We start from the raw sequence: 72089 nt of genomic DNA on the forward strand, positions 1-72089 counted from the left end.
GTCGTACATTTATCCAACGAGGCTTACCGAGTTGGATAAATACGAAGAGTGCTGAAAAAATCGAGTTTTGCAACGAGTTCCATACAAAATTTTATGCAATGATTTTTCCATAATGCAACCCATTTGAGTTGCATAATGTTCATAATGTAACTCAAATGAGTTGCATTATGAACATTACACAACTATTTTTCATTATGCAACTCATTTCAGTTGCATAATGAACCAGTTCGGAAAAAATGGCCATTATTATACCAAAATGAGTTAAATAAAATGTAAATTATGATACTGAATTGCATTAAGTGTATTTATAATTTCCGTCTATAGCATTCGTATCGTGTAGCAGGTAATGATGCATTATCTCAGCTTCTGTTACGTGAAAATCCTGTATTTAGCCGATTTCCATGTACCATCTTGCAGAGACATGAGAACCACTGCCGCAAACGAATTACGTCGACAATGGTACTCGTCTTCGAGTAAATTTTCCACTACTGACGACGACCGGCACACTCAACAGGAAGTACGTGTATCCCCAACCTCACTATCCAAGCACTACTACGTACACATACACTACAGTGAGCAGAAAATCTGCACTTTCTAGATAGCGTGTCTGGCTTCCGTTTTACCCACCGTAGTTTCATTGTTTGATTTTTATTTCGTCCCCATCCAGTCTGAGAGGACAATGCCAACGACGACGACGACCGCGAAAAACGATATGCCGCCGGCTTCTATTGTGTTGCGTTAACGATGCACACTAATTAGATGAGCGAGCGGGAGAGAAACGCGGAGTGTTTCTCTCATCGCTCTTGCTCTCGCGATTTTTCCAACCCCCTCAAATGCATGGGGGATGCAGTTTTTCCGGTTCCAGCCCCACCCCGTCCTGCTACTACTGTGACGATATGAATACGCCCGTATAGGAGAAATTGGTACAAGATCCCAAATTATGTAATTTGTGTTTAGGTAAAATTGCTCAAGAGGATTGGTAACAGTTAAACACCAGAAAATCACATACACGCTAAAACCGCTCAGTACCTAAAATGTGCAAGCCCTACTCATAAGTGCATAACTTCCAGACGACATCAAAAATGTGTAACAGTTACAAATTCACAAAAACGGCTTTTACAATCTTCTAGAGGCGAAATGTAGATATTTTTTGTTTACCAAGGTACAATTTTTTTCCAAATTTTACGATTTTGTGGATGCAGGAGCTGAATTTGTGAATGTGTAAGGGTTACACATTTTTGGTGTAGTCTGGAAATTATGCACTTTAGTGCTGATCGGTCTTAGCATTTTACGTCATGCAATATTCATTGAATCTTTTGACTTAATTTTACCATACACTTCCCTATAGGGCACTGCATGAAATTCTTTCCTTCTCTTTCACTCTTACAGAAATTTTGTAAACAACAAGGCCACGAAACTTCAAAATCCCATACAAAATCAAAACAGTGCAGTGCCCTATTCAGGCTCCTCCGCTATCTCTCTATGCTATAAACGACGCGACGGTTACCAACAGCAACAACGCACCTCCAACCGTGTGCACGGTTACAGAAGTTACACAGATTTGTGTACTACTAGATCAGCCTCACCGCTGTGTCAAATGTACACAGATACTTTTCCGGCTCCAGCGCTGGCATGAAAACAAAATTAACAATTATTTTTGCACTGATCGATTCCTGATAATGCATGTCATCGTTCAGAGAAAATTAGTTATGAACTTTGCTCCCATACCAGCGCTAGAGCCAGAAAAGTGTCTGTGTACATTTGACACAGGGGTGGAGGCTGATCTAGTAGTACACAAATCTGTGTACATTGTACACATGCCTGTGTACATTGTACACAAGCCTGTGTTGTTTCATTTTAGGGTGTGGAGGCGATGATTTTCTCTGTTATCTCTAGGTTTCCATGATACTCCTTAGGGGTGGCTCTTTGGGTGGCTCCTTTGTGTAAAAGTGTAGGGCGAGAGCATGTGCTTATTATGCAACAGAGAGTCAGTCGAACTCCTTATTAAAGAGTATAGCACGGTAGAATAGTGTAGTATAAAATGGACCCACAGGGTCAAAGTTAAGAATAATAATAAAAAAATAGTTTGGAAAAAGTCTCACAGAAAATCAACCATTTGGCTTTTTTCGTCGCCCAAGAGTGCTGTTGAAGTTTACCCTAAAACATTGAATTTCATTAAATTTTTAGAAGTAGTTTTGATAGAAAATATTTTTTAACGCGATTTTAAAGATTTTAAATGGCTGCCTATTTATTGTGCATATTCAACTAACGCTCCATAGAAAATCAAAAAGCGCTCCACAAAGAATGAATATGTTCCATGTGCATTGTGCACATGTGCATGTGTGTGAACATGTGCATTGCTACTCATAAATAATATAAAACGTTCCATACTTTACAGAACATATACCGGTAAAACATAAAATTTTCTCATTAAAAGGGCAATTTTGTACCAATAAATGATAGAGACATATTCTACCGTGACGTTACAACGCTCTGAATTCCTGGAGGAATCCTTGAAGGAATTCCTGGAGGAACCTTTGAAGGACATCCTGGAGGAATCCTTGAAGGAATTTTTGGAGGAATCCTTGCAGGAATTCCTGGAGGCATCCTTGAAGGAATTCCTGGAGGAATCCTTGAAGGAATTCCTGGAGGAATCCTTGAAGGAATTCCTGGAGGAATCCTAGAAGGAATTCCTGGAGGAATCCTTGAAGGAATTCCTGGAGGAATCTTAGAAGGAATTCCTGGAGGAATCCTTGAAGGAATTCCTGGAGGAATCCTTGAAGTAATTCCTGGAGGAATCCTTCAAGTAATTCCTGGAGGAATCCTTCAAGTAATTCCTGGAGGAATCCTTGAAGTAATTCCTGGAGGAATCCTTGAAGTAATTCCTGGAGGAATCCTTGAAGTAATTCCTGGAGGAATCCTTGAAGTAATTCCTGGAGGAATCCTTGAAGGAATTCCTGGAGGAATCCTTGAAGGAATTCCTGGAGGAATCCTTGAAGGAATTCCTGGAGGAATCCTTGAAGGAATTCCTGCAGGAATCCTTGAAGGAATTCCTGGAGGAATCCTTGATGGAATTCCTGGAGGAATCCTTGAAGGAATTCCTGGAGGAATCCTTGAAGGAATTCCTGGAGGAATCCTTGAAGGAATTCCTGGAGGAATCCTTGAAGGAATTCCTGGAGGAACCTTTGAAGGACATCCTGGAGGAATCCTTGAAGGAATTTTTGGAGGAATCCTTGCAGGAATTCCTGGAGGCATCCTTGAAGGAATTCCTGGAGGAATCCTTGAAGGAATTCCTGGAGGAATCCTTGAAGGAATTCCTGGAGGAATCCTAGAAGGAATTCCTGGAGGAATCCTTGAAGGAATTCCTGGAGGAATCTTAGAAGGAATTCCTGGAGGAATCCTTGAAGGAATTCCTGGAGGAATCCTTGAAGTAATTCCTGGAGGAATCCTTCAAGTAATTTCTGGATGAATCCTTGAAGTAATTCCTGGAGGAATCCTTGAAGTAATTCCTGGAGGAATCCTTGAAGGAATTCCTGGAGGAATCCTTGAAGGAATTCCTTGAGGAATCCTTGAAGGAATTCCTGGAGGAATCCTTGAAGGAATTCCTGGAGGAATCCTTGAAGGAATTCCTGCAGGAATCCTTGAAGGAATTCCTGCAGGAATCCTTGAAGGAATTCCTGGAGGAATCCTTGAAGGAATTCCTGGAGGAATCCTTGATGGAATTCCTGGAGGAATCCTTGAAGGAATTCCTGGAGGAATCCTTGAAGGAATTCCTGGAGGAATCCTTCAAGGAATTCCTGGAGGAATCCTTGAAGGAATTCCTGGAGGAATCCTTGAAGGAATTCCTGGAGGAATCCTTGAAGGAGTTCCTGGAGGAATCCTTGAAGGAGTTCCTGGAGGAATCCTTGAAGGAATTCCTGGAGGAATCCTTGTAGGAATTCCTGGAGGAATCCTTGAAGGAATTCCTGGAGGAATCCTTGAAGGAATTCCTGGAGGAATCCTTGAAGGAATTCCTGGAGGAATCCTTGAAGGAATTCCTGGAGGAATCCTTGAAGTAATTCCTGGAGGAATCCTTGAAGTAATTCCTGGAGGAATCCTTGAAGTAATTCCTGGAGGAATCCTTGAAGTAATTCCTGGAGGAATCCTTGAAGTAATTCCTGAAGGAATCCTTGAAGTAATTCCTGGAGGAATCCTTGAAGGATTTCCTGGAGGAATCCTTGAAGGAATTCCTGGAGGAATCCTTGAAGGAATTCCTGGAGGAATCCTTGAAGGAATTAATGGAGGAATCCTTGAAGGAATTCCTGGAGGAATCCTTGAAGGAATTAATGGAGGAATCCTTGAAGGAATTCCTGGAGGAATCCTTGAAGGAATTCCTGGAGGAATCCTTGAAGGAATTCCTGGAGGAATCCTTGAAGGAATTCCTGGAGGAATCCTTGAAGGAATTCCTGGAGGAATCCTTGAAGGAATTCCTGGAGGAATCCTTGAAGTAATTCCTGGAGGAATCCTTGAAGGAATTCCTGGAGGAATCCTTGAAGGAATTCCTGGAGGAATCCTTGAAGGAATTCCTGGAGGAATCCTTGAAGGAATTCCTGGAGGAATCCTTGAAGGAATTCCTGGAGGAATCCTTGAAGGAATTCCTGGAGGAATCCTTGAAGGAATTCCTGGAGGAATCCTTGAAGGAATTCCTGGAGGAATCCTTGAAGGAATTCCTGGAGGAATCCTTGAAGGAATTCCTGGAGGAATCCTTGAAGGAATTCCTGGAGGAATCCTTGAAGGAATTCCTGGAGGAATCCTTGAAGGAATTCCTGGAGGAATCCTTGAAGGAATTCCTGGAGGAATCCTTGAAGGAATTCCTGGAGGAATCCTTGAAGGAATTCCTGGAGGAATCCTTGAAGGAATTCCTGGAGGAATCCTTGAAGGAATTCCTGGAGGAATCCTTGAAGGAATTCCTGGAGGAATCCTTGAAGGAATTCCTGGAGGAATCCTTGAAGGAATTCCTGGAGGAATCCTTGAAGGGATTCCTGGAGGAATCCTTGAAGGAATTCCTGGAGGAATGCTTGAAGAAATTCCTGAAGGAATGCTTGAAGAAATTTCTGAAGGAATCCTTGAAAGCATTCCCTGAGGATTCTTTAAAGAAACTCCTGGAGGAATCCTTGATGGAATTTCTGGAGGAATTCTAGAAGGAATTTTCTGGAGGAATTCTTGAAGGAATTCCTGGAGGGATCCTTCAAAGAATTCCTGGACGAATCCTTCAAGGAATTCCTGGAGGAACCCTGGAAGAAATTCATGGAGGAATCCTAGAAGGAATTCCTGGAGGAATCTCATTGAAGGAATTCCAGGAGAAACCCTTCAAGGATTTTTTGGAGGGATCCTTGAAGGAATTCCTGGAGGAGTCCTTGAAGGAATTACTAGTGGAATGCTTGAAGGAATTCCTGGAGGAATCCCTGAAGGAATTTCTGGAGGAATCCCTGAAGGAATTCCTGGAGGAATCGCTGAAGGAATTCCTGGAGGAATCTCTGAAGGAATCCTTGGAGGAATTTCTAGACGAACGAATAGAGGAATTAATGGAGAAATTTCTGCAGGATTTTTTAGAGAAATTCCGTGGGGAATCTCTTTAGAAGCTTTTGGAGAAGTTCTTGGGGATTTGTTACCGGCAACACTGTTGACCGCGAAACGGTGGTGAAACCACTGTCAGTTCCCTCGCGACTGAGCGGATCCGCCGAGAAGGATGACAGATCAACGTCGACGTCAGACAGTACGAAATGACGGAAAACAGACGGACAGAGCAAAAACAGACGGCATAATCATTAGTCAGCAGAATCGCTAGGTGTAGGTTGTGTGAATTTCTTGCGTATTGTAAGTGATAAATTTGAATGAGAAATTTGTAGATTATATTAAGTTTATTGAATTTGTGTCCTTTAGCTAAAACGGAACTGTGAACAGTAATTCAGGATATTTAAATCCCACATAGTCAGTGGAATACAGTGCGAGTAAAAAGGGTATGTCGGACGCCAAATCAGATTTTTCTAGTAACCTAACCTTAAACAAAATGTGTGAATTGCTCATATTTGATGCCTGTTTAACAGAGAACTGACCGACAAATTCTTCCCTTGACATTGGAACTGAACCGTAAGATCTGTAACAGAACTGAAAAATACTGTAAATGTAGGTTTAACATAACTAATTTCTGTAATACGACTGAACTAACTATAAATACAATTACAGCTTGAAGCTGCTAACGTTTGCAACTGAGAAGAACGGTGTTTTGTTCTGACGATCGGGAACAGGGATTCCTTGAAAATCTCATGAGGAATCTTTGAAGGAATTTCTTGACGAATACCTGGAGGAATCCCTAGAGGCACACCTGAAAAAAATCTCTGGAGGAATTTCGTGAGGAATTTCAAGAGGAGTTTCGAGACGAATACTTGAAAGAATCTTTGGAGAACATCCTAGAGCAATTTCTGCAGGAATCTCCGAGGGAATTAATGGAGGAATCTCTAGATGAATTTCTGGAAGAATGTCTGAAAAAGTTCCTGGGTGAGTCCCTTAAGGAGTTCCTGGAAGAATCCCTAGAAGCATTCCTGGATGAGTCCCTGGGGAAAATCTTGAAGGTATTTCTGGAGGAATTCGTGGAGCATTCCCTGTAGAAAGTTTTGGATGAATTTCTTGGGGAATTCTTAGGGTATTTCCTGTAGGGATCTAAGTCGGAGTTTGTGGAGGAATCTCTGGGAGATTTACTTGAGGATTTCCTGAGGGAACTCTTGGAGGAATATTTGAAAGAATTCGTGGTGTATTTCATGGAAGAATCTCTGGAGGAATGGGAGGGATTTCTGCAGGAATTCCTTGAGGAATCGCTTAGGAATTCATGGAGTAATTCCCGGCAAATTCTTAAAAGAACCACTGCAGGATTTCCTAGAGCAATCTCGGTAGGAATTTCTGGAGGAATTCTGGAGAAATTCCTAGAGGAATTCTTTTAGGAATAAATGATGAAATCCCTGGAGGAAATTCTTTAGTAATTACTGGAGGATTTCCTCCACGAATGCTGCAGGAATCTCTGGAGGAATTCCTTGAGCAATTCCTGGGAGAATCCCTAGAGAAATTTCTAGGGGAATATTTGAAGGTATTCTGGGACTTCTGGAGGAATCGCAGGAGGAAACTCTGGAGAAATTCCTAAAGGAAATCCTTGAGGAAGAACTGGAAGAAAATTTTAGAGAAATTACTGGAGGAATCCATAGAGTAGTTATCGGAGGAATCCTTAGAGAAATTCCGAGAATTTCCAAAGCAATTCCAGTATGTATCTCTGGAATATTTGCTGGTGGTATACCAAAGGAATTTCCTTGGAGGAATTCGTAAAGAAATTGTATGCTCAGAATGTTCTCCAAACATGTTTCTTCAGTGGCCGCGTTTGGGCCAGTTTTATCAATGGTGCTTTTCCGGATTATCACTGTTATTTGTATGAAAAACCATAAAGATAGAGCCGTCACATGACTAGTTTGGTAATGTGATCAAAATTTCCTTGATATTGAAGAAAAGTGAGCTCAAAAGCGCCTCTCCGGGTCTCACCGGAACCGGTTCCGGAATATCCGGATATGGTCAATGCCCTAATTTTCGCGCTGCCTTTCAGGTTCTAGATGAAAAAAATACGGCATTTGAATCGTCGAAACAAGCCTCTGCATTAAAATCTGTATATGTCCCCTGTGGGCACCTTCTGGAACCGGTTACAGGGGCCCATGTCCCGGAATGGCCACCAATTAGTCACGATCTGATTCTTGGAACTTATCTTTCATTTAAGCCTAATAGAAGGGAAATCGGATCAAAAATGGATTTTTGGGAGCATATCAATGTTATTGGCCATTTTTGATCCCTTAATGCCAAATGTGTTACTTTTTCTTAATGCAGAAGGAAGCTTAAGGTAATAATTTCTACTATAACTCATAGATACGCCGGCGGTGTCACAAATAATAATAAATGCACCATAATGAAATGGAAATGCCCCATAAAAAATAAAAATATACCCATTGAAAATTGAGTATTGCTCCAAAGAATAATTAAATAGCACCATGAAAAATTGAAATTGTATCCTGCTATATTATTTTAGAGACCGCACATAACATAAAACTTGAATTTTCATAGCTTCCTTATTAATTAATATTTTCACTTCTGCACTGCTATATACTGTTCCATGAATTCCGCCACAAGTTCCTCTTTGGAGTCACCATAAAGCTTTAAAAGAACTTTTAAAGTTTTTCGAAGTAGATTGAGGAATTTTTCGACGACGTTTACGAACCCAAAGTTTCTGACGGAATTCTTACACTGAAATTCTGAGTATCATAAGAAATTTATTGTTGTTGAAATTCTTAAAGTACCTTCAGTACAAATTCATACAAGAACATCTCTTGTATGTAAATTCTGGTTGAAGTCTATTTTGAAAAGTTTTCTAGGAATTCTTCAGGAATTCTTGGATTTTTTAAGAATTGTGAAGAAACGTAGACAGGCAGCTTATGAAATCCTAAAGGAGTTTCTGGAACAACAACTTTTTTTAATCCCGTCGAAGTATTTTGTGGAGTTCATGAAGAAGTTAGTGGAAGTTTGATGATCAAAAATCCCAGTATTTCGAAGCAGAACTGTTGATATTCTTGCAAAAAAAACTTTAAAACTTCGTTGACAAAATCGAGAGGTGGATCTGTTTTTTCAACTCCAATGGGAATTCATTTGCGTATACAAATTAAAATCCATGTAAAATTTAAGGAATTTGTGCAAAAAAATTAACCTAATATAAACCATAATTTTAAACTAGGCTTAGGGAATTTTGTTAAAATTACCCAATGATTTTTTTGATGGCAATATTAGTTAAATTTCCAGCGAAAAAGTATATGTATGCAATTGGTATCTCTAAAGAAAGCAAACAGATTGAATTTCTTGACGTGTTTGAGTTAGACGTGTGCGCCGAAGCAGATTTTACCGGCGGCGGCGTTCATAATAATGTAAAGAAAATTCTTCAATTTCTTGAATAGTTCGGATTTCTGAAATTGTTGGAATTCCTCGAGAGGTTTCTTAATGAGTTTCTTTATACATTCCCTTGGGGTTCTTTTCCGGAATTCATACAGGGATTCTCTCAGGCTTTTTTGCCTCCAGAAAAGAGATTCTTCTGGAAGTTTTTCCATGGATGATTCGTAAACTTGTCTTGGGATTTATAGAAACTTCTCATCAGGGACTCTTTCAGATTCTTTTTTCCAGAGACCTTTCACACATTGTTTCAATAGCTCCTTCAGAAATCATTTAAGGATTCTTAAAGAAGTATCTCTTGGTGATTCCTTCAAGAATTCTTCCATTAGGATGAAGGATGAAGACTGAATGATGTAGGAGGACGATGATAATGATGAGGATAATGATAATGATGATTAATGATGAAGGATGATGATAACAAAGGATGAAGAGTAAAGCATGAAGAATGATGATGATGATAATTATGATGTTGATGAAAGATGATGGAGAGGAGTAAAGGACGAAGTATGAAGGAAGAAGGTTGTAGAAGATGAAGAGTGAAGGCTATAGAAAGTAGGATGAAGGATGACGATGATGATGAAGGATGTAGGTTGAAGGACGATGATGATGATGAAGGATGAAGGATAAAGTATGTAGGATGCAGGATAAAGAATGAAGGATGTAGGAGGACGATGATAATGATGATGATAATGATATTGATGATTAATGATGAACGATGATGAACATGATGATGACCAAGGATGAAGAGTAAAGAATGAAGGATGATGATGATGATTATGATGTTGATGAAAAAATGGAGTATAAAGGATGATAATAACGAAGGATGAAGAGTAAAGCATGAAGGATGATGATGATGATAATAATGATGTTGATGAAAGATGATGGAGGATAAAGGATGAAGTATAAAGAAAGAAGAATGTAGGACGAAGGAGGAAGGAAGAAGGTTGTAGAAAATGAAGAATAAAGGCTATAGAATGTAGATGAAGTATGATGATGATGAATTACGATGATAATGACGATGATGATGAAGGATGTAGGATGAAGGACAATGATGATGATTATGAAGGATGAAGGATAAAGGTTATATGATGTAGGATGAAGGATGAAGACTGAAGGATGTAGGAGGACGATGATAATGATAAGGATTATGATTATGATTATGATGATTAATGATGAAGAATGATGATGACAAAGGATGAAGAGTAAAGCATGAAGGATGATGATGATGATGATTATGACGTTGATGAAAGATGAAGTGTGAAGGATGAAGTACGACAGAGGATTAAGGATGGTATTGATCGCGAAGGGTGGAGGTTAACGGATGAAAGATGAAGGATGAAGGATACAGGAAAGATGTTTTATTAGGTATGAAGGATGAATAATGTAGGATGAAGGAAGAAGGATGTAGGATGTAGAATAAAGAACGAAGGATATATAATGTAGGAAGAGGGATGAAGGATGTAGGATGATGATGAAAATGATGATGATGATGATGATGATGATGATGATGATGATGATGATGATGATGATGATGATGATGATGATGATGATGATGATGATGATGAAGGATGAAGAGTGTAGGATGAAAAATGAAGGATGGTGATGATGATAATAATGATAATAAAGTATGAAGAATACAGGATAAAGGATGATGATGATTGTGATGTAAGATGGAAGATGAAGAATGAAGGAAGATTATGATAATGATGATGATGATGAAGGATAAAGGATAATGATGATCATTATGATAATGATGATTAGGGATGAAGGATAAAGATTGAATGATGTAGGATGAAGTATGAAAAATGTAGGATTAAGGGTGAAGGATGATGATGATTATGATAATCATGATGATGAAGTATGAAGGATGTAGGATAAATTATGATGATGATGATAATGTTTATGATGATGAAGTATGAAGAATGAAGGATGAAGGATGATTATGGAGAAGGAATAATAACTTGGGACGTAGGATAAAGGATGATGAAGATGACAATGATGATGGAAAGCTTACTTAATCTGATCATGAGATGGGCTTTTTGGAAAACTAATTTACCCTAAGCTAAGAGATTTGTATACATTTTATTCTTCATTTTTGAATTTTTAAAACAATCAGAGAGTAGGACAGGGAGAGAATGTAGGGGTTGAGTGGTATACTGAGAAAAAGATTAATAGGGCATATAGCATCAGTTACGGTGATGCACCACCGGAAAAAAACAAAGTAAACGATCAACACGAAATGAAACATCAGTCTTGTAAAGCATTTTGTGCGAGAAGGTCTGTTCGGCTGCAGGATTCGGCACTGCAATTGTGATGAAATTTTCCATATGACTCCAGGAGTAAACCTTTGTAAGAATTTCGAAAATTTGAGGTTTTCTATAGCTGACATTCATGAAGAAATTTTTAAACTTCCGAAGGATTTTTAGGGATATTTCCGAAAGAATTCCTGAGTAAGGTTTAGATGGAATACAGGAGGGAATTTTTGAAACAATCTTCGAAAAAGTTTTGGAATTAATTGTTTATATGATTCATGTGGAAATCTCTGTAGACATTCTTAAACGAATCCCTAGAGGATAATTTAAAAAAATCTAAGGAAATTCCTGAAGATGCTAGGAAGAGTTGCTAAAGAAGTTTCTGAAAACTCTCCCTCAGAAACCCTTGGTGGAATTCCTATAGAGATTTGTGAATAAATATGTAGAAAAACATTCTTTGGAAATCTCTTACCAAAATTCAAGGAGGATTTTCTAAAAGACTTTTCGGAAAAATTCGTGAACGTATTTTTGAAGGAATTCCTGAAAGAATTTGTGGGATACGACTGATTAAACTGTTAGTCAGCGCTCAAACAATCGATAAAATTCGTTAAGGTGCTGAAGTTAGGGTTGCATTAGGGGTGCTGCCAAATCCATGCTTCCGAATTTATCACTTTATTACTTGAAACTCATGTACAAACAAACGATGTATTAACATAATTCATTTTATAAATTCCGTTTATGCGACCACCTAAATTTCATTTTTATGGGTTCTACGTGACTTCCCCATGCTTATATAACGAGCCAGCTCGATAGCGAATATATGAATTTCAACTCCCACACGCTTCCAGTGTAAGACATATCGCGCTTCCATAGAAAAAGTCGTCCCTGCTTCAGGCGATGGAACTTTATATATTGGTACGGTTCTGCCTTTCCAGCCTTTCGATGCTCATTTTACGACCAAATAACTGCCGAAACGTTTCAATTAGAAATCTGAAAATCGATGTCGTTCGTCCTATCTTGAAAGCTTCCAATGAAATGATAACCTCAATCGGCACGGCGCCAGCAACCAGTAGGTATCAGCAGCGTGTGGAAGTCATTTTCTGTGAATTAAATTTCCCACAGATCCGAAACATCGGCGACATCCACGCTAGAATTTTACGATCTTTTAATCTTCACTTTTACGACTTTCACGAGCGTACGTTTATTATAATTCTTCGGTTGCAAAGTGATCGACGCGGAGACGAACCATTCAGGATGTAATATGGAATCAATTCTTTAAGATAGCCGTTGAAGTTGAAGCAGGTGCCTGGTCGATAGTTCGCGACGAGTGTGAAATAATTTGCGAGCTTCATTCGCATCAAAATCGAACCGACTGATCCAGTACGCGTTGGCCAAAACCACCCAACAAAACGCTTAGCTGAGCTTAATTGAATAAATTAACCTCGGATAGGATTAGAATGCCGATGTTAATGGGTAGAACTTACCTGGTTACATTGGTACACTCTGTTTTCGCATACCAATCAGGATTAAGACGAGGATAAAAATTCAATCAACTGGAAGTGAATTTCTGCCGTTGCTGGACTGAGGCGTGTTTTGAAAACTGTTGGCCGTCGTAATTCAAGCTTGAGCCATGTATGCTAATGGTTTCACGCTTTTAGTGTCAGATTACGTGTTTGTGCACTTTGAAACCGAGAAGTCGAGCGTAAAGGGCACTGGAATTGGCAATAAAGCACAAGCAATTACCTTATACTGTAAATCATTATTAACATACAGAAAATAGTACAACCTGAACTTCACTGAAGACAGAGAAAACAGCAAATAAAGAAAACATCGCACATTAGTGAACAAAAAAAGTAAAGGAACGGGGATTGCAGGATAGATGGAAGGAAGAGAAACAGAAAAGACCTACAATTACAGAAAAAAAAAACAAGAAGACATAGAAAAAAGAGAATATAGAAACAAAAAACAAAGAAGGCAGAGATTAGCAGACAGAGAAAACATAGAAAACAAAGAGAACAGAAAAGACAGAGTAGACAGAGAATACAAAAAATACAGAAAAGGCAAAGAAGGAAAGAAAGAGGCGACAGAGAGGTATGAAAAAACGGTTATTATAAAGAAGGCAGAATAGACAGAGCAGAAAAAGCAGGGAATACAGAGTAGTAGACAGAAAATACAGAGAAAACATAGAAGACAGAGAAGAAAAAGAATAAAGAAAAGACAGAGAAAACATAGAAGACAGAGAAGACAGAGAATACAGAGAGACAGAGAAGACAGAGAAAACAAGGAAGACAGAGAAGACAGGGAAGACAGAGACGGCAGAGAAAGCAGGGAAATCAGAGAAAACAGGAAAGCAAAGAAGACAGAGAAGACAGAGAAGACAGGGAAGACAGAGAGGGCAGAGAAGAAAGAACAGGCAGAGATGAGAAGGCAGAGGCAACAGAGACGACAGAAAAGATAGAGAAAACGATAAATACATGAAAGACAGAGAAGACAGATAAGACAGAGAAAACAGAGAATACAGAGAAGACATAGAAGACATAGAAGACATAGAAGATAAAGAAGACTGAGTAGACAGTGAACTCAGAGAAGACAAAGAACACGGTGAAGACAGAGTAGACAGCGAAGACAGAGAAGACAGAGAAGACAGTTAAGACAGAGAGGACAGAGAAGACAGAACAAGCAGAGATGAGAAGTCAGAGGCAACAGAGATGACAGAGAGTATAGAGAAAATGATAAATACAGTGAAGACAGAGAAGACAGTGAAGACAAAGAAGACAGAGAAGACAGAGAAGACAAAGAAGCCGGGAAGACAGGGAAGACAAGGAAGACAAGTGAGACAAAGAATACAGAGAAGACAATGAAGACCGTAAGACAGTGAAGACAGTGAAGACAGTGGAGACAGAGAAGACAGAGAAGACAGAGAAGACAGAGAAGACAGAGAAGATAGAGAAGATAGAGAAGACAGAGAAGACAGAGAAGACAGAGAAGACAGAGAAGACAGAGAAGACAGAGAAGACAGAGAAGACAGAGAAGACAGAGAAGACAGAGAAGACAGAGAAGACAGAGAAGACAGAGAAGACAGAGAAGACAGAGAAGACAGAGAAGACAGAGAAGACAGAGAAGACAGAGAAGACAGAGAAGACAGAGAAGACAGAGAAGACAGAGAAGACAGTGAAGACAGTGAAGACAGAGAAGACAGAGAAGACAGAGAAGACAGAGAAGACAGAGAAGACAGAGAAGACAGAGAAGACAGAGAAGACAGAGAAGACAGAGAAGACAGAGAAGACAGAGAAGACAGAGAAGACAGAGAAGACAGAGAAGACAGAGAAAACAGAGAAGACAGAGAAGACAGAGAGGACAGAGAAGACAGAGAAGACAGATAAGACAGAGAAGACAGAGAAGACAGATAAGACAGAGAAGACAGAGAAGACAGAGAAGACAGAGAAGACAGAGAAGACAGAGAAGACAGAGAAGACAGAGAAGACAGAGAAGACAGAGAAGACAGAGAAGACAGAGAAGACAGAGAGGACAGAGAAGACAGAGAAGACAGAGAAGACAGAGAAGACAGAGAAGACAGAGAAGACAGAGAAGACAGAGAAGACAGAGAAGACAGAGAAGACAGAGAAGACAGAGAAGACAGAGAAGACAGAGAAGACAGAGAAGACAGAGAAGACAGAGAAGACAGAGAAGACAGAGAAGACAGAGAAGACAGAGAAGACAGAGAAGACAGAGAAGACAGAGAAGACAGAGAAGACAGAGAAGACAGAGAAGACAGAGAAGACAGAGAAGACAGAGAAGACAGAGAAGACAGAGAAGACAGAGAAGACAGAGTAGATAGAGAAAACAGAGAAGACAGAGACGACAGAGAAGACATAGAAGACAGAGAAGATAGAGAAGACAGAGAAGACAGAGAAGACAGAGAAGACAGAGAAGACAGAGGAGACAGAGAAGACAGAGAAGACAGAGAAGACAGAATAGACAGAGAGAAAAGAGTATACGATTAATATGAAGAAAGCTGAAAAGACAAACAAGACAGAGAACTCAGAGTAGATAGAGAGAACTGAAAATACAGAGCGGATAGAGAATCCAATCCAAATCTAATCCAAATCCAATCCAAATCCAATCCAAATCCAATCCAAATCCAATCCAAATCCAATCCAAATCCAATCCAAATCCAATCCAAATCCAATCCAAATCCAATCCAAATCCAATCCAAATCCAATCCAAATCCAATCCAAATCCAATCCAAATCCAATCCAAATCCAATCCAAATCCAATCCAAATCCAATCCAAATCCAATCCAAATCCAATCCAAATCCAATCCAAATCCAATCCAAATCCAATCCAAATCCAATCCAAATCCAATCCAAATCCAATCCAAATCCAATCCAAATCCAATCCAAATCCAATCCAAATCCAATCCAAATCCAATCCAAATCCAATCCAAATCCAATCCAAATCCAATCCAAATCCAATCCAAATCCAATCCAAATCCAATCCAAATCCAATCCAAATCCAATCCAAATCCAAATCCAATCCAAATCCAATCCAAATCCAATCCAAATCCAATCCAAATCCAATCCAAATCCAATCCAAATCCAATCCAAATCCAATCCAAATCCAATCCAAATCCAATCCAAATCCAATCCAAATCCAATCCAAATCCAATCCAAATCCAATCCAAATCCAATCCAAATCCAATCCAAATCCAATCCAAATCCAATCCAAATCCAATCCAAATCCAATCCAAATCCAATCCAAATCCAATCCAAATCCAATCCAAATCCAATCCAAATCCAATCCAAATCCAATCCAAATCCAATCCAAATCCAATCCAAATCCAATCCAAATCCAATCCAAATCCAATCCAAATCCAATCCAAATCCAATCCAAATCCAATCCAAATCCAATCCAAATCCAATCCAAATCCAATCCAAATCCAATCCAAATCCAATCCAAATCCAATCCAAATCCAATCCAAATCCAATCCAAATCCAATCCAAATCCAATCCAAATCCAATCCAAATCCAATCCAAATCCAATCCAAATCCAATCCAAATCCAATCCAAATCCAATCCAAATCCAATCCAATCCAAATCCAATCCAAATCCAATCCAAATCCAATCCAAATCCAATCCAAATCCAATCCAATCCAAATCCAATCCAAATCCAATCCAAATCCAATCCAAATCCAATCCAAATCCAATCCAAATCCAATCCAAATCCAATCCAAATCCAATCCAAATCCAATCCAAATCCAATCCAAATCCAATCCAAATCCAATCCAAATCCAATCCAAATCCAATCCAAATCCAATCCAAATCCAATCCAAATCCAATCCAAATCCAATCCAAATCCAATCCTAATCCAATCCAATCCAAATCCAATCGAAATCCAATCCAAATCCAATCCAAATCCAATCCAAATCCAATCCAAATCCAAATCGAAATCCAATCCAAATTCAATTCAAATCCAATTCAAATCCAATCCAAATCCAATCCAAATCCAATCCAAATCCAATCCAAATCCAATCCAAATCCAATCCAAATCCAATCCAAATCCAATCCAAATCCAATCCAAATCCAATCCAAATCCAATCCAAATCCAATCCAAATCCAATCCAAATCCAATCCAAATCCAATCCAAATCCAATCCAAATCCAATCCAAATCCAATCCAAATCCAATCCAAATCCAATCCAAATCCAATCCAAATCCAATCCAAATCCAATCCAAATCCAATCCAAATCCAATCCAAATCCAATCCAAATCCAATCCAAATCCAATCCAAATCCAATCCAAATCCAATCCAAATCCAATCCAAATCCAATCCAAATCCAATCCAAATCCAATCCAAATCCAATCCAAATCCAATCCAAATCCAATCCAAATCCAAATCCAAATCCAATCCAAATCCAATCAAAATCCAATCAAAATCCAATCAAAATCTAATCAAAATCCAATCCAAATCCAATCCAAATCCAATCCAAATCCAATCCAAATCCAATCCAAATCCAATCCAAATCCAATCCAAATCCAATCCAAATCCAATCCAAATCCAATCCAAATCCAATCCAAATCCAATCCAAATCCAAATCCGATCCAAATCCAATCCAAATCCAATCCAAATCCAATCCAAATCCAATCCAAATCCAATCCTTATCCAATCCAAATCCAATCCAAATCCAATCCAAATCCAATCCAAATCCATTCATATTCATTCATGCAAAGAGCATACTCATAACATTAGGTCATTAGAACTCTGAACAATTCACATAGAAGCATTAAAATATGAATGAAAATAAATTACAGCGTTTCATTAGAAACTTTCCTCTAGTGCAACCTCAGAATAACCCTTACATAATTACAAATATAGCATTCCAAAAATGCTAGCTCTGGCTCTGAGTTTCCTTCAGGGACTGCGTCATTGACCAGACTATTCGGAAGCGCTTCTCTCTACACCACCCATGCCTTTACTCCATCGCATAAGTATCATCCAATATCCTGGCTAATGCAAGCATCGTGAGTCTGTGCAGCAGCACTATGACAGAGCACAGCCCAGAAGCACTCTTTCCGTTTCCTGAATGATTCCGCAAAGTGAGTTCACACAAATGCAAGACGGAAATCGTCGTACTCCATATAGTAAATGGTGGCCACCGCACCACACCAACAGCTACGGAATGCTTTCCCTACGAATAGTCTGGAATATATCTGGTGGTGGCTTCACCGCCTCGAAAGCACGGTGCAGTGAGGATTCCCACCACAACCCAAAATTGCTCTCGGTAGGAATATTATTGTCGGGGCCGTGCCAGGCTCCGGGGAGCGATCGACGCGATGGGCCTTCACGCTCTCTTGCGACATAACGAAACACGTCCTGACACGTCAGGAAAGGGAAGGGTGTCGCTCAAGCGGAAGCCGGAGGAAGGGACGAGTGTTGTTCTCGGGAACTTGTGGCGGATCGTACAACTCTTCTTGCCCTGAAAAGGGCGGATTGGGTTCCACAAGTCCGTCGAAGCAACCAACTCGGTCGATGGTGGACTGTAACACCGCTGCTGCAACTCTCCTCGTCGGGTGGACCGCTGCTCTCGGAGGACGTCGAAAGAAAGCTAAACTTCACTTTAACTGCACATAATGATTTATTGCTCTCGATCTTTACACAACAAAATTCAAAAACAGACTGATGATGACACCGCAACGTGTGTCAGTTTTATACTGTCACAATCGTTCTTCTTCGGCTTCTTCTTCCGTCGGTCGTCGGCTCGCTCGGTCGTCGCACGCCAGATGGGCGGGACCAACGGTGCGACATTGTGTGCTAATGTCGTCGCTCTCGCTGGCTTGCTGCTGTCAGTCGCCGTTCACGTTCGGGCGTGAACATTCTCCCCCGGGCTGAGAAGCATTCTCGGAACGGTGGTTGTCCTGGATGGGAAGCACTGCTATCTTCGAAGCGGGACGTTTATACACAGTGCCGCCAATCTTCACGTCGACTGTGCGCACCAATTCATCGGATCCGGGATATGTTCGAACGATCTTTCCCAATTTCCAACTTAGTGGCGGCATGTTCTGCTCTTCCAGAAGCACGACCATCCCGGGCTGCAGATTGTGCTTCCTGATGTAATCCTTGGTGCGTTGTTGCAAACTCTGGAGGTAGTCGTTCTTCCACTTCTTCCAGAAGTTTTCCCGTAGCTTTTGGAGAAACTGCCATCGTCCAAGCCGGTTAGCAGCGATGTCTTGGTAGCTCGGTTCCGCAATGGCGTTTATCGGTCGCCCGATCAAAAAATGACCAGGGGTGAGTACCTCAGGATCGTCAGGATCGGGTGAGGTAGCATAGAGCGGGCGAGAGTTCAAAATAGCCTCAACCTGCGTCAAAACTGTTATATATTCCTCGAAAGTCAAATGAGTGTCCTTCAAAGTGCGTTTTAGATGATATTTGGCACTTTTAACGGCTGCCTCCCAGAGGCCCCCGAAATTCGGTGCCTCCGGTGGAATGAAACTCCAGGCAATTTCCTTTGATAGGCAAAATCCCTCAATTTCATCTAGCGCATATTGAGACCGAAAAAGTTTGTACAGCTCATTCAGTTCCGATTTCGCACCCCGAAAGTTTGAACCATTATCCGAGTGCATTTCTCGAGGTAGTCCCCTCCTGCTAACGAAACGTTGCAATGCAGCAATAAACGCCTCTGTGGTCATATCTGAGACCAACTCCAAGTGCACGGCGCGTGTCACCATGCACACGAATACAGCAATGTATGCCTTCTCCACAACTGGCTTCCGTCGTCCTTGTTTCACGAAAACTGGGCCCGCATAATCCACGCCGGTCACCTCAAACGGGTGGGCAGGAGTCACACGGCAAGCAGGCAGATCTCCCATCAGCTGAGTTGTCATTGTTGGCCTGGCGCGGAAACATATAACGCAGCTTCTCGTGATTTTTCGTACAGCAGATCTACCTTCTGTCAACCAAAAACGGCCTCGAAGAATTACCAACAAACTTGACGGACCTACGTGCATGTTCTCAAGATGATACGCTCTGATCAAAAGATCGACAATCGGATGCCTCGGCAAGATATACGGGTGTTTGGTCATGGTCAATACGGGCGAATTCTTCAATCTGCCTCCTACTCGCAGGATTCCGTTCTGGTACACAGGGTTCAGGGAGGCAATTCGTTTACACTGTTCGTTGTTCTCGATGCGGTTGATTTCATCACCAAGCACCTCATGTTGCACAACCTTGATGATGGTCTCCAACGATCGCCTCAACTCGGGAACAGTGAGGTAGCGCACACGGGTTCGGAGCTTGGGATCCTTGACTCTACAGTTCGAGATAAAGCGTTCGACATATGCGATGACCCTTTGCAGCTTCCGAAAGGAGCTGAACTTGGCAAATACAGGAAGATCATCGACGTTGTATACAGCTGCAGAGACGAAAGGTGTCAATTTCAATTCAGGCAACTCCACATCTGGTAACTGTTCTGGTGGCTCGATTTCGTATCTTGCTGCTTGCAGGAATGAGGGCCCCTTCCACCACAACTCATTACACATCAAGGCTTTGGGCAGGGATCCTTTTGACACAATATCTGCGGGATTCTCCTTCGTAGAGACATACTTCCAGGTGTAGTCTTTGGTTTCCGTGACGATTTCTGAGACACGATTCCTTACGAACACTTGGAGAGAGGTCAGTGGCTTGCGCAACCAGGCAAGCACTATTTGGCTGTCTGACCAAAGGACAACGTCATCAAATCTATTTTTCATCGATCCAATCACCTTCACAACCAGTCGGGATAGAAGCTGGGCTGCCAACAACTCTTTTCTAGGAATGCTCAATTCGGCTATCGGAGCAACCCTTGATTTGCTGCAAAGGAGTCGCAACTCGGCGCTGCCATCGGGGAACACATTTCGTACGTACAAGACGGCGCCGTACGCCGAGATAGACGCATCGGAAAATCCATGGATTTCCATGGCAACGGCGGTGGATGGAATAACACGTCGAGGGATTTTCATTTCACTCATTTGTGGCAGAGCATCGCGGAACTTCAACCAAGACTGAAGCAATTCTCCTTCAAGTTTCTCATCCCAAGACAGACCAGCGGTCCATAACTTCTGCATAAGGATTTTGGCAACCACGATGATGGGAGAGACCAAGCCCAAAGGATCGAAAAGCCTTCCGATTTCCGAGAACACCTTTCGCTTGGTGTAGGTTTCAGTTGAGTCTGCTGGGAACTTCGACCTCGTGACAAATAAAAACTCATCCGAGCTTGGACTCCAGGTAAGCCCAAGGGTCTTGATCACTTCGTTGTCCGCAGTGGAATCCAGACGTACCAACTTTTCTCGATTTTCCTCAGGGATTCGCTCCAGCAACTCCGGACAGTTTGAGCTCCACTTGTGAATAGGGAATCCACCAAGTTGGAGAAGACCTTCCAGTTGACTCTGTGCTTCAGCGGCTTCTTCTGCACTATCCGCACCAGAAAGAACGTCATCCACGTAACAATCTTCCGTGATAATTTTAGCTGCAATGGGAAAACGGCTTCCCTCATCTTTGCACAGCTGAACCAAACATCTCGTGGCCAGAAATGGCGCGGATGCCGTCCCATACGTGACGGTTAACAGCTCAAGAACTCGAAGTCGTTGATTTGGTTCGGTTCGCCAGAAAATCCGTTGGAATCGTGTGTGTTCTGCAGCTACCAGTATTTGCCGATACATTTTTGCTATATCAGCAGTGAACACCACAGGGTGGACCCGGAATCGAAGAAGAATACTCAACAAGTCACTCTGGACGACGCCTCCAACTTGAAGTACTTCGTTGAGAGATTTGCTTGCCGGGGTGTCCTTCGCTGAAGCATCGAAAACTACCCTCAACTTGGTCGTCGAACTGGTTGGGCGTAATATCGCGTGATGGGGTAAGTAATAACGTCCTTCGGAAGGATCGTCATTAGATTCATCAACTTCCTGACAATGACCTAATGCTTCATACTCAGCTATGAAGGCAGCGTACAGCTGTTTCAAAGTTGGATCCTTCTGAAACCGCCTTTCGAGCATCAAGAAACGACGAAGAGCTACGGAACGGTTGTCTTGGAGCACTGCGACATCTTCTCGGAAAGGGAGTGAAACTACGTACCGTCCAGTCTGCGTTCGCCGATGAGTGGAGCGGAAATTCTCTTCGCACGTATCTGACTCCACTTCCTCCTTCACGGATTGTGAAACATCTTCCACTTCCCAAAAACGACTAATTGTCTCACCAAGCGAATCAAGCGACACATGGTGGGCCAGAACAGTGTTGGAAACTTCGTTGTCTAGTTCTCCTGAGAAGACCCAACCCAGATGAGTCTCGTGGAGTTCAGGAAGACCGTCGGCTAGATGGATATGACCAGACTTCAGCAAGGCAAAGAACTTCGAGGCACCGATCAACATGTCGATTCTGTTAGGCGTGTGGAACGTAGGATCAGCGAGCTGGACTCCAACAGGGATTGGCCAGGACGAGGTGTTGATTTTGACAGAAGGAATAATACCGGTCACCTTCGGTACCACAAGACATTCAACGTCAGTAGAGAAACTGGAACACCTGGACTGCATCGTGACAACCAGCTTGCCTCTTACGTAGACCTTCGCTCCTCCTATTCCGGTAACGGGCACGTTCACTGATTCACGGGGGACCATCAAACGGTTGGCGATCATCTCAGACACGAAGCATACTTGGGAACCACTATCCAGCATTGCACGACAAGGGACTAACTCACCATCGGCACTCTCAAGATTGACGACAGCAGTCAACAGCATCACAGTCTTCGTGGTATTCGAATGGTTGCAGGAACACGAGGGATTGGCGTTTGGTGACGGAACGGTTTTTGGAACTGCGCCTGCTTCGGTAGCTACCTTGGCGGAACTCTTCAATGGAGGGGTTTCGAACTCAGAGGGTTGCGAAGGAAGCTCTTCATGGAGAAGAGAATGGTGTCGTTTGTGACATATCGAACAATTGCGCTTGGAGGAACAATCTTTGGCACAGTGGCCAGATCGGAGGCAGTTGAAACAAATTCTCAGCTGCTTCACTTTGGCAATGCGCTCTGGCGTAGGCATTGCAGTAAAATTGGGACACTCAAAATGCCGGTGATTTTCACCACAAACTTTACATTGACTTTCTGAATTAGAGGAAGTAACAGTATGCACTTTTTGATTCACAGGTTTCGCATGTTTGGATGGAGGCTCTTTCGCCGCAGTGGGATGGCGAGAATTCTGATAACGCTCTAGGATTTGGCACTCACCTTTCAAAAACTGCAACGTATCCTTGTAATCGGGCAACTCACCGTGTTTCTGCCGCCGTTCCCACAGCTGCAGAGAGTGATCGTCCAGACGGGATGTCAACAGCTTCGTGATGATGATTCCGGATAGCTCGTCCACCGCCAGGCCCTGGTACTCCAGCCCAGCGACATGACGCTCACAGGATTTCGTCAGCTCCAACAAGTCCTTGAAGTTGCCCTTCGCTACTGGTTTCAACTGCATCAAACCGTCGATGTGGGTGTCGACGATCACGCGCTTGTTCTCAAACTGCTCGCACAACTGCTTCCACACTTCGGCAAAGTTGTTGTCTCGGATCATTTTTGCGTTGATGAGACCCGCTGCGTCACCCACCAAGGCCTTATCCAAGTGGTGCAGTTTCATAGCACTCGACTCACCACTACTTACGACCAGGTCCTCAAACATCGCCTTGAATTTGGGCCAATTTTCCACACCGCCATCGAACGATGGTATCGGTGCCCTCAAAGGATGATGCTGCACCACCACCTGGGTTGCTCCACCAGCAACGGTTGTCGCCGGCGACGGCTTGGAGAAATATTCCGTCAAGCGCTCCAGACGATCGAGCGCTTCCGTGTGCAAGGCATCGAACTCGTCGAGCTTCTCGTCCTGCTCGTCCATTTTGGCCGGTGGAATCAAGGCAATCACTTCACGGTGGGCTTCGGTGTACTCGGCGTAGTGGATCTCCAGCTTCTTACCGTACACTTTTAGCATCGATGCACTTATTAGCGTTGGGTCGTCTTCGGCGTTCTCAAGGCAGTGGTTAATTTTCGTCACTTTTCCTTTTATTTGACCGCGCTGGTGGATGAGCAGCTGCAGGTGCTCGGGATCCACTGCGGTCTTCTTCGGGGTGCGGTCGATTCCCATTTTCGACACACTTCACTGTTCAGTGTTCACTTTTTCACAGTACACTTTCGCACTAATGTTTTTACTCACTTATTGTCCAGTATTTCGATTTACTTTCTCACTATTCACTGACTACTAGCTTTCTCCAACATCCTCCAAGGCTCAGCTTCCCACGCACGACGTGGCTCAAATCCGGCTCGAAGGACCAATGTCGGGGCCGTGCCAGGCTCCGGGGAGCGATCGACGCGATGGGCCTTCACGCTCTCTTGCGACATAACGAAACACGTCCTGACACGTCAGGAAAGGGAAGGGTGTCGCTCAAGCGGAAGCCGGAGGAAGGGACGAGTGTTGTTCTCGGGAACTTGTGGCGGATCGTACAACTCTTCTTGCCCTGAAAAGGGCGGATTGGGTTCCACAAGTCCGTCGAAGCAACCAACTCGGTCGATGGTGGACTGTAACACCGCTGCTGCAACTCTCCTCGTCGGGTGGACCGCTGCTCTCGGAGGACGTCGAAAGAAAGCTAAACTTCACTTTAACTGCACATAATGATTTATTGCTCTCGATCTTTACACAACAAAATTCAAAAACAGACTGATGATGACACCGCAACGTGTGTCAGTTTTATACTGTCACAATCGTTCTTCTTCGGCTTCTTCTTCCGTCGGTCGTCGGCTCGCTCGGTCGTCGCACGCCAGATGGGCGGGACCAACGGTGCGACATTGTGTGCTAATGTCGTCGCTCTCGCTGGCTTGCTGCTGTCAGTCGCCGTTCACGTTCGGGCGTGAACAATTATGACGGAAAAGTTTCGTTTCATCTTCTTGTGTGCTTTTTTTTCGGTACATACCGGAATGCTGCAGACACGAAAAGTGCTATTAACTTTTGCTTTCAGATATGCACCGGAGTTTGTGTGTTTGCTAAACACTTTGTAATTACTATTTTCTAAATTGACGTTCGGATTCTGCTACGGTGGGATATGGTTATGGAACTAACCGTGGAACTAACTCTTGAATATTCCTGATGAGAATTGCAGGAAGGCTACATCGCGTTTAAATTGACATCTTTATTCTGAGAAACCGTTCCGACATCCCCATCCGAACGATATCACAAACAAGAAAACGCAATTAGCCTAATCAGGTCACAGTAGGTCAGGACGATATAATTTTAGAAGTGTGGAAGCATGCTTCCAGCTTGCTGAGATGGGCAATTTCAGCCGTCAGTTATCTGTCCAATTCCAGCAGCAATTGTGCCTTGTTCCTGGATGTACCAGGAAGTGGAGAGTGGATTGGTAGCAATGAGATGACTCGTTTTGATGGAATCCGACAAGTGCTAAAATCAGCTTTGCTCGCTGATGTCTCTTCTCCGAAAAAGGGGAAATCGACTTTATTGAAATGCGGGCTTCTCCTTATTCTACAGGGTGCACTGGGGTTCGAGCGATTCGCGAATACATGTGCTGGTTTGCTGGAGATCATCGAGAGAAGGCTTTGTTTAAAAAAAGCTCATTCATCCTTTTAAAGTCTCAGAGAAGATTTATTTATATCCGCTTGTTAACAGTAGACCAAACAACACTACGATTTAATATTTCGCGATAGCTACCCAACAAAGAGGTTATGTAATTCACATGAAGTTCGTTCGATTTTGATGAATCCTTTACTTATGGGTAGTACGCAGATCATAAGTAGTTTCTTGGCCTACCGAGATGCATGGAAAATTCAGGCAAGAAATTGCTCCTTTTGGGCGATTGATGTTCATACCCAGTATTTAGATCAACCCCACCGTGCGTTATTCATCGAAGTAGCTATTTACAGCTCTCCATCATTCCGCTACATACAACTCACGGAAATGACTGTCTCCATATCGTCTGTGGTGCGTGCGGAGCGCAATGATAACGTTTGTAAGCACATTTTCTTCACCTCGTCATCAAACAGAGATCGATCCCATCAAGTCAAGCCGTCTCCTGTGCCTTTTCATGAACATCAGACATCAAGACAGCCATCAAGTGACTTTTATCGTGTGGCTTTCTTTCATTATTGGATTGCAAGCAAGCAAGCAAAGAAGGAAACACGATGATGCCTTTTTCTTCCTTTCAACTCTTATCGGCATTTTCTGGTTTTCCGACAAAAAAGGCAGGCAAATTTCTTTTTGTGGTGTTCTAAGAATTGCCGTCTCTGAAGAGGCTGACGAGATGAAAGCTGTGGGGTTGCTTTCCTCACGTACTGAAAGGTATCAATCCGCTCTGCGGCTGTCGGAACTTATCACCACAACCCAGTAGCGGTGGTTTTGTCCGCAGCGGTGAATGCGAGATGCCAAGAATGGAATAAAATCTTGATTTGGTCGCAGAGTTGTCATTTATGGATTGCTGTACGAATATGGTACCTGGTTATTGGATATGTACCTGCTGAATGGGTCTCACTCGATGAGGATGCGACTGCCTGCGCGCGAGTGATAAAGCAAAGCTGCAGCTGCAGCTCTGATGGCAGGTATGAAAACCCTATGAAAAGTGTGACTTGTGTGGGGCCGGGGCCCAAGCGGATGTGGAGGCCCCTTGGAGAGATGACCAAAAATGTTTTTCCTTATTTTCGAACAGTACTTGAGCAAAATAAAGCAAATGTTAGCAACCAAAACAGGTTTTTATGGGGGGGGGACTAAAATGTGGCATTCAAATATGCCTATTCTGGCCAGATCATTAGTAAATATTTTAAGAAACAATCAAATTATAGGTTCACGTGAACTACGTAGTTTATATTATGGGTCAAGCCACAATTTACTTTAAATCTCTTTTCGGGCTTTTTGTCGCAGTCAAGAGAAGAATAGGTAGTATACTTTGGCCACAGCTTTGACGTATACGCCAAACGGGCACTGGCAAATATATTATCACCAACGCTGACAGTGTTGGGAATACGCATAACTGTCCCATATGAATAGGGAACCCAGAAAATATGGGACTGATATGCGATCATAGGCAGTTTACTCACTTGCTACTATCTCAGTTCAGAAGCATGCTATCAAAAAAAAAAACGATGTTTGAAGGACTTTTACGTTGTAGTTTTATCTAAAAGTTTGCCGAATAAAGTGAAGCTCGCACGCGCATACCAAAGTCGAAGTGTAGAATTAGCAGCTAGATAAAATACGCATTAATCTATCTCTATATATATATATATATATATATTTCTGTCCGTCTGACCGCTATGCATTCGGAAACTACTGAACCAAACGGTGTGAAATTTTGTATGTGGGTATTTTTGGGGCCGGGGAAGGTTTTTAGCTTGGTGCGGGACCTCTCCGGTCTCTGGAACGGAGGTTTCCCATACAGATGACTTTTCGGGGAACGTCCCTATGGAGCTGTCTGTCATAAAGGGTTATAAAGGGTTAATGGGCAATTTTTGTCAACTTATATTTTGTGGGTCATTGATTCAATGGAATAAAGCAAAATATTAAAATTGTAATATTTTAATACTATGTATTTTCAGACACGGCCAATGAGGAACAAAATAAAACTCAGTCACGTTCATGCACAGACAACCAAGCTTTGATCTTCGACGTCGATCCTTCGATGTTCATTCATCCAGCTCTGCCGACTTCGAACATTATTTCAGTAGGACAGTTTCCGACCAACATACCAGATCCGAAACCAGGAACCTCACAAGAGCTAACATTATCGATTCTAGGCCGTGGTGATTCTATCACAGGCTTGCATGATGAAAATTTATCTCAGCAAAGCAACCAAACTATTATCGAAACTGTGACTGAAGAGCAGGACGAACGCTTACCTGACGAGGATGTGGAGAGCTACAGTCCGAATGCCGTTGATAAGAGAGGCCCCAGTACTGTAATGGTACAGAAGAGCACTAAAAAATTTGCATCGACAGCACTGAAGTTCCAATGCTTCCAAATTAATTGGAACAAGATAAGCGACCACATCATTGGCCGCCTCCGAAGTTTGCAAAAGTTCAGTGGCGACAATCCAGGTCAGTGTGCCCCTCTATCCCTGCAACTGTCCAAAACAGATTGGAGTGGCATAACGAACTCCATTGTTGATCAACTACGATCAATTGATACCGAAATTCAGGCAAGCACAATGGAAAAAGTTGCTAAGGACATTGTTGGCAAATACCCATGCCTGAACTTCCTGGACGATGATGGTTATGGAAAATCACAAGCCTATGTTTGGATCAAACATAAAATGCTGAATAGAAACTCCTATCTCAACCGGTTCAAGCAGGATAACGGCCAAGAAAAAACCAATAGCGATGTTCGCCGAAATCGCAACGTACGTGCTGGCACGGATAAGGCATATTGGGAGAAATCAAGCAAGGAGTGCTCTAAGGAAATTCTATCGATACTGGCAAGGAACGAACCCGAAACACTCACGCAGGAGTTTTTGCAAGCGTCTCAATCATATGTTCGCTATCGACTCGATGAAGCTAAACCGCTGAAGGATGTGCTGAATGGTTTCCCGGTGTTGCGACGAAAACTTCTGCTGGAGTATCATTTCGAGAGTGCAACAGGAGCATCGGCAAAATCACTGGCGCAATACTTCGCAGCAAAACGTTCTAAACTGATCGATTATTCCAAAACGCAAAAGAAGGCGATTCATTTGGATGCAACATCTTCGGATGTCGATGTATTCAGATTCCTGTGCTCGTTGCTGCGAGAAAAGCTCGAGGACGTCATAATATCGAAAGAGGTGAGATTGATTATCGAGGTGACACTAGTTTTATCAAGCTGACATAAACCAACCTGGACTATCCGGGTTCTTCTTCTTTTCAACGTAACGTCCCCATTTGGGGCAGCAGGTCTTCTCAGCTTAGTGTTCTAGTTATTGCATTGAACGAAAACCAAACCTACTGTTTACCTGTTTACTTCGTCGTCTATATGAGGTTGTTATGGAGGAATATTTCAGCTTGCGGAAAACTAGTGTTATCTACTAACACCTGATCTAATTTAATTATCAATATGTATACATTTTTGTATTTTTAGATCGGCACGAAGCTTGATGGCATTTCCACCGACTGTTCCGGACCTGTACTTGTTGCCATAGGTATGTCAAATCTTGCAATTGATTACAAATACAGCAATATGACAAATTTGGCATTAAAATCTAGGAAAATGCTTACTAAAAGCTCAATCTATTGAAAATTCGATCTATTCACATTTATTTGTCTGTGATTCTGATCTCATAGTACATACAGGGATGGGAACACTCACTTGCAAAGAGTTACATTCACTTGCTATTTTCTCAGCTCAGAAGCGTGCAATCAAGAAACGATGTATGGACGACTCACAGACAAACAGACGTAACACTCTGATGTTTTGCATCGTACACCGATTTAACGGTCTATTTGAAAATTTGATAGTTGGCCAACTGACCACCCGTGGCGCTCGCATCGTTTTTGCTCGAGTTTGACGTTTGCCCACTACCGCCACCTAGTTGATGGTCGGCCAAACTCAGTCCTTTTAGCATTGGGCGAACATGTTTCCGTGACTATGATTTGATTCGAAAAATGTTCGAAGTGTTACGTCTGTTTGTCTGTGGACGACTTTTGCCTTGTGATTTCGTCTAAAACTTTGCCGAATAGAGTAGGGGTCACACACGAATCCCAAGGTCGTGACAGAGCTGTGAAAGCGACTCTCCACGAGGTGAGTGTAATTTACATTCACCTCGTGGAGAGTTGCCTTCGCAGCTCCCTCACGACTTCGGTATGCGTGTGCGACCCCTACACTATTCGGCAAAGTTTTAGATAAAATCACAAGGCAAAAGTCGTCCATACATCGTTTCTTGATTGCACGCTTCTGAGTTGAGAAAACTGGAAGTGAGTGTAACTCTTTGCAAGTGAGTGTTCCCATCCTTGAGTACATAGTACATAAACGTCTTTTGTAAGACGTTTTATCATTCACCTTAAACCTAGCATGATTACATGTTTGTCTTACAATCAGAAGATACTAATAAACATTAATCGTCAAAAATATGGAATCGCATATTGCAACACTCATACTAAATATTGCAGCTTCTCAAATACTCACCATTAGAATCAACTAAAATGTGATTACATATTTCAAGAGCTTGGCGTTATTTTCTTTCAAAATGTAACTTCTAAGCATATTTCAACTTATTTAAAGTTTACTCAATATGTGTTCTCTTTTTGGCAAATCTTTAGGTGCTGCAATACTGATTATTGAAACGATTTCATGTTCTTGGTGGGTAGTGTTTTCATCAATGTCTACCAGAAATGATCGGAATTAGTATACAATAGTGAAATATTGGTGGCTGTGAGGTAGCTGGCTGTTTCTTACAGTAGACTCAACACTTTGTTATGACTATGAAAGCTTAATCACAACGGCCGTCTCATGCATAACTATCAATACGGGACAATTATAATAGTCATGCGTATTAGTTTTTCAAGATTTGCACTATAAATTGGAGCCCTATACTTATCCAATTATATGTTTTACCTTGCGTATCGACGAGCGAAATCTTTTAAACGCGTCATGTATTTTCGGCCTTCTATGATTGCTTACCAGAGCGGACGATTGAATAGGCTCTTAAAATATGTATTCTAAAGATAGGTATCATTTTGCTCGAGTACTCACTAGCATTCAAAAACTTTAATCATAAGCTCAATGAACTTCTGCTGGCCTGCTTACCCTGACCGAAAATTTTGACGTTTGAGCGGTGTGCCGCTCAAACGACAAGTTTTGTTGTGAGAGTAAGCAGACCAGCATAAATTCGTGCAGAAGTTCATAGTGATAACAATCTACACTAGTTGTTGTTAGTACTGTTCCATTAGGTGTGGGATTCTTGCGCTGATTAGTACCTATATGGGTTATTGTTTTGTACCTCCAATTAATTTCATCCGTTTGTTTGATTTTTTTTTCAGATCTTGGAAACGAGAAACGGGTGTACTACGTTTTCGCTGAACAGGTACGCCTGACCGAAGGCGTGGAAAATGTCGTTGCAGCAATATCGGATCTTGTATGTGTGCACTACGTACATAATTTCATGTATATGCGTCAAATCTCAAAATTTTTGGAGTTCGTGCAAGAGTATTTTTTCAAAATTCTGCCTGTGACAGGTTCAAAATCCAGTGCCACACGAAAGGGCCAACAGCAGCGGGTTGTTACGAGAGTGATAAAATCCGTTGCAGAGTACTGTGCGCAATAGTTACATGAACAGGAGCGCTTTTCTATGGCTAGGTGTGAGAGTGTGAAGAATGTGAAGATACATTTTGGTTCGCGGAGAATATACCGCACAAAAGCGGTTCGTTATGTAAATGTTAGTCGAAAATTCGTTGCCGTTATCGTTTGCTCTTGATCACTAAAAACAATGATGCAGGCGTTTTATATTAATTATTTTAAGAGAAAAAACGTAGCACTAAGCACTCACAAAATCAAAGGTAAAAATAAATATTGTCCAAAAACTTTGGCTGGTTTTTATTTAGGTATAATAATTATTGATTAATCAAACTCCGATTTTCCCTTATTGTTGTATTTCATTATGATCCATGACAAACTAAAGATCGATCATTCTACAAAAATATGAATTTGAGCGCATTTGCTTTTGTAAACATGCAATGAAACCTTGTTATTAATAGGAAAATTTATGGCTTCGATCGTAATTGTTCTATTTTGATATTTTTTTAAAATTTGTCTTGAATGATTTTTTTTATTTTTGTGTATAATATTATTGAGATTTGTTTAATGTATACATCAGATATGAATAAAACAAGGACAAAATCACAAATATTTTCTGTCAATTCGATGTCATTAATTTCCACATTCTACATTTTTCTACAAATGCTGCAGGAGTCTTGTCAGGAGAAGATTCTTGAAATATCATTGCACAGACTCAATGAACAAAAAGGATTATCCATAAAGTACGTCACGCTTAAAAGGGAGAAGAGGGGGGGGAGTGAAAGGTTTACAAGTAATGTATTGACAATAGAGCTTGCAGACGTTTATTCACCTCTCTCTTTCAAGCATGCAGGCGGGATAGGATTTGTTTTCATCGGGAAACCTTTCCTGATGACAACAAATCCTATTCCGCCTGCATGTTCGAAAGAGAAAGCTGAATAAACGCCAGCAAGCTCTATAGGAAAAACCGGTACGAAGGGGCAGCAGTAGACGGCGATCGAAAAATCCCAATTTTAGCGGTACGTACATAATGCATGCTTCCTAACATCCGAAAAGTGTTCCCCTACTAAAACGGAAATCGATTCCCCACTCTTTGACACTCACTTTACGCCTACACGAAAAACAATAGAGTTAATAAACTCACAGATTTATGATAAATTCTGTGATAAACTATAGAGGACGCATGTTGCTGGCGTTGCTGCTGCAACATCTATTGCTGGTGGAGAAAGGGAGGGATACAAGTATCAAAGCGAAAAAGTATGTACCCTCAATGTACCAATAGCCGCTCGTGTTCCAATATATAATGTTTTTATCACGGTTATTCAAAATATACGTGCCGAATTACATTTGTACGGAGAGGATTGCACATATTTATGCCAATTGGCCTCCTGAAGTGAGGTTGAGTTTTGTGAAATCCCATTTCATATTTTAGTGATTGAGTCGTTTTAGATAAAATTTAATGTGGGATCGGGGTAGAAAAATTCATTTCATCGATAAATTTACCAAAAAATTGATGAAAAAAAAATTTCAAACATTCAAATTTTCACGACATAACCTCTACTTTTAATCGCCAATAAACATCAGTTCCATGACGGCGAGCGGCTTTTGGAACACGAGAGGCTACTGGTAGTTTGACAGATAGATACCCGGCATGTTTGCGAACGAGAACAAAGGGAACAGCAGCGACATTCGTCCTCTATAGTTTATTAAATCTATTCGAAAAACGGAAGCAGCCTCATGACGCGAAAATTCATTTATCTCCCAAACCATGTGTCGGACCTAACGTCGCGCATTGTGCGCTGTATTGTGCATCGGATGCGCAACACAGCGCACTATGCACGATGTTAGGTCCGACGCATGGTTTGGGAGATAAATCAAATTTCGCGACTTGAAAAGTCCGGCTTCCAACCGAATTGAAAATACCATAATTGCATAATGAACCGAAAGAACCCGTGCAGTTTTTTTGTTTGTTGTTGAAAATTACGTCACATTTTCTTTACACTGAAATGCTACATAAGCGTAATTTTACAGCACGCTTCAGAATTCATAATGTAAAATTACGACACCGTGTCAGATGACCTCTTGTAAAAATAAAAGCGAACGTAAAAATCTGTCATTTTGCTCGCTGTCATATGTCGGCGTAAAATGACGTAAAAACGCACGGTTTTTTCGAAGTGTGTGCTATAGCTGTATAGGAGGACAAAATGCATTAAGAAAAGTGCAGGAATGCAATCAACGGAGAAGATTGCTATTTTTAGTTTGCGTGTGAGTCATGGAAGCCCAGATGATATATGTACAATAAATTTAATGGCACACAGAATTTGGAGCAAAGTAACGGTACATTTTGAAGCACATGTAAGTATTTTAGTGATATGTTTTGTAATGCTTTATCTGTATTGTGGGTTTCCTTCAAAGATGAATTGCATGAGAATTTAGGAATGATTCTCTATGCAATTTCTTATTAACTCATATCTGCCCAACGGTTTATCAATAGGACAGTCCTTTTGACGTGAATAAATCGACAAGTACGAGACACTGAAGCCGACCTTTCAGTCGAGGTCGAAATGCGTATCAGTCAAAGGATGCAAATTCTTAGTGGAATTAAAAGGAACCCCGACTAGAAAATTATATCAAGTTTATATCATATTGTGTTATGATATAATGGTATATTTCTATAACTTATTATGTTATAAACTAGATGGAGAACGATGTTAAAATAACTAAAATTGTAACAAAAAGTACACTGGTCTAATCAAGATTATAACCTATTTTGTTACAATTATATCAAAATTATAATAAAATGTGATATGAATACGTGCCTCAGGATTACTAGTTTCTATTAAATTTTAATACAATTTTGTAACATTTTTTTTCCAAATGTCCAAGACTCAAAACTGAATGATAACACAATGAGTTATCAAACAATATTTATAACATAATGTGATATAACTGAGTTATATTATTTTGAAAACACCAAGGATGTTGAACATGATTATAACACAATGAGTTATAAATATCATGGTTTGTCAGGATTATGTTATATTTTTGTTAAAATTTTCTAGTCGGGACAGTACTAAACCCGATTTTTTTTTTACTTACAGGTACAAACCAATGCGCCCAGGTTCATTGGTTTGATCAAATTCATCATGTGGGGTTCGTGTGTGTGGGAGATTGTACTGATTATGAATTGATGACGGTACGGTAGCATCCCTCCAGCAGGTCCTTCTTGGATTTCACAGAAATACCATCCAAGAATATTTACGCGCTACAACGGATCCCCATCCGCCAGGTGCTGCAGAAATGCCGCGAACACAATGTGCCCACACATCACTTGTTCATCGATTTCAAATCGGCGTATGATACAATCGATCGAGAACATCTAAGGCAAATTATGCACGAATTAGGATTCCCGGATAAACTGATACGATTGATCAAGGCAACTATGGATCGAGTGATGTGCATAGTTCGAGTATCAGGGACACTCTCGAGTCCTTTCGAATCTCGCAGAGGGTTACCCGACTAGAACATTGTAACAAAAATATAACATAATCCTAACAAACTGTGATATTTATAACTCATTGTGATATAATCATGTTCAAGATTCTTGGTGTTTTCAAAATACTATAACTCAATTATATCACATTATGTTACAAATGTTGTTTTATAACTCCTTGTATTATAATTTAGTTTTGAGTCTTCGACATGTGAAAAGTAATGTTTCAAAGTTATATCAAATTTTGATAGAAACTAGTAATCCTGAGGCAAAAATTCGTATCACATTTTGTTATAATTTTAATATGATTAAAACAAAATAGGTTATAAACTTGATAAGACCAGTGTACTTTTTGTTACAATTTTAGTTATTTTAACATCATCCTGAACCAAGTTTATAACATAATAAGTTATAGAAAAATATTATAACACCATAACACAATATGATATAAACTTGATATAATTTTCTAGTCGGGTACGGCAATGTGATGGTCTTTCGTGCTTGCTGTTCAACATTGCGTTAGAAGGTGTTATAAGGAGAGCGGGGATAAACACGAGTGGGACGATTTTCACGAAGTCCGTTCAGCTGCTTGGTTTCGCTGATGATATTGAAATTATTACTCGTAAATTTGAGACGATGGCGGAAACGTACATCCGACTAAAGAATGAAGCCAGGCGAATCGGATTAGTCATCGATGTGTCGAAGACAAAGGCCTCCAAGGAGGACTCACCGTGCCCACCACCCCGAATTTCTTTAGACGGTGATGAAATCGAGGCGGATGAAGATTTCGTTTACTTGGGATCTCTGGTGACCGCCGACAACGACACCAGCAGAGGAATTCAGAGACGCATTGTGGCAGGAAATCGTGCTTACTTTGGACTCCGCAGAACTCTAGGATCGAATAAAGTTCGCCGTCACACGAAGTTAACTATCTTCTTCTTCTTCTTCTTCTTCTTGGCGTAACGTCCTCACTGGGACAAAGCCTGCTTCTCAGCTTAGTGTTCTATGGGCACTTCCACAGTTATTAACTGAGAGCTTCCTCTGCCAATGACCATTTTGCATGTGTATATCGTGTGGCAGGCACGAAGATACTCTATGCCCAAGGAAGTCAAGGAAATTTCCTTTACGAAAAGATCCTGAACCGACCGGGAATCGAACCCGTCACCCTCAGCATGGTCATGCTGAACTATCGACGAAAGTTAACTATCTACAAAACGCAGATTAGACCGGTCGTCCTCTATGGGCACGAAACATGGACCCTACGTGCAGAGAACGAACGCGCCCTTGGCGTTTTCGAACGGAAGCTTTTGGGTACCGTCTACGGCGGAGTGCAGATGGAAGACGAGACTTGAAGAAGGCGAATGAACCACGAACTGCGTCAGCTGCTGATAGAACCAACCATCGTCCATACCGCGAAAATCGGGAGGCTACGGTGGGCGGGTCACGTCATCAGGATGTCGGATAGCAACCCGACTAAAATGGTTCTCGAGAGTCATCCGACCGGTACAAGAAGACGTGGAGTACAGCGAGCTGGGTCGACCAAGTGGAGGACGATCTGCGGACCCTACGCACAGTGCGGAATTGGAGACAAACTGACATGGACCGAGTGGAATGGAGACGGTTACTATGTACAGCAGAGGCCACCCAGGCCTTAGTCTGATCGGTAAGTAAGTAACCATCCGAGAATCTTCCAAGAAATTCTTCGCAGTTTTTTCTACGTATTACAGGGCTCTTCCAGGAGTTTCTTGTATTATTCCCAGGGAGATTCTTCCGGGGGTTTATTTAGGATTCCTTCAGAAGTACTCTCTGGGGTTCTTGCAGGAGTTTCTCCTGAGATTCCCAAAGAAGGATTCCTTCAAGAGCTCTTACCAGGAGTCCTCCAGGAAGTACTCCCGAGATTTTTCAAGAGATTTTTCCTGGAATTTCTTCAAAAATACCCTTTGAGATTACTTCAAAAGCTCCTTAATTCTTTTTGAAATTTATCTCCAAATCACTGGACGAGCTTTTACTGAGGATGCAAAACATGTTTGATAACACTAACACCAAGATTGAAACTGCAGTGGATAGCTGTAAACGTGATCTACAGGCAGAGATAAACACACTGCGTGCCGATGTGCGGAAAATCCAATCAGAATGTTCATCTGAAATCAGGCGCCTATCTGATTCAGTAATGGAAATCGGTGTTGATGTTAGAACAAACAAGCAACGTATTTTGGTCGGTGAGAAGAGGAATGATTTGCTGCTTTCCGGAGTTCCCTACCTTGCTGCGGAGGATCTAATGGGCTACGTTACTAGCATTTCAAGTTATTTAGGCTACGGTGCCGATTGCATTCCGCATATCTACCCGAAACGTTTGGCGACATCTCGTGACCTCTCTCTATCACACCTGGGATTCGACGTGAACAAACGAATCTTCATCAACGAGAATCTAACCGAGGAGGCACGGAAAATCAAGGCATTGGCTATAAAATTGAAAAAAGCTGGTAAACTAATGTCTGTCTACACCAGAAATGGAACCGTTTTCATCAAGGCTTGTGCGGATGCTGCTGTTCAACCCATCTACGCTGAGGACCAACTCCAAGGACTTGCCGAATGATACCTATCCTTGTTTTATTCGCTTCCTTCCAAGTCTATCCTTGAATCCGATCACTAGTCAATCCGTCATATCTTCCGCTCCTAAAAGTCAAGCACGTACAACCTTTCCTATTGATTTTTTTTCTTTTTTCCTTCCAAGATAGTCCTTGATTCCTATCCTGACATTTCCATGTATTCTTCCATCCTAAAAGTCGGGAATTTTCGCTGCTGCTGAATGGATCTACGTTGTTGCTGTTGTTGCTGCTGATGAATGATGCTGTTGCTGCTGCAGTTGGAAGATGTTGTTGTTGCTGCTGTTAATGATATCTGCTGATGTGTTCTCTTACGCGTCGATGCGTGATGACCCTTTGATAAACTTTGATTACTTGAATTACTACCGATTCCTTATTTATGTTACTTATGAATCACACTGCTACAATGAAACTTTTGAAATTGTAGTCTGATGAAGACTGATCGCTCAAAATTCAAATTAGTTAATAAGTTCCTTCCATTGGTAGTGGGTGTGTTTTGCCTAAGGTGCTCAATAATGCTGCTTATTATTGATGCCGGTTGACACGCTAAATCACAATGCTCGAACGAATTATGATATATCCCATATACCACGTGCTGTTATGAACGCGGCTTTGCAATGTGATACTTTGAATGTTTGTCACATGAATGTACAAAGCATTTGTGCTCGTCAATTCAGTAAGTTTCATGAATTTAAGCAGTGTTTTTACAATAGTAAATTAGATCTAATTTGTCTAACCGAAACGTGGCTTACAGAAAATGTTTCTGATGATGTTCTTGGTATTGATGGATACAAACTAATTAGGAATGACCGAATTTATAGTCGTGGTGGTGGCGTCTGTATCTATTATAAAAACGATCTTTCCTGCAAAATATTGGAATTTTCCGAATCAAATGTAAATACAGGTAGTAATGTTATCACTGAGTATTTGTTCGTAGAAGTCTCAACCAATTTCGAAAAATTCTTACTTGGAGTGTTCTATAATCCTCCTCGTTGTGATTGTGCTGAATTCTTGTTGGAAAAACTTACTGATATGTCACTGCGGTTTGAAAAATGCATTCTAATTGGTGATTTCAATACTGACCTAATGAAACATGATAGTAAATCAAATAAATTCCGTAGTGTTATAGATAATTTAGGTTTTGTTTGTGTTGGATCTGAACCAACACATTGTAGTACCGAGAGCAGTTCTCTAATTGACCTCTTATTAGTTAATGATACTGATTTTATCGTAAATTTTAATCAAGTCGCTGCTCCAGGTTTTTCACATCATGATGTGATATTTTCGTCTTTGAATATTCGCCGCACACAGTTTGAAGAGTTTTCGTATTTCAGAGACTATTCTCGCATTGATAAAACTAGTTTGGCAATCGCTTTAAATAGGACAGATTGGTCGTTTTTGTACACTATCAATGATTCTGATTTAGCTTTAAATCTATTGAACCAATACATTTCCGAATGTTACGAAACTTTCGTACCTATTCGCAGGCGTATGCCCAAAAACTGTAATCCATGGTTCAATAATTCGATTTCTTTAGCAATGGTAGAGCGCGACATTGCTTATAGATCATGGATCAATAGTAGAAACCAGCAGGATCACGAGCATTACAAGAGACTACGAAATCGTGTAACGAATATGATAAAAGAAGCAAAATCCAATTATGTTACTTCTGCAGTGAATTCCCATTTACCGAGCAAAAATTTGTGGAAAAAGTTAAAGGATATTAATGTCACGAATAAATCTGCTCCAATGCAGTTCTCTAATACTTGCGAAGAAATCAATGAATTTTTCAGTTCAAATTTTACCGTAGATAATAATTTACCTTCTGTGGCACTTCCGAATGAAAATGGGTTCAAATTCACATTGACTAATGAATTTGAGGTCGCTAATGCTATTAATTCGATTAAATCTAATGCTTTAGGATTAGATGGAATTCCTCTCAAATTTGTTAAATACATTTTGCCTTTTATTATTACTCCTATTGTGGAGTTTAGGATTTCTTTGGGAAGGAATCACCCCTCACGTGCAGCACACACAACTTACCCAGGCTGACGTTGGTTCGCAAGTGGCAAGAGTGAACGCGGTTGGGTGACGCCTGGAGTTGTTGCTACGCAAGCAGGGATGCTAACATTGTCTGCTTGACAGTTCGCATCACATTCAAATGCGCTATATCGCCTGCTGTGATCATTCTCTTTATCACAGCTTTATTCAGTACATCTTATATCTCACACCTATAACTCATATATTCAACACTATTATTACAAGTGGCAAGTTTCCTGCTGCATGGAAACTTTCGAAAGTAATTCCTATCAGGAAAAAACCTAGAAAAAATGATTTGCAAAATCTAAGACCGATAAGTATATTGTGTGCATTATCCAAAGCTTTAGAAAAAATACTTAAAATGCAGATTCAAGAATTTCTTACAACATTTAACCTCCTGCATCCATATCAATCTGGCTTCAGACCAGGTCACAATACCACCTGTGGGCTGTTAAAGGTGCATGACGATATCCATAGAACTATCGATAAAAAAGGAAAGGCATTATTACTTTTAATTGATTTTTCCAAGGCTTTTGATAGGGTATCACATTATCGTTTGTTGAGGAAGCTGTCGACTCAATTTAATTTTTCGAGTAATGCTGTGAAACTTATACAATCTTATTTATCTAATCGTCATCAAGTAGTTCAAGTCGATGGGCAAATATCTAGAAGTGTTGGTATTACATCTGGAGTGCCCCAGGGATCTGTACTGGGTCCGCTCTTGTTTTCATTATTTATTAACGATTTGCCATCTGTTCTTAGATATTGTAGCATACATATGTTTGCTGATGATGTCCAAATCTATATTTGTTCCACCGACCTTTCTGAATCAGAATTGGCACAATTAATTAACAATGATCTGTCGAATGTTTTAGCCTGGTCAAACTCCAATTTTCTTCCTATAAATTCATCAAAAACAAAAGTGATGGTCATATCACGGTCCCGTAATACACCAAATATGTTTCCTGAAATTAGGATAGGTGCTACTGCTATTGATTTTGTTGATAAGGCATCCAATCTTGGGGTTATTTTCCAAAACGATCTTGAGTGGGACTCCCACATTGACAGTCAATGTGGGAAAATATTTGGATGCTTAAGGCATTTGAAGCAAACAGGAAGTATGTTGCCATCACACATTAAGCTGCGCCTTTTTAAAGCATTAATATTTCCGCATTTCATTTATGGATTGAAATTGTTTATTAATGCATCTGCTAGAGCTCTCTACAGGTTGAAAGTAGCTTTGAATTGCTGTGTACGTTGGATCTTTAACCTATCGTTGTACTCAAGTGTGACGTATCTCCAACCTCAATTGCTTGGTTGCGGCTTCTACGAATTTATCAAACTCAGAACAGTCTTGTCTATGTTTAAAATCATTTCTACTAAAACACCACGTTTTCTATTAGATAAATTACATCCCTTCCAAAGCATTCGTGTTAATAACTATATTATACCCCAATACCATACGTCACACTACGGACATTCTTTCTTCGTTCGAGGCATTGTGTATTGGAATCAGTTACCTCCCGAAATTAAGTCATGTAATAATATGTCAGAGTTCCGCAGGCAGAGCACACACCACATTAATGGAAGGAATTAGTTGAACAGTTTAAACTTAGGATTAGTACATATAAGGATAGAAATAATAACAGAAATGATATATGAATTCCGATTGCTAAATTTTAAAAGGTTGTACCTTACTTAGCAAGTATTTGTTAAATAAATAAATAAATAAATAAATAAACAAATTGATTCTGAGATTCCTCCACGAATTCCTTCTAGGATTACCCCAAATTTATTTTCCTGAAATTACTCCGTGGTTTCTTCACAAATTTATTCAAGGATTCCTCTAGGATTTCCTTCTGTGATTGCTCAGGGAGCATCATCTGTAATTGTCTTCAGCAGCTCCCTCTGGGATCCTTTCTAAGATTCCTAAAATGATCCTCACGGATTCCGCTTTTAGGATTCCTTCTGGGATTCCTAAAAGGTTCCATCTGCGATTCGTCCAGGGATTTGTATTGGAGGATAACCAGAAGGAACCTGCTGAAGTATTTACTCTAAGTAATTCCATAAATAAAAACTGCACGAAAATACTCCTCAATAATCTCGATGAGGATGTCCATTAAGAAAATCTGAAAGAATTCCAAAAAGGAGGAATTCTATATGGATCTGTGGAACCCCACACGGAGCTCTTGAAGGAAACCAAAAAAGAGCTCTTAGATAAATCCTGTAAAGAGTTCCTGAAGGAATCCCGGGAGCAGTTTTTGAAAAAAATCCAGAAGAATTTCCCAGAAGAACTCCGTCAAGAAAGGGGGGGGGGGAGAGAATCCCCAAAGGAATCCTATAACAAGCTCCCGAAGGAATTTACGAAGGAGTTCCTGAAGAAACTCTAGAAGCTGTTCCTGATAAAATCCTTGAAGAAATTCCTAAAATCTAGTAGCAATACCAGAAGTAGTTACTGAAAGAATCACGGAAAAAATCCGGAGAAGTTTTTGGAGAATAAATGAAAGAAGTTCTTGTAGGATTCTTGGAAGGATCTCAGAGAGAATTCCTGAAAACATCCCAAAAGAAACTCCGGCAGGGAACTCGCATGAAACTCCTGGAAGGCATCCCAGACGGAAGTTTAGAAAAAGTTTTTGTATGAATCTTGGACGGAGTTCCTGAAGCAATCCCCGAGAGAACTTCTGAAGGAATCCCGGAAGAAATCAGGTAAAATTGCTGGAATTCTCAGGCATATTTTCCACGAATACCTTATAGAAGCAAAAAATTAACGTCTGCAGACATTCCAAAGGAAACTATTGGGATAATCTAGGATGTAGTTCTCGGAGCATCTCAGTAACACCTTGAGAAGTCTCAGAAAGAATCCTAAAAGAAGTTTCTAAAGGTTTCAGAGGGAACTTCCGAAGACAATCTCAGATGGAGTTTACTGAGGAATCACAATAGAAGTACAAGTATAGAACGCTAGAGGCGCTGTTTCCCCATACTGTGGTTGTGACTAGGATGTTTCATCCATAGTAGCCTTGATTTTCGAAAGATGTGGCTCGATGGTACTTAAAGTGTCAAATCGTATTTTTCAACTTTGCATGTTGAGATAAACATTCAGCGAGAGCGCACCGCTTAGCAGCTGACCTTACTCATTTATGTGAAACTAGCTGTACCCGGCAAACTTCGACTTGCCTACTGCGTTTTTTGACGTTTCAAATTTCTAGCCAAGCCCATGTCCCCGGTGAAAAAGGTATAGAAAATATATTTTCGAAAACTCTCAATTTGTCCATGTTTTAGGCCTCATAAACCTTCTTTTGGGTGAAAACTAACAGAACAAAACTAAGACGACCAAAATCGGACCTTCCATTCGCAAGTTATGCGTGGTCCCACGTATGCAACAAGGGTTGATGCGCCATTGAAAGTCTAATATATTTATGTCTATTGGAACCACAGAAAGAAATCCTAGAGGGATCCTAAAAGAAATTTGTGGAGAAACCACGGAAGTAGTTCCGGAGTGATCTCAAGAAAAAAAAATGTTGGGGTATTCCTAGGAGAAACTCTTGGAGTAATCTCGGAATTAATGTCGAGAAAAATTTCAGAAGGAATCAAGGAACTTCTGAGGTAATCTCAGAAAGTATTTCTTAAGAAAACTCTGAAAAAATATCTGTACGAATCCTGACAAGAGCTCGTGAAGGAATTCCAGACAAATCTCAGAAGAATCTCCTGAAAAAACCACAGAAAGAACTTCTGAAAGAATCCTAAATAAACCCCCGAAAGATTCTGATCTCCCTAAGAATCCCACAAGAAACTCGTGGAGGAGTTCTGGCACCAATTTGTAGAAAAACCGTGAAGGATTTCTTGGAGGGCTGCCTCGTGTCGCCATCAAGTCATAATTTAGCGCATTTTCCCATTAAATCAAACCATTCAAGAAAAACAGGCAAGTCCGAATCGTAAACAACAAGGCCACAAAACGCCAAACACTCGTTACATTGCTACCTAGACGGAGCCGGTCGTGTTCCGTACGGCAAGTACTTTTTTTTGGACGCATTCACCAACAATCCTATCTTTGCTGCTTCGCTTTTCAGGCGGGTGTACAGTTCTGCCACCGTTCCAAATGTTCTGGCGATAATGTCTATGTCGTCCGCAAAGCACACAAATTGACAGGATTTTGTGTAACTCGTACCACGGCTGTTGATCCCGGTTCGTCGCAGTGATGCTGAAGAGTATGCATGAGAGTCCGTCACCTTGTCGCAGTCCTCGACGAGATTCGAATGAACTGGGTAGTTCACCGAAATCCGCACGAAGTTTTGCACACCGTCCATGATTTCCCATAGTTATGTGCGGTTGATACTGTCGTATGCCGCTTTGAAGTCGATGCACAGATGATGCGTTGGGACCTGGTATTCACGGCATTTCTGGAGGATTTGCTGTACGGTGAAGATCTGGTCCGGTGTCGACCGGCCGTCGATGAAGCCGGCTTGGTAACTTCCCACGAACTCATTTGTTTTAGGTGACAGACGACGGAAGATGATCTATGATAACACTTTGTAGGCAGCATTCAAAATGGTGATTGCTCTGAAGTTCTCACATTCCTAATGGCCGCCTTTCTTGTGAATGGGGCAGAACACCCCTTCCTTCCACTCCTCCGGTAGCTGTTCGGTTTCCCAGATCCTGACTATCAGCCGGTGCAGACAGGTGGCCAACTTTTTTGGGCCCATCTTGATAAGTTCAGCTACAATACCATCCTTACCAGCTACTTTGTTAGTTTTGAGCTGATGAATGGCATCCTTAACTTCCCACAGCGTGGGAGTTGGTTCATTTAAGTCCTCCGCTACACTAGTGTCGTCGTTTCCTCCGTTGTCGTGGTCTCCCGTGCCTACGTCCTCCACGCCATTCAGGTACTCGTCGAAGTGCTGCTTCCACCTTTTGATCATCTCATGTCCGTCCGTCAAAAGGCCTCCGTGCTTATCCCTGCATATTTCGGATCGCGGCACGAAGCCCATGTGGGATGCGTTGAGCTTCTTGTAGAACTTCCGTATTTCATGGGAACGGTACAGCAGTTCCATTTCCTTGCACTCCGCTTTTTTCAGGTGGCGCTTTCTCCCCCAAAAGAAACGGGTCTGTTGTTTCCGCTTCTGTTTGTAACGTTTCACGATCTGCCGGGTTCCTTACTGCAGCACTACCACCCGTGCTGAGTTCTTCTCAACCAAAATCACTCTGCACTGCTCGTTGAACCATTCGTTTCGTCGACTCCTTTCCACGTACCCGATGGTGTTATCCGCTGCGTCATTGATGGCTGCTTTTATTGTTCTCCAGTTGCTTCAGTCACTCAAGGTTGTACCATAGCGGTCGCCGGTACCGTACATTATTGATGACGGTACAGTTTGAGCGCAGTTTGACAATCGCCAGATAGCGCCAGGTACACGCAAAAAAATCCGTTCCCATATACGTGAACTTCCAATCACGGCAACGAGAACAAACGGGAACTATGCATAGCAACGATAACAACAATAAGAAATGTACACCGTGAACTAGATGTCACGGTATCGAGAACGCCCATATTGACAGCTGGAACTAGTTCCAGTTTACGGTGTATATTTGCTTGTTCTCATATTCGCGATTGTTTGTTCACGTTTATCAGAACGGTTTTCTGAGCGTGTAGCGCCACGTTAGGTCCTGTCGTCGATAATGTCGGAGAAGTGCCGAACGTGGTCGATTTGAGATTCCGTTTGCTGTGGTGATCTCCAGATGTAACGATAAGGGAGGCTGTGTTGGAAAAAGATGCTACGTATGGCCATGTTTTTAAAGGTGACGAAATCAATGAGTCGTAGGCCGTTCTTGTTTGTGGGGCTGAACTTTCCACTTATCGGTCTGAATTCCTTCTTCTGGCCAACCTGACCGTTTAGGTCGCCTATGATGATCTTGACGTCGTGGCTTGGGCAGCGGTCGTACTCGTGATCGAGCTGCGCGTAATATCCGTTTTTGGCATCATCAGTGCTTCTTTCGTCGATCGGCCACCAACCGATCACGCGCCTCTGCATATCACCCATCACGATGCAAGCTGTTCCCAGCTCGCGTATTTTGCCGCAACTTTGGTAGATGGTATGATTACCTCTAAACGTTCGCACCATGGATCCTGTCCAACACACCTCCTGCAGCGCTACGATGCCGAACCCGCGATCCTTCAGTAGATCGGCGAGTATGCGGGTGCTCCCAATGAAGTTGAGAGATCGACAGTTCCACGTACCGAGTTTCCAATCGCAAGTCATTTTTGTTCGCTGGGGTCGTTGCCGTTAGTCTCGGTTCGTATTAATCGTTGCAAACAGGGGTATAATTTGTGCTGAACTTAATCGAAATAATCATTACTCCAATAGGGGTTATACAATAGTTCCTTATTATTTTTTCAATGGCAAATTACTTTGTAATTCAAATATAGCCGTTCAATTTGAAATGCGTGCTCTAAATATTGAATAAAATGCGCCAAGAAAGTAAGAAAAAAATTGTAACAGGAAAGGCCAGTTCTGAAAACCGTACCTTTGGCTGTCAATCAAAGCAGGCATCGTTCTCTCAATCCTGCCAAAACGGCTAAAACAAAGCAAGCAAGTAACTTCCGTATGTCTGCATTCTTTCCACGCAAATCGATCAACCCCAAAACGATTATCCAGCGCAAAAAAAAATAATAACAGAAACATCACCATCTGATATTCCACAGTAAATAACTGACTACACGGATGGCACAATCGTTTATTCAAACACGCGTGAACCTATCCACGCTGCCGCAAAGTATCGATTTGCATGGCTCCTTTATTTTCAATCTCCCCACTTCTCTCAGTCATAACAATATCGAAACAGTCGTGTCAGTGGATACTGGGTAAGACCACACCAATCCCTCTTCACCTACTATACATATCTACGTCAAGTAAATCCAACTTGATGCGATTGGCGATGATTACAGCTCAGTTATGTTATGGATTGAGTGAGGGCTGCAACACGATTCGTTTTGCTGCTCTGCTGGCCACTCTTCTCGGGTAGTGATGAATAACAAACTAGTAACAAAACAAACAAAACTTCAAATCATATTTGGTTTTGATTTCTGCGAAACAAAAGATAAATACTGCAACAGTAGACGTTCGATAACTGGAACTACTAACTTGACATATGTCAAAGATATGTCAGTAGTAATACAGTAGACGTTTGATAACTGCAGCATGTTTACGTTTCACTTATCGAATGGAATATGCAAGTGAAACAACTGACAGTCGTCAAAGAACTGTCAGTTGCTTCAAAATGCAGCAATGTGAATTTAAAAAGCATCGCATTGCAGTAAAGGCACAGACAGCCTGTGGTAAAGCTGCACATGAAAAACGTCGCATCGCTGTTGTCGTTTTACTTTGGCGGATAGCAGTGCAACAACTGCGAAACTGTTGCAATCAGAGGTCTTTTAGTTAAAAAGCAATGCAGCGTAACAATGAAGTTGTAAATTTCTGAAGTTATGGTGCCATAATCTATATCTATCTATGTGTTAGCATTAGCATTAGCATTAGCATTAAGCGAGTCGCACAAATTCGTAGGTGGTACAGTCCTAGACCGATGTTATGAGGGTTGCCTCCTTCCCGTCCGAACCAAAGCACAAAGATTTGGGACTAATCTCTGACTCTTAGACAAGACTGACGCAATCCTCCAATGGTCGAGCACTGTCCTGGCCACGTCCTTGCGACTGCTGAGGAATGGGAAAGGATGGTTAGTTTTGGACACCTATGAAAAATGTAGACAACTCTACGATCTCTCAGGCCTAGGTGTCACGGGAATTTGGGTGTTGTTAGTGGAAGGGTAAACTCCAAAGGATACACTTGGTCAACGTTCAGGCACACCATTATTAGTATTCTTCGAATCCGTTGTCTGCCCGATTCATCCTGGATTTTGATGGCACTTGGTTGAATTACCAGATTCTTCGGTTGATAATCTCAAACCTGCAATTCAATCTATATCTATCTATGTGTTATTCAAAAAACGATATCTTTGTTTTTCGAATGCATTTCAGCTGCCAACTGTGAATGGCTTTCTCAGTCCTGCACTCGAAAACATTCATGTTTCTTTACCGACGTTTCAACCGTTGATTTGGTCCTTCTTCAAGGGTCGTTAAAGTTTTTAACTCTGTTTTAAAAATAATCAATGTGAAATTTTATTTTAAGGTAAAAAATCTCTATTATTTTGTACTTATCTTCCATTCGGGTTGGCCAACAGTTTCATCGCCTGCAGTCCATGCTGGACTCGATGAAATCAGTTTTTGTTTTGCTGCCCCATCATCAAATTACAATTCTAAACAACCTGTCACCCATCCATCATTCCCACCGATCCATCCGAGTTTGGAGGGCGGAGGGGTTTGTGAATTCCAGACGCGTGAACGAATTTAGCGAAGCAAAGCGGTAGTCACGCCACTATCCGGCCGGCCATGAAGAAAAAGCATTGTGTGGGAAGAATAACATCGGACGGGACGGGACGGTAACATAATAGGTAGTAAGCAGCCATAAGAGAGAACTGAAAAAGATATCCAAAAGTAACAAAAACAGAGCGAATCGTGCAAACAAATTCAGCTCCTGCTTCAATCACAGTCTACGAGTGTCAAAACTTGTTAGGCATCGAATGAAAAATGGGCTTAGGCAGGGAATAAAACGACTTTTTGAATTTTGCCCAAGAGACACGGAGTTATCCATAACAGAGATGCAAAAGTTCATTCAATGTAAACATGAAGCATCCTTCTGAGAAATTGGGGTAACTTCTCTCTGAGAAACTAAACTGAGAGAGAGGTCTTCCTGTACACGCTAAACTGAAAATACATAATTCTGACAGTTATTTTTGAACTTTCATTTCCTTCTTCTGTGTTCTATCTTCTATGTTCTATCTTCTATCTTCTATCTTCTATCTTCTATCTTCTATCTTCTATCTTCTATCTTCTATCTTCTATCTTCTATCTTCTATCTTCTATCTTCTATCTTCTATCTTCTATCTTCTATCTTCTATCTTCTATCTTCTATCTTCTATCTTCTATCTTCTATCTTCTATCTTCTATCTTCTATCTTCTATCTTCTATCTTCTATCTTCTATCTTCTATCTTCTATCTTCTATCTTCTATCTTCTATCTTCTATCTTCTATCTTCTATCTTCTATCTTCTATCTTCTATCTTCTATCTTCTATCTTCTATCTTCTATCTTCTATCTTCTATCTTCTATCTTCTATCTTCTATCTTCTATCTTCTATCTTCTATCTTCTATCTTCTATCTTCTATCTTCTATCTTCTATCTTCTATCTTCTATCTTCTATCTTCTATCTTCTATCTTCTATCTTCTATCTTCTATCTTCTATCTTCTATCTTCTATCTTCTATCTTCTATCTTCTATCTTCTATCTTCTATCTTCTATCTTCTATCTTCTATCTTCTATCTACTTTTCTGTCTGCTTTCAACTTTATTTTATCTTCCGTTTTTTCTTCTTTTTGCCTTTTTTCTACTATTTTCTTGTTTTTACTTTCTATCTTCTATCATTTCTTTTATTTTTGTTTCATTTCACTTTATTTTTTGTCTTTCTTTTCTATCTCACCTCAATCATCTATGTGAAATAGACTGAGCGTGCATCTAGAGTAATAACTGTAAAATGAGAAAGCACTGCTTTTTCTCTCAACGAGAGCGGGCGAAATTCATTTCAGACCCGATTCTCACGACTCACCACCGATAATATTGGCCAGAAGACCATTCATCGTCCCATGTTTGGCTAGTCGTTACCCGCAACCGGTTGGCCGGTCAGTATTGCTACGGTGTGGTGAGGTTGAAGGCCATTCACGGTCGGATTATGCTCCCATGCTCTTTTACTTTCGGCTCCGAAATAAGTAACACTCCATCAGGATCATAAGAGGTTGCGAATACCTGAGTGTGCTTACCTCTCCTGCTCCACTCAGCTTCGCGGGAGGTTTCCATGCTTTGTTATTTATCCGCTAGCAGCACAATAATAATTCGGCGAACGGTGACTTGCGGCGTCTCGCGGCCTTTCGCGCAGTTGCGGCTGACCGCCGGTCGGTCTGAGCTGAGCTCTTATGGATCGTGAGTAAGAGCAACAAGAGCCACCACCACACACCACACCCGTCGTGTCATGGGGACCATCGTGTGATATCGGTGAGGACGTGAGTGGAATTCCGGATTAAATTAACTGGATTTTTTTCGGGCGTTCTGTAGCAGCTAGTCAGTAGTATCAAGTCACTACGACTTGATTTATCGACGATATAATGTTTCAATCATTAAAAGCGGTAATAATGCCTTTATGGGAAATAATGAAGTTTATGCTACCGATTGTTCGACGGGTGGATCCGGTAGAAGGATGAATACCAAATTAAATAGGCGATTTTTCAGTTTCAATGACGTCTGTGTTTAAAATTTAAAGATGTTCAATACTAACAAAAACAGAAAAAATATTAAGAACAATAGAATAGCACTGAAGAAGAAAGAAGTAGGCCTTAGAAGATAGGAATGAAACAAGATAAAAAATATATATATTAAGGATTAAAATAAATTATAAAACTATTGAAATAGAAGATAGATAAAAGAAAAAGAGAGAAAACAGACGACAGAAGATAGAATAAATAAAATAGAAGATCTTGCAAATAAAGAAAGATAGGAGATAGAAGAAAAATCAAAAGGCAGAATAAGTAAAATAGAAGGTAGAAGAGGAGATAGAAAATAGACGAAAGAAAATAAAAGTTAGAGAATAAAAGATTGAATATAGAAGGTAGAAAATAAAAACATGCAAGATTGTAATCGAAGTTTTGAAACTTATTCGAAATCGGCATGAACAATCTCTGACTTTTGCAATTGCAATTTTCTACCTTCAACTGTCGATCTCTAGCTTCGGATGACGTTTAGTCATAGAATTTGCGTTCGAGCGGGAACACACTTGATAAAGGTCATAAATGGGATTCAAACACAAACAATCCAATCCCACAAACAAAGTCGCTTTTCAAGCGGCTCAAGTGCATACTTTCTCAAGAATCTGCCTGCTGAAGCGATGGTAGGTACATACTGTGCAAAAGTAAATACAATTCCTCAAATGCCTTTTGTGGTGCCATCGAACCCGCTTCGAACATGGTGGACGGGCACAAGCAGATAAAAGAAATTACGGCGAAATGGTAAATAATTTGTTTTATGAATTCACACCTCCGGCGAGTACAGTTCGTTGGCAGAGCAAATAATGTTTGCAACGTACTTAGGGAAAGAGAAAAGGCAAGATATTCATGCATACAATTTTGTTTACAAACTGTAAACTTTCGAATAATTAAGTATTGTACTTATGTGTTTGAAAATAGATGACTGTTATAGCAATAAACCTTTGGAGACACTTCTTTACAGCAACAATAGGTACAGCAATAAGAACAACATTCTGACACTGCACGCAACTATTTTCAATTTGCTGATTTCAACAACTAGCGGACGTCAAAAATCTGTCAATTGATACCATAAACAGTTAGGTCTGTTTCACGTAAGTTCTATCATCAAATTAATAGCGTTCAGACCTGAAACACCTTTCGATAGATGAAAGCATGATAAACTAGCGAATATTCAAACGATAAATTCAAAAATAAAAGAAAATTAATTATTACAAAACATTAACATATCACGACTCACAGAACCTTACAAATGCACGAATAAGAGTCATCACAAATTGACGCAGCACAACACAAAACATAAATGTGCCCTGCTACCCTAATAGGTAACAAACTCCGATCACAGGGTGACGAGGTTTCATAAATTGGTTTGGGTCCATACGTCATCCTGGAATTGTGTTTTGAATGACAGTTAGCCTTTTAGATGACAGTCATTGCTGCTGCTTTCATAGCTTGTTTTTGTCTGAGAAAACTAATCCTATTCGGGCGCCCGATTCGGTTTTAATTACTAGAGCTCTATATAACTTGAAGTTCGTGCCATCACTAGTACTTAACCGCTGCACGAAATTTCAGGCCGTTGGCAATCAAAATGCCTCTATTATGCCAGAACCCTATAAATGAGCATTGAAATTAAGGAAATATTTACATGTTAAAATAAAACCTATAACACAAAGAACGCACGAATATTAAACATAACATATTAAACAATTTTATATACATATTCTGCCGTGTCGGATAGAACAATAAGACCACCAGCCATTTTTCATACAAAATGGCCGAGTTTGACGATGTGTTGCTCGATTTCTGGTGAACCGATTTTGCTTAAATTTTGATAGTCACCATAAAGTTACGTGAATTACACAGAAAAAAATATTCATGTAAAATTCAGCGAGAAATCATGCACATAAAGGGAATGCTAGAGTTAGTGCACATTTACATGAGATATCATGTAAAATTACGTTACAATCGTGTAAATTTCCGCTAATAGTCACGTAACTGGTTGAAGTCCATGATGGTTTACGCGATTGTTGGCGGAAATTCACACGATGGTAATGTAATTTTACAATATATCTCTTGTAAAAATGCACGAACTCTAGCATTCCCTTTACGTGCATGATTTCTCGCTGAATTTTAATTACATATTTTTTCTGTGTATGATTTGTAGCTAATTGACTGAGTTCTGTTCACTACATCAAAAGTAACAGATATACGATACGACAAAATAATAGGACCAGATTGCCATTACCAAAGAGTATATAATGCTTGATGATTGATAAACTAGTACCCAAATTAAGGATACCATTTAAACTTGGGGAAATTTTTATTGAATTGACCACAAATAACCATCACACAAAACTGGTGTTATTGTCGTTTATCTGTAACTTTTGATGTAGTGAATCAATCAATTCAATACAAATAAAAATTCACGTAATTCCATGTCGGCTGACAAAATTTCAGCCAAGTCGGTTTACTAGAAACCGAGTACCATACCGTCAAACTTGAATGTTGTATGAAATAAGACCGGTGGTCTTATTGTTTTGTCCGACACTGTATAAACAAATCGCACTCGCTCTTCGTACATACGTACCACAATGGAGGTGGTTATATTTATAAGACTCATCGTCATTTTCTTTTGGAATTACTTCGGTAGTTTTTTTTTTATATTGGTTCAGCCATTTTTTTGAGAATTTCTGGCAAGTTTTTTTTTGAGAATTTCATCGGTAGTTCCATTGTAATTTGAACAAAATTTTTTATTGGAATCTCAACAGCAAAGCCTCTGAAATTCTTTCGGCAATTCTTTTTTTTTAATACTCAATTTTATTGAAATAATTTCTATAGTGTGACGGGCTTGGTGGTCTGGTGGCTTCCGCTTCTGATTCGTATGCAGACTTTCTCTTTCTTTCTTCACTACATATACAACTCTCTTCACTACATGTACAACTCTCATGTATATTCATATGTTCATAGTCATCGCTAGAACCAGAAACGAATTGAAAAAGTCGTTTCCCTTCCTTCCCACGTCTACAGCACAGTGTATATAACGCCTGCAAGTAATGTAACCAAAGCGAACTGTGCCGCTTGACCTTCATATTCACCACACAACCTACAACCTTACGAACACTATAACTCCTATCCATGGATCGCATCACCGACCCAACGGTGACTCCCAGATCTCCCATCCGTTCCGTCTAACAAATACAGTAGACGTTCGCTCGGTGCAAACGCTTTAACTGCAATGCTTTTTAACTGCAAGTCCGCTAAGTGCAACAATTTTGCAGTTATCGCACCGCTATCCGTCAAAACGAAATGTCAACAGCGATGCGATGTTTTTCGCGTGCACTTTTGTTGCAGTGCGATGTTTTCCGTATACACATTGGTTGCATTCTGCAGCAACTGACAGTTATGTGACGTCTGTCAGTTGTTGCAGTTATCGAATTTCATTCGCTAAGTGAAACGTAAACATGTTGCAGTTAATCGAACGTCTACTGTACCACAGTCCGTGCTGTGGTATTTTCTCCGAAAACTGCTTCGGCACTTTTTGTAGAAATTTGATTGGCTGGTTTTTTATTTTATGTGGAAATTTTTTTGGAAATTGTGCGAAGAATTAGCCTTGGACATACAGAAAAATTTGTTCGTTCGATAACTGCAACATGTTTACGTTTCACTTAGCGAATGAAATTCGATAACTGCAACAACTGACATGCGTCACATAACTGTCAGTTGCTGCAGAATGCAGTCAAAGTGCATTCAGAAAACATAACACTGCAAGAAAAGTGCATGCGAAAAACATCGCATCGCTATTGACATTTCGTTTTTACGGATAGCGGTGCGATAACTGCAAAATTGTTGCACTTAGCGGACTTGCTGTCAAAAAGCATTTCAGTTAAAGCGTTTGCACCGAGCGAACGTCTACTGTACTTAGAAGGCACAGAATGTTGCTTATTGACAAATTGAAAGATGAATTTGTGGAAAAAATTGCGACGCGAGATAAGATACGAATCGCCACGATTTTAAGAACCATGTGTTGTGTCTCATTCCGCGTCACGTTTTCGTGATTGTCGTGTTTGTTCTTACTTTAGCGCTAAGTACATAAATTGATAGTCCCCAGAACGCTCCTCAATTCTATTCCCCGTCCTTGCTCAGCTTCGATATTATTTATCGCCCTATTTTGTCACAGACCTGGCCCATATCGAGCTTCGGTATTTGTTACCTCTCTAAATACCATGGGCGAAGCTACAGATTTTCGCTTTAAAAGTCTAGGAGGTACCTGACACCCCCGGCACCCCCAGTAGTTTCGCCTATGCTAAATACCCTATGAACCATTTTACGAGACGTTTCAGATCAGCTGATCACTCGTCATATCATGTCGCGTCGCACACTGGGGCAGAACGCTGTTTTAGACAGACAAAACCTCTATAGTGCTCTGGATATCCATCCTAGAGGTTTGGTGTCTTCAGAGAAGTAGGTATCTTGTGAGAGTTTGCACTAAAACTGGTTACATGATATTTAATCTAGACAAGTTGCAACTGATCTAGATCAGTTTTAGCTTTTTATATAAAAGCGTTTTAGAGGAAAATTTTCTTCTGCAAAGTTGTTCGTTCTAGTATTTTTGACATTTCTTCCGAAGACACGTATAATGCACACAAAAGGCACAGTGGGCCTCTTTACTAAAAAAGTCGAATAAATGGATTTTGATCAATAAAAAAACAAGATGTAGTATTTTACTTTTACCGCAATGTATTTAAAGACACTGCTTGCTTTGTTCGAGTCGCATGAATTATCATTCGTTGCGGACGCAAGCATATGCAAGTTCTGAGATGGACAAAATAGGGTCTACGTGGTTTATGAACAGCCCTTAAGTATAAATCAATAACCCTGAGTCATCAACCGACCAGCAGCGTTCTCCATAGGTTTCGATTTAAATAGACAATACAACATACGACATTCGTATTTCAACCACAAAAGCAGTTACATTTCTCTATATATTACATGGCGACCGTGACAGGACACGAACCTGCAATCACCTGGATCACATGGCGACCAGTGTGAAGCGGCTAGAACCTGGCCTTTTCTACTAGCAACTACAGCAGACGTTCGATAACTGCAACATGTTTACGTTTCACTTGCCGAATAGAATTCGATAATTGCAACAACTGACAGGCGTCAAAGAACTGTCACTTGCTGCGGAATGCAGCCAAAGCGCATTCAAAAAACATCGCACTGCAACAAAAGTACATGCGAAAAACTTCGCATCGCTTGAAGTTTTATTTTGACGGATAGCGGTGCGATAACTTCAAAATGGTTGCACTTAGTGGACTTGCAGTTAAAAAGCATTGAAGTTAAAGCGTTTGCACCGAACAAACGCCTACTGTACTTGTGTCATGGAGGGTGAGCTGATTCTGAAGAAGAGACCCTGGTCATTGACGAATGAATTCCAAAAGGAATTGCCGAAAGAATTCTCAAAAAAAATGCCAGGGAAGTTGCTGGAAAAATTAAAAAAATACTACAAGAATTACAAAAAAAAATGAAAAATGCTTGATAGACTATTAAAATGGTTGATTAAAAATCTAAAAAAAAACCGACAGGTTTACAGAAGAAATTCAAGAAAAATTGTCAAAAATAAACTCCTAAGGGAATTGCCGAAGAAGCTTCCTAAGTAATTCTCGATGAAATTTCCAAAAGATGTATCGGATTTTTTTTTTTGAAAGTTATTCCAAGCGTATAACCGATTACATTCTCAATGGAATTGCTGGAGCGGAATTAAAGGAATTGCCGAAGAATTTTGATTGAAAAAGAATTGCAGGTGCAAACGCTTTAACTGCAATGCTTTTTAACTGCAAATCCGCTAAGTGCAACCATTTTGCAGTTATCGCACCGCTATTTGTCAAACTGAAATGTCAACAGCGATGTGATGTTTTCCCCATGCACTTTTGTTGCAGTGCAATGTTTTCCGTATTCACATTGGTTGCATTCTGCAGCAACTGACAGTTCTTTGACGTCTGTCAGTTGTTGCAGTTATCGAATTTCATTCGCTAAGTGAAACGTAAACATGTTGCAGTTATCGAACGTCTACTGTACTGAGAGACTTCCAAATGGTATCTAAATTGCCTAACAAGTTGCCAAAAACAATCCTTGAGAAATTGTCACTGGGTGTAAGTGATTTCTACCATGGCAATCAAAGTATTAAATAAATTCAACGTTTTGAATTTTCAAGTCACCACTTTGACCCGCCGAAGACTCAGCCATACCACAAACCCCACAATTCAGTTCAAAATTGCAAATGCCGGAAAGTCATCATTCGGTAACTTCCTTGACCCGCAGCCACTCAATCATGCGGTATCTTTCGTTCAATCTTTCTCCGTATGCAAAAAGGAAACTAGACCTCTCCAAGACCTCCTCGAGCAATCACGAGCAATAATCCAGTCAGTCAGCCGAGTGTGCGCCCTTTGAACAGACAGAGAGTCAAACCGAAAGTGAGTCAGCATAAATTCAGCCTCATAATTGAAACATAAACAATAAATTGATTGTATGCCTTTGCTGCGTCCACTGAATGCAGGAAACCGTTTCAGAAAATCGCGAAATGGTCCACCACCATCATAGGATAGATAGGAGCACTAATGGGCTTAGCGATGGAGTGTGGGCGCCAAGTCGGCCGCCTAGAAGGCAGAGCTGGTAGGTACCCATGAGGTTATCTCGGTGGGAAAAAGAGCACTCAATTTTCACGTAATCCCACTTTGGTTTGATCACACAACGTACGGCTCTTATGCCTGTACGTCGAATTCCGCTCCGTGGGCTCCCCTTGATGTCTGAACTGAAAATAGCCATAACAAGCGACGACGATGGCGACGACGATTCCCAAGTGTCTGTCCAAGTCTGACCGAACGGCCAACGCCAAGAGATGGCCAAGTTCGATTGTTGGCGAAAGGTACCACAGCTAGGTAAGTAACGAATAAAAATTACCAAACGCCCTAGGCTGTGTGGAACTGGAACTAGAGGTACGGTTGTAGGTACTTGCGGTTTCACTCTCCTTATCCGTTCGATGCAATCGAGTTTTTTGACTTCGACGACGACGATGAACTGGAACGGCTTGAAGCGATTTTTGCCGTGTGAACTTTTACTTCGAAACGAGTTAAAGTTTTGTCTGTAGTTCGTTTTTTATGATTATACTGATCTTCATTCGTCGAAAGTGAGTTTGAATCTGATTAGACACATGGATGAGCTTTCTCATGAAGTAGAAAACCACGTGTTCGGCGGCGGCTTTGTCCGTTTTGGGCGGTAGATAATTGGACAGTTGATCAACATATTAACTTATCTTTTATCTTCTAACCTTTATCTTCTATTTTATTGTTTTATATCTTTCATCTGCTATCTTATGTTTTTTTTTTATTTTTCTATTATCTATACCTTCTATTTTTTATGTTATATTTGTTATATCCTTTATTTTTTAAATATATTTTCATTTTTCTATCATTTATCTTCAATCTTCTGTCTCTTACCTTTACTATTATTTTATCTTATATCATTTGTTGATCATTTCACCCTATTTTAACTCTGTACTGAATGTTTTCTCATCCTTAAGCTTGAAATCTTATTTGCTTAAAACTGGTCATCAAACTGAGACCGTTCCCCATTAGGGTGTCCCAAAATAGAAAAAGTGTCAAAAAGTTAACTTGCTCACCCTTAGAATGATAGATTAGGGTCTTAGAAACAATAGTTCCATACACGGAAACTCAATCAAAAAATATTTACAGGTTGCATGCATCAATTTTATGAAAAATGGACGATTTTTGGTATTTTTACCAACAAAATGCTAATATGAGTTGAAAAATAAAAGAAATAAAAGTTATCAATCAAAGTAAACCATAGTTCTGGGTTCCGCAAACAAAGTTTGGACGGAGTTTAGTTCATCAAAGCTGATTTTATATATTTGGCAAAGGCTTAAATATCAAAAAATCGCGATTTTTTTCACCATTTTATCAAAAATGCTCAATTTATAAGGATTTTGAAATTTTTCCTGCGATTCACAATTCTCTTATTTTATAGCAAATTTTGTGTAGATTATTTCGGCTGAAGACAGTTTTGAGCTATCTCTTCCATGAGCTGAGATATCGGTATAATAATGATTACACAATTAATGTTAAAATCGTGTTTTCTTACGCTAATCGGCTTCGTTCACTAGTTTCCATGACTACCATGCAGTTAAAACAACATACGACAAATGTCTGACATAAAAGTACGTTCAAGTGTACATTTTTGAAGAATTACAGGAATTATTGGGTTGCTTTGTTCATTACTGATTCATACTGCATGACAGTAACAATATGTAAATGTTTTGAGAGGTAATCATCGTTCTGCCGTAATTCTGCAAAGTGACGTAAGCGCCATTCAAAATGTCGATATTTTTTGGTATATTACATATAATATCTGGTGTAAAAATAACTTTGTGGTATGCCTGCTGTATTAGAATGCAAGATCTAGTCGTAATCCAGAGCGTTAATGATTAATCATAAATTTAATCATGATTAATGATTAATGATTAAGATTAATCAAAATCATTAATCATAATCACAAAGAAAATCTCATTTAATCAATAATCATTAATCTTAATCACACTGTTTTTGCAATCTAATTATTAATCAGTAATCATAATCATATGAAAAAAAATATAAATCAATCATTAATCATTCATCACCAAAAATGATTCATCGTATAAAATATACGATCCAATTTAAATTGGTTCAAATGCTGTTCTAAATAATATAATTTATGATTCTTTTTTGAAAAATCTCCCGGATAGAGTTACCTTTTACTTTTGAAACTTCAAAAACATGTTAAACAATAAATATACTTTAATCATTTCCTTTTTTGTGATTGATTAATCATGATTAATCATGATTTTTAATCAATGAGTCATTTTTAATCATTAATCATAATCAATAATCACAGATAAAACCAATTTTAATCATTAATCATAATCTTTAATCATCCTAAAAGTCGAATTAATCATTAATCATAATCAATAATCACCAAAATTGGATTTTTAATCATCAATGATTAATCATGATTAAATGTTTTGTTAATCATGAACGCTCTGTCGTAATCTATCATCTATGGAAAGAAACTTAGAGGATGAGTAAGAGTTTTATGCATAATAATCAAAAAATGGACCAAAACCATCAATGTCGCTTACGTCACTTTGCAGAATTACGGCAGCTTTTTATATCTACATAGGTATGCTGAACATAACTTTTCACACCCGCTTTGTGAACACGAAAATAATGTTGTTTTCTTAGATTTCATCTGTTGATCAGATAGCAGTAGCAAGCCACCGATTCAAAACTTGTAATTTTGGTTGAAAATTATGTTTTAACAAGTAAGCTGCGCAGCAAAAAAGATTTTAACATTGACATTTCTTAGGTTAACACCTCTTATAATATAGTAGGCCCATAGACTGAACAGTAGGCCAGTCACTAAGTAGTATTTTTATAAATAATAGTGGAATCTAAACATCCTGATGCTTTCTGAATTCCAAACTAAGCTGCAAATATGTGTGCTAATGGTTTGCTTTTGAAATCAAATTATATAATAGATCTTAATATTGTGTAAAGAATTAGCTTTAGTTAAAATTCGCGAATATTTAAAAAGAAGAAAAAATATCCTCATATTCGTAAAAATACCTGTATTTCCATGCACATATTTGAATTTTTATTAAATTATACGATTGGCTGAAACTTTAAGACTATATTGCTTAACAAGCGCTTAACAAGAGCACCAACATTTATTTAATAAAAAAAAGGTAAAAATTGTTGAGCGTTCTATACATCATTCAAAATATATCATAGAACTTCACACATGGAATTTGATTGTCTGACTTGCGATCACTTATATTATTAGGGGCCGTTCATAAACCACGTAGACTTTTTGGGGGGAGGGGGGGGGGGTCTGGCCAAAGTCTACGCTCCATACAAATTTCAAAATTTTTGTATGGACAAAAGTCCACGAGGGGGGAGGGGGGGTCTGCGATGGCCAAATTTTGGTCTACGTGGTTTATGAACAGTCCCTTAAAGAGACGAACCAGCCAAGGGCTGAAAGTCTCTTAAATAAAGACAAATCAATTAATCAATTATATTATTGAAATTTCGCAGCAAGTCACTTTTTGAGTCTTTCTTTGAACCGGTAAGCACAATCAATGTAAAATTATCAGAGTAACCCAATTATTTATGAAAATCTTCAAAAATGTGTACTTGCATAACATAACATGTCAAACACTTTTTATTTGCTTTATTTTGCATGGTAGTCATAGAAACTAATGAACAAGAACAAATAACATAAGAAAATCCAATTTTTTTCGTTGATTGTGTTATCATTATTATGCTGATATCTCAGCTCATGAAGGAGGTAGCCCAAAACTGTCTTCCCCGAAATAATCCATACAAAATTTGCTATAAAATAAGGGAATTGTGAATCGCAGGAAAGAATTCGAAATCCTTATAAATTAAGCATTTTTGAAAAATTTGGTGAGAAAAATCGCGATTTTTTTATATTTGACCCTTTGCCAAATATATAAAATCAGCTTTGATGAACTAAACTCCCTCCAAACTTTGTTTGTGGAACCCAGAACTACGATTTACTTTGATTGATGACTTTTATTTCTTTTATTTTTCAACTCATATTAGCATTTTGTTGGTAAAAATACCAAAAATCGACCATTTTTCATAAAACCGACGCGTGCAACCTCTAAATATTTCTTGATTGAGTTTCCATGTATGGAACTATTGTTGCTAGGACCCTAATCTATCATTCTAAGGGTGAGCAAGTTAACTTTTTGACACTTTTTCTATTTTGGGACACCCTATTCCCCATCCATTATCATCCGAGTTGTGCAAAACCTAGTGACAACGACCGTTGTTCCTGCCGGTAGGACCAATTTTCTCCACTCTTGCCTCAATCAGTGCACTCCCCAGAGAACCGCAACCGCCCTTCCCGGTCTCCCAAAGCTGAGTCACAAAGTGCAGCCCAAGAAGGCAAACATTTCCATAAATGCAAATTTTGCGTGCACCTAATTGGTCTTGCTCTGGGTTTTGTTTGTTCGACAGCCACCACACCGCTTCGTCTGAGAGAATGCCAATGCCGACCTGCCCTTGATTGCGCTGGGGGCTGTCGTCGTCGGAGGAACTGTGTATTTGCCGGTTTGTTTGTCGGTTTTTTCGAGATTGGACAAATAATTAAATCGAATCCAAACCGCAGCCAAATGGATCCTGGCTGGCTATGTGAGCTGAACTAGGCTATAGGCTGATTATTCCATAGAGGGTTATAAAGTGTTATAAAAGCGCGTGACGGAGAATCGAAGGCGAGATAACTTCTAAATAGGTGCCGTGTTATTTTGCCACGCCGTCTTGCCTGAAGAGTTGTCCAAGTAGAAATATGCAAATGAGATACAATTAAAAGACGTAGTGCTTTGCAAAGACACAGTCTAGCTGGCTAGATAGGCAGGCAGTCAATGAACGTTGGCACTTTAAACTTTATGAGCAGTCAATAGAGGAGTGGCACTGACTAACTGCACTTAGTTCGTTTGAGGTGTTACTGAAGCCGCTCTTAATCGAACAGCTTTTATGCTTTAAAAGTAGGAATGGCGGTTTGCTTATATGTGACACCTTTATCGAAGAAGCTGATTCTACTACATCTACTTCCTGTTTTTGACGTCACGTGCCGTGTAGGACAGAGCCTGTTTCGTAGCTTCTGTAAATACTTTCACATTTTTTTAACTGAGACCTTTCTTTGGCAATTGACCACTTTGCACTTAAAAATCGTGTATCAGCAGGTTCATTAAGATCCTCTATTCCTAGGATAGTCATGAATATTTCCTTTATGAAAAGATCCTGAGTTCGATGAAATCACACGTTGCTAAATGGGCACGGTATAGGCTGGGTATTTCGCGCAATTCAGATCCCATTGAGATTACTAGTCTATGTCCAGTAGCATGGGACACGCTTGTGTGGAAAAAATAAATCCTCGCTCCAGTCGAGTTTTTAGATCCCTTTCAGGTCCATATGAACTGTGCAAAATTTCAGCGCAATCGGTGAAACTATAATTAAGTGCAAGCGGTTAACTCCACTACCAATGATGGTTTTCCGTAGTTGCATGTCCGAAAGATCGTGAAACTATTGAGAACTTGAGCTACAGGTCCTAAGCCCTGGTAAAGGAGGAAGGTTGCGATGGCTGTTATTTATGGCCATCGTGTAAAGCAAAAATGGATAAACCCCAATCCCAAGGTGTTATGCGACTCGTACCGAGGGCTGAATGGTTGAGGGGGTTCTGAACATGCTCAACCGCGAACGGAGCCTGGGGTGCACCAGGGCGAACATCCCAGAAAGCAGCCCTTCCAGGGATAGGGTGCGACTCAAAACTCTTTGCGTGCTGCACATGCTGCTGCGAGACAGCACCACAAACCAGAAGGAGACGAGTACGTGCAATCGGTTGTGTGTTGCTCGTTTACTTTGCCGCGCGCTGGAGCTCTCCTGTCTCTCATGCACTGTCGTATGCACTCTCTCGGTGCTTGTCTCCGTGTTTTGCACTTGGCTTATTATTATTGGGAAAATTTCAAATCAAACGATCCATCACTTGTCAACCCTCGACAAGCTTAACAACTTTGCCGAAAACACAAACTCTTCAATTAATTTATTAAGTGATTTCTTCTGTTTGGTGACAAGCACAGTCCCTAGCACCGTGCATTACTCCCTGCGCCGTACACGGAACCGCCAAACTACCCAAAATTGAGTTCTTTTGACGCAATCCCATAGTTCGGCCCAATAAGCCAAATTTGAGTAAATCGATTAAACTCACACTAGGTAAATTGCCTTCACCTCCAGCAAAAACATTTACTTAAGAGTAGGTAAATTCAACCCAAGACCCCCCCTCATTCAACCCAAATTTGAGTAAACCTGCATTTACCCAAAATTGGCTTATTGGGCTCAAGGACCCCCGTTGGGTAGATGCATCTCTGTTTGTGAGGGAAAGAGGGAAAACAACCTAATTTTGAGTAACTAGTTTATTCGATATACTCAGCTTTGAGTAAAATCGTCCCAAAAATTAGGTAGTTTGATTTCTCCGTGTTGAGCTAGTGCTGCAATTTGTCTCTCGCACTTTTACGAAAGCTCTCACTCATGCGACTCTGTCTCTCGGCAAAACGGTGTGAAGCTCACGCTTTTTTCGCATCGTACGGTGCATGCCGCTAATCCCTGGCCCTTACTGTACTACGACGGGGCACTGGAGCGGCGGACATTTATTTCCCTAGCTACTCGTGGGACCAAAAATGAGTACAAATTCTACAAACAACCTTCAAGGTGACGACTACCTCTCTCAGTCGTATGAGAGCGAAGTGGAGAATACTCTGAGTCAGCTTGGCCTTACCGAAGACCAGCTACTCAGTAGTTCGCAGGAGAAGATGGAAATATCCTGCCCCTCAAAGCCTACCTCCCGGAGCAGCACATGTTTCGACAAAGCTGATCCAGATCTACAACACCCCTCATCGACCGACTCCAACCTGCTGGACATGGAAGATAACGAAGATGATGGTATACGGATCGTCTTCAACCCCCAAGAATCTTTAGCAAGTAGCAAAGGATCCGAAGATAACAAGGGTTCTACGGAAGCCAAGGGGGCTCCGAGTAAGAAATTCCCCACACTCACACGCTCGCAGAGGAAGCAGCTTAGAACTCTCCGGGAGAAGGGAAAAGACCGGAATGAGGCCTTGTCCATAATCCTGAATAAGGAGAGCGAGCCCACTTCCTCAAAACGCCCGAGAAATGATCTAGACAAATCCGCCACAGAGGACCCCAATCAAAAAAGGGTGAAGCACCATCTGGATCCGAGAGAGCGCGCCCAACAGTCCACAAACAGCGCGCCTCAGAAAAACGTGTCTGGACAACAAAACCCACCCATGAGGAAAACAGCTGGTATCAGCTACAGTGATATGGCCAAAAGCGTGAAGGTCGGGATAATACCCAAAGACTTTCCCACCGTCCAACTCACTACAGCCCAGCTAGACCTTCTACAAGAAGCACTCCTGCTCAGAGTAGTTCAACAACGAAACGAGCCAATAAAACCCAAATTCAACAACCTCATCTACAAGTCCGGTTACATGGTTCTAATCTGTAAGGATCAAGAGACTGCTGAGTGGTTAAAGAGAATATCCCCATCCATGAAACCCTGGGAAGGTGCAGAGCTGATGGCAATGGACGAAGTGGCGATTCCACGTCCAGAGATGATCCGAGCATTCTTCCCACAAAGCTCCAGCTCTGACGACGACCGAATAAAGGCTCTCATAGAAAGCCAAAATGACATCACAACAACTAATTGGCGTATTGTGAAACGATCCATTCTGAAAGACATTCATGTCGAATGGATCTTCACAGTAGAGGGTGCGTCGATGGAAAAGTTGAAGAAGTCCAAATACACCCTCAACTACCGATTTGGTGAAATCCTACTAAGGAAGATTACAGATCAACCGACTGCCGATACCGCCAATCCGACTGCAAGGCCGACCCAAGAGCAATCTGAGGAAGCCTCCGGTTTGGACGAGGTTAGTAAAGCTCACCCCAAAAGCACCATAAAGGCAAGTCAGTCCGCCTCTAAAAGAAAAGCTCGAAGCTTACATGCGACCCCCTGCTCTAGTGGTACCAAACCAAAGGTATCTAAACAGGGCAAAGGGGGTGCAAAAGCGACAGTTTGACCACAGAGGCGAAACTGGCGGACCAGGTCGCTACAGGGAAGAGAAACAACCCAAACTGTAACACCAAACGACACCCTGATGATCCGCAACATCCAAAGCCGGATAGTCGTCATCCGGAAAAAAGCGGGAACCCCGGAAATGGCGACTAAGGTTCTGCAAGTGAACCTCCACCATGCTGAGAGCGCCACGGGTGTGCTCTGTCGGAGGTTCACCAAAGAGAATCTAACCGTGGCCCTCATTCAAGAGCCATGGGTCAGTAAATCCAGAATATAAGGTAATCCACAACACTCATGTAAGTTGGTATATGATGACAGCCAGCTTTCTCCTAGAGCGGCTATTTTATTACATAATAACTGTAAATACTTTCCAATTTCAAAATTCATAAAAAGGAACATCGTAGCTGTCAGGATGGAGGTACCTTTCGCTAGAGGGAGTAGAGAGATCTTGATGGTCTCGGCATACTTCCTAAGTGACGTGGACGAAATCCCTCCTCCAGAAATAGCTGCGCTCGTAGCCTACAGCCACCGACACAACATCCCCTTCGTCATAGGGTGTGACGCAAATGCACATCACACCGTATGGGGAAGTACAAATATAAACACCAGAGGTGAGTACCTGTTACAGTTTCTCTCTTCCAAGAACATTGACATTGATAATGTTGGTGACAAGCCCACGTTTGAAAACTCCATTCGTCAGGAAGTTTTGGACTTGACTCTATGTAGTCGGTCTATCTCTGATAAAATAATAAAACTGGCTTGTTTCTGAAGAAATATCAATTTCAGACCACAAACACATCATCTTCGAATGGGAAGGGGGTCTAACGATAGAAAAAAAACGTTTAAAGATCCCAAGAAAACTGATTGGGAATCCTACAATCCGAAGAGTACATCATAGAAAGTCACATCAAGTCCATAACACAATTGGAAGATGCGTCCAAATTCATAAAAAAAAAAACAAAATCCTTAACGTCTACCAAGAAAGCTTTCCAACTAAATCAATTAGTTCGAGTAGAGACGTTCCATGGTGGAATAAAACTCTTGAGAAGCTTATATAGGAAAACTGCGCGCAGGGAATTCAACCGTGCCAAGCGAACCGGCGATTGGAGCCTATACAGAAAGGCCCTGACGAACTACAACAAAGAAATAAGGTCAGCCAAACGGAAATCGTGGATTCTAATGTGTGAAAGCATAGAGAACACACCCGTAGTGGTCAGACTCCAAAAAACTCTTTCAAAAGACCACTCCAATGGTGTGGGTAGCCTCCGAAAGACGGATGGTTCGCTCACTGTAGAGCCTAGCGATACACTGAGCGAATTGTTAAGGATCCACTTCCCTGATTCAATCCCTGAGTCGAGCATCGGCGACCAAGACACTGGAATTGCTGTCTCAGATCCACAAGAGATCCAATCGTGGGTTTCTGGATCTAAAAAAGACGCAATAATGGTTGCAAAGGAAGCTTTCACTCGGGCCAGGGTTGAGAGGGCTGTGAGATCTTTCGAGCCATTTAAGTCTCCTGGCATGGATGGAATATTCCCAGCGTTGACGTCAAGATCATCATAGGAGATTTAAACGCTCAGGTAGGCCAGGAGGAGGAATTCAAACCGATGATTGGTAAGTTCAGCGCCTACCAGCAAACGAACGAAAACGGCCTACGACTCATTGATTTCGCCGCCTCCAAAAATATGGCCATACGTAGCACCTTTTTCCAACACAGCCTCCCTTATCGTTACACCTGAAGATCACCACAGCAGACGGAATTTCAAATCGATCACGTTCTGATTGACGGACGGCACTTCTCCGACATTATCGACGTCAGGACCTATCGTGGCGCCAACATCGACTCCGACCACTACCTAGTGATGGTCAAACTGCGCCCAAAACTCTCCGTCATCAACGATGTACGGTACCGGCGACCGCCACTGTACAACCTAGAGCGACTAAAACAACCGGATGTCGCCTCAGCATACGCACAGAATCTCGAGGACGCGTTTCCAGACGAGGGCGAGCTCGATGAGGCCTCTGTAGAGGACTGCTGGAGTACAGTGAAAGCAGTCATGAACGACGCAGCCGAGAGCACCATCGGGTACGTGGAACGGAATCGACGGAACAAATGGTTCGACAAAGAGTGCAGAACGGTTTTGTAGAAGAAGAACGCAGCGCGGGCGGTAATGCTGCAACAAGGGACACGACAGAACGTGGAACGATACAAACAGAAGCGGAAACAGCAGACCCGCCTCTTTCGGGACAAAAAGCACCGCCTGGAAGAAGCGGAGTGTGAAGAAATGGTGTGCCGTTTCCAAGAAACACGGAAGTTCTATCAGAAGCTCAACGCATCCAGCAACGGCTTCGTGTCGCGAGCCGAAATATGCAGGGATAAAGACGGAGGGCTCTTGACGGACGAACGTGAGGTGATCGTAAGGTGGAAGCAGCACTTTGATAAGCAGCTGAATGTCGTGGAGAACGTAGGCGCGGGAAACCACGACAATGGAGGAAACGACTACGCTAATGAAGCAGAGGAAATAAATGAGCCACCTCCCACGCTGAGGGAAGTTAAGGATGCCATTCACCAGCCCAAAAACAACGAAGCAGCTGGTAAGGATAGTTTCGCAGCTGAACTCATCAAGATGGGTCCAGAAAAGTTGGCCACCGAAGAGTGGAATGAAGGGATAATCTGCCCCATTCACAGGAAAGGCAACAAGCAGATGTGTGAGAACTTTCGAGCGATCACCATTTTGAATGCCGCCTACAAAGTGCTATCCCAGATTATCTTCCGTCGTCTTTCATCTAAAGTAAATGAGTTCGTGGGAAGTTACCAAGCCGGTTTCATGGCCGGCCGGTCGACAACGGACCAGATCTTCACCGTACGGCAATTTTCCAGAAATGTTGTGAATACCAGGACCCAACGCATCACCTGTTCATCGACTTCAAAGCTGCATACGACAGTATCGACCACGCAGAGCTATGGAGAATCATGGACGAAAACGGCTTTCCTGGGAAGCTGACTAGACTGATGAAAGCAACAGTGGACGGTGTGCAAAACTGCGTAAGAGTTTCGGGTGAACTATCCAGTTCATTCGAATCTCGCCGGGGACAAGGTCTCTCATGCCTACTCTTCAACATCGCTCTGGAAGGTGTGATGCGACGAGCCGGGCTCAATAGCCGGGGAACGATTTTCACAAAATCCGGTCAATTTGTGTGCTTTGGCGGAAGACATGGACATTATTGCCAGAACATTTGGAACGGTGACAGAGCTCTACACCCGCCTGAAACGCGAAGCAGCAAAGGTTGGACTGTTGGTGAATGCGTCCAAAACAAAGTACATGCTTGCAGGCGGAACTGAACACGACCGGATCCGTCTGGGTAGTAATGTTACGATAGACGGGGATACTTTCGAGGTGGTGGAGGAATTCGTCTACATAGGATCCTTACCGACGGCTGACACCAATGCCAGTCGTGAAATTCGAAGGCGATGCACCTTCGTGAAAGTCGTGCCTACTACGGACACCAGAAGAAACTGCGGTAAAAAAAGATACACCCACGCACCACATGCACCATGTACAAAACGCTAATAAGACCGGTGGTTCTCTACGGACACGAGACATGGACCATGCTCGAAGAGGACCTGCAAGCACTCGGAGTTTTCGAGCGACGCGTGTTAAGGGCGATCTTCGCTGCGCTCTATTTATGGTGAACTCAACATGCTGAAAGTGGCAAAAACTGGACTGATACAGTGGGCAGGGCATGTTGCAAGAATGCCGGACAACAACCCTGCAAAGTTGGTGTTTGTAACTGATCCGGGTGGTACAAGAAGAAGTGGAGCGCAAAGAGCACGATGGGTGGACCAGGTGGAGCGTGATCTGGCGAGCGTTGGGCGTGACCGACGTTGGAGGATTACCTGGAAGAATACGTGGAGGTATCACTGAAGAAATTTGTGCAGAAATTCCTGCCGGAATCCTTAAGAATTTTCTGAATGAATCATTTTAAAGCAATCCTTAAAAAATGAAATTTAAAAATCAACCTAGTTTTAACGCAAGATAATAAATTTTACAATCTTCACCACTCAAAAGCAGCTGCATTTCATAGTGATACTTGATGCTCAATTAGCACTCCTGTTTATGACCTAGTTTTCCTACACCAATTGTCACTCTGGTTTGGCCGTAAATTACGTTCAATGTCGCATTCAGGCCTGCAGGGATAACTGCTGTATCAGCTGCCTATTTGTTTCCCTTCTGCGCCATTAGGCTAAATTGTGTAGGCACTCGTTGTTGAACGAGGATGAGAACAGGATACTCAGCACGCCTGCCGATCAGGAGCACACTTGTTCCCGATAAGTCACGTACCATTTGGGCTTATTCTATACTCTCAACGCTCAACAACGAAGGCACTTAACCCGTTTTTGTTCGGTGTTCTAGCCTGCCACATTCCCAGCAATCAGTTATATCATCTCACATGTAGTTTACTAGTGTAGTGTTTCAGTCATGGTACAATGCCAACCCGAAAAGGGTTTCACCACGTGTTTGTTGGTGGAGAAATGCCATTCGGAATCAATTGCCTCTCACTATCATCTGTGTGTGCTGTAAATAGAAAGCGTGTATGTACCAATGTACCATATCGAAAGGTTAAGAGCGGTACAACAGAAAAGCACTTAACCGATATTTTACGTCGAAAAAGCTCGTGTAAACAAATCCGGAACCGACCTTTCGGCTCACATGGCGGGAACAGCGATATTGCTGACGTTCATATCGGGAAAGTGCCGAACAAATTAAAAGACTGGAACTTTTTACAGTCGGAACCCGCTCGTTGAGCCACAACCTCCACCCAACCAACGAATTCGATTCGCTAGTTGGGTGAAGTGACAGCAGCACAAGGGGCGTGCTCATTGTTTTTTTTAATCATGTTTAGGTTGAAATCAAAAAGGAAAATTTTTCAATTTGTTTCACTCACAGAGCAAAACTGATACGTTTTGCAAGATAAATATATGGCCAATGCGAGAAATAATTATTTTCACTCATTTTTAGTCGGTGAAGTGAAAATATAGATGTTTATGAAACCACCCGGACCAAAAGCAAGCACAAAACGCTTTCAACGATCGACAAAATAAAGATTGCCGATGTTTTGCATTTGTTTCGAAGTAATTGTACATATTCTTTCTTCTTTTAAGAAATATGAAATATAAATTCTTTTCGATTATCAGTAAAGTTTGAGAAACCAAAAACTAATTAGCTCGCCCCTCGGAATTACAGATTGGTTGTCATTTTCAGTTTGACATTGAATTATGACATCCAGGTACTTTTTAGTTGGCTGACAGCTCAACTAACGGGGCCCCAACTAAAAAGTCACCCAACTATTAAGCCCCCAACCAGCGGGTCATAACTGTAGTTGTTTTGGGTGATGACTTTGCTGGAAGCATGTTCGTTCAGGTATACCTCGATTTAGTGGACATTTCAGTTTTCAAAATGTCTATGAAATCGAATTTTACATAAAATCGAAGTAAAAATGTTTACTTTGTTTTTCAATTGTATACCAAAATGTACCAAAACATATAAAAACTGCATGAAAACAGAGTTTTCGATGAAAGGCTCGGAAGTTTGGCATATATTAGTAACTTTCGCTAAATAATGAATAAACCATTATCTCACTAGCTTGTTACGATCGAAATATTTTGTCTCCGAAAATATGAAGCCAATATTTTGAGCAATGGACATGCACAATAACGTTATGTGGATCTCCAGTTAGCCTAGTGGTTAAGGCTATGGATCGCCAATCTGAAGACAGCAGGTTCGATTCCTGTTCCAGTCGGGAAAATTTTCTCGACTCCCTGGGCATAGTGTATCATTGTGCAATAGCAGGCAAAGAACGCCCTTAAAATAATAACTGTGGAAGTGCTCTAAGAAGTAGAAGAAGAAGAAGTAAAAGTAAGTGAACCCAGAATTTTCAACTGTATGACGACAGTCTAGAAAGAAAACTTTTCAAATTAAATCATCATGTTACAAATTATTTCAGAAAATCTTTCTTGTGTTCCTCCAAAAGTGTCATTTATTTTCCCAAATCATATCAGAGATTGTTTGAGAAGTTCGCCCAGGGAGAAATTCCTCTGGATACTTATTCAGAATTTTCTCTAGGCATTCGTTTGGAGAATCTATTGCAGATACCTTCAGAAAATCTACCAAAAATTTCTTAAGATATTCTTCTTAAAAATCTTCGTTCTTTCGGAAATTGTATATTGGCCAAAAATTCCCTCACGAATTCTTTCAAAAAATCTCCCTTGGTTTCATTCAGAAATTTTCTTCGTGGATTTGCTAAGAAATTCCTCCAATTCTACAAATTCCATAAAGATTTTTTTCAAAGCATCTTACATGATTAACTTCTGAAATTGAAAAAAAAAAAATATCTACGTTTTTGAGCAGAAATTCATTCAGAGAATCGTTTGGAAGTTTCTTTAGACATTTAGTTAGAAATTTCTTCAGCGATTTCTTTAATATAACTTTCAACGATGCCTCTTCCAGAGGTTTTCGAAAAATATTTCAAAAGTACCTTCAAAAATTTGTACTGAAGTAACTTTGGAAATTCTTCACAGGATTTCAACAGAAATTTCCACAGCAACTTCCAAATTCTCCACAAATTCCACTAAGGATTCCTCGAGAAGTTTCACAAAGAGTTGTGCAAGAAAGTTGTGTATGAGATTCTGCAGAAATTTCACCAAGGATGTCTTTAGAAAATCCTTTAGAGATTTACCGTATTTTTCGGGACTTCTCTAGTTTGTTTTCCGTAAAATCCTTCGGAAATTCCTTTGAACATTCTCTCAAACGATCTTCCAAGTATTTATGTATTCTAAAACTTTCTCCGGGGTTCACTTTAGTAATTGATCCAGAGATTTTTATTTAAATCTGAATTTCTGTCATAATATTTTCCTGATGTTTCCTTAGAAATTTCTCCAGGGATTATTTTTAAAGTTGCGTGAGATCCATTCGAGAATTTTCTGCAGGAATTCCTATGAAAACTCCCCTAGGGGTTTCTTCACAAATATTTCAAGGGATTCTTTCAGAAAATCCCATGGCTTTTATCATAAATTCGACCAATAATTTCATCAGATATATCCCCAGATTTTCCTCCAGCGCTTTCTTTACAAATTTTTCCAAGCATTACTTTGATATAAAAATTCACAGATTTTTCGATAGTTCTTCCATGGACCATGGCTGAAATCCATCCGAGAATTCGTTTAAAAAATCTTTCACGAGTTCCTAGAAAAAATCTCCTAGGGTTTCTTACAGAAATTCTCTATGAGTTTAGTGCCTCTAGAAATTTTTGGAAGCATTCATCTAGAATGCTCTATGAACTTCTCAAAATTACCTCATGGATTTTTTTTAACGATTCGCGGATATAGGGTGACGATGGGTATTATCGGCAGGTTTTTCTCTTCGTCATGAGGGGTTTTTGTCGGCCAAATTTCCTGAAACTTGGTCGTATAATTCAGCTTGTTTGGAAAGGATTTGAGGCCAACTCTGAGTTCAACAGCTTTCGAAAAACCCCCATGACGAAGAGAACAAAACTGCCGAAAATACAAAATCTCCCCTATCAAGAATCATAAATTAAGAACTCCTTCAAAATACTTTCAGAAGCTTTTTAAAGAATTTCTAGGATTGTTTCTGAAATTTTTCAAGAGTTATGAAAATTCCCTAAATTTCTTCACATTTGTTTAGATATCCCTATAAGACATTTCTCTTCCAGCAATTACTCCAAGGATTTCTTAAGAAAGTCTTTGAAAATCCATCAAGGATACCTTCAGAGATTTTTCTTC

General features: G+C 40.9%; 2 protein-coding genes across 2 annotated transcripts; one reads left to right on the forward strand and one right to left on the reverse strand.

The window, feature by feature from the left end:
• Window positions 1-18600: 18600 nt before the first annotated feature.
• Window positions 18601-23904, reverse strand: LOC134286889 (uncharacterized). Its single transcript, XM_062848585.1, has 2 exons — window positions 23007-23904; window positions 18601-22676 (listed from the first exon to the last, which is right to left on the reverse strand). The coding sequence occupies exons 1-2, from the start codon at window positions 23902-23904 to the stop codon at window positions 18601-18603; spliced, it is 4974 nt and encodes a 1657-aa protein (XP_062704569.1).
• Window positions 23905-25722: 1818 nt separating this feature from the next.
• LOC115265865 (uncharacterized) lies at window positions 25723-31155 on the forward strand. The gene is made up of 4 exons (XM_062848586.1): window positions 25723-25774; window positions 27351-28567; window positions 28861-28921; window positions 30759-31155. The coding sequence occupies exons 1-4, from the start codon at window positions 25723-25725 to the stop codon at window positions 31040-31042; spliced, it is 1614 nt and encodes a 537-aa protein (XP_062704570.1). The 3' UTR covers window positions 31043-31155.
• Window positions 31156-72089: the final 40934 nt, after the last annotated feature.

The sequence above is a fragment of the Aedes albopictus genome, chromosome 2, assembly GCF_035046485.1.
Source record: "Aedes albopictus strain Foshan chromosome 2, AalbF5, whole genome shotgun sequence".
Classification (NCBI taxonomy): Eukaryota; Metazoa; Arthropoda; class Insecta; order Diptera; family Culicidae; genus Aedes; species Aedes albopictus.

Excerpts from the sequence above, each read along its gene's own strand:
- LOC134286889 (XM_062848585.1), bottom strand. The coding sequence starts at position 23,904 with ATGGGAATCGACCGCACCCCGAAGAAGACCGCAGTGGATCCCGAGCAC. Across the intron at positions 22,677-23,006 it reads TACGTTGCAGTTTTTGAAAG|AGCTTCCTTCGCAACCCTCT; the intron begins GTGAGTGCCAAA and ends TTCTCCATGAAG.
- LOC115265865 (XM_062848586.1), top strand. The coding sequence starts at position 25,723 with ATGACTGTCTCCATATCGTCTGTGGTGCGTGCGGAGCGCAATGATAAC. Across the intron at positions 25,775-27,350 it reads GGAGCGCAATGATAACGTTT|ACACGGCCAATGAGGAACAA; the intron begins GTAAGCACATTT and ends ATGTATTTTCAG. Across the intron at positions 28,922-30,758 it reads ACCTGTACTTGTTGCCATAG|ATCTTGGAAACGAGAAACGG; the intron begins GTATGTCAAATC and ends TTTTTTTTTCAG.